We start from the raw sequence: 70,143 nt of genomic DNA on the forward strand, positions 1-70,143 counted from the left end.
CCTCTGCACTTCTTGTCCCTTGGGCACCAGCCTTTTCTTCTCTGTGCTCCTTTTTTCTTGGACACCAATCATTTTCATCTCTACACTTCTTTTCTCTAGGGCACCAACCCTTTTTCCCCCTTCTCTTTTTTTTCCTCCAGCACCAACACTTATTTCCTCAGCAGTCCTTTTCTCTTGGGTGCCAACCCTTTCCTTCTCTGAGCTTCTTTTTCCTTGGGCACAGACCCTTTTCAACTCTGCTCCTCTTTTCTCTCAGGCACCAACACTTTTTTTCTCTGACCTTCTTTTTCCTTTGTGCACCAACCATTTTTTTTTCTCTGGGCTTCTTCTCTCTCAGGCACCAACCCTTTTATTCCCTGCACTTCTTTCTTCTCAGGCAGCAACACTTTTTTCTCTGTGCTTATTTTTTGTTGGGCACCAAACCTTTTGTGCTCTGCCCTTCTTTTTCCTCAGGCACCAACCCTTTTTTCCTCTGCTCTCCTTTTCACTTGTGCACCAACCCTTTGTTTCTCTTTGCTTTTCATCTCTTGGGCACAAACACATTTTTTCTCTGCACTTCTTTTTCCTTGGGCACCAACACTTTTATTCCCTGCGCTTCTTATTTCTTGGGCACCAACAATTTTGTTCTCTCTCTTGTTTTCTTTCAGGTACCATCACATTTTTCTCTGCACTTCTTTTCTCTCAGGCACCAACCCTGTTTTTCCCTTCGCTTCTTTTTTCTCAGCCACCAACTCTTTTTTTCTCTGAGCTTCTTATTTGTCAGGCACAAACTATTTTATTCTCTGCTCCTTTTTTCTCAGGCACCAATCATTTGTTTCCTCTGTACTTCTTTTTTCTCATGCAGCAATGCTTTTCGCTCTGCACTTCTTTTTTTCTTGGACACCAAGCCTTTCTTTCCCTGCACTTCTCTTTTCTTGGGCACTGACCCTATAATTCTCTGCACTTCTTTTTTCTTGGACACCAGCCCTTTGTTATCAGGCACTAACCCTTTTTCCCCTGCGCTGCTTTTTCTCGGGCACCAACCCTTTTTATCTCTGAGAGTCTTATTTTTGTGCACTGACCCTTTGTTTCTGTGCTTCTTATTCCTTGGGCACAAACAATTTCATTCTCTGCTCTTGTTTTCTTTCCGCACCAACACATTTTTCTCTGCACTTCTTTTTTCTCGGGCACCAAACATTTTTTCCTCAGCAATTCTTTTCTCTCATGCATCAACCCTTTTTTCTCTACACTTCTTATTTCTCATGCACCAACTATTTTATTCCCTGCTCCATTTTCCTCAGGCACTCACACTCTTATTCCCTGCACTTCTCTTTTCTCAGTCACCAACCCTTTTATTCTCTGTGCTTCTTTCTTCTCAGGCACCAAATATTTATTTGTTTTATTTCTTTTTTCTCAGGCATCAACCTTTTGTTCTCTTTGCTTTCTATCTCTTGGTCACCAAGATGTTTTCCTCTGCTCTTCTTTTTTCTCAGGCACCAACCCTATTTTTCCCTGTGCTTCTTTTCTCTTGGGCACCAACCCAATTATTCCCTGTGCTTACTTTTTCTCGGGCACCACCCCTGTTATTCTGTGGGCTTCTTTCTTCTCTGGCACAGACCCTTTTCTTCTCTGCTCCCCTTTTCTCTTGGGCACCATTCCTTTTTTTCTCTGGGCTTCTTTTATCTCAGGCACCAACCCTTTTATTCTCTGGGCTTCTTTATTCTTGGGCACCAAAGCTTCTTTTCTAGTGCTTCCTGTGCTTCTTTATTCTCAGGCACCAACCCTTTTTCCCTCTGCCTTTCTTTTTGCCCAGTCACCAACTCTTTTATTCCCTGCACTTCTTTTTTCTCAGGCACCAACCCTTTTTTTCTCTGAGATTCTTTTCTTTTTTATGTACCAACCCTTTGTTTCTCTCGGCTTCTTTTCTCTCAGGCACCAACCCTTTTATTCCCTGTGCTTCTTTTTTCTCAGGCACCAACTCTTTTGTTCTGTCCACTTGAATAGAATAGAATAGAATAGAATAGAATAGAATAGAATAGAATAGAATAGAATAGAATAGAAAAGACCAGGTTGGAAGAGACCTTCAAGATCATCACATCCAACCCATCATCCAACACCATCTAATCAACTCAACCATGGCACCAAGCAACCCATCAAGCCTCGTCCTAAACACCCTCAATGATGGCAGACCATTCCAATGGGCAATCACTCTCTCTATGAAGAACATCTTCCTAACATCCAGCCTAAACCTCCCCTGGTGCAGCTTGAGACTGTGTCCCCTTGTTCTGGTGCTGCTTGCCTGGGAGAAGAGACCAACCCCCACCTAGCTACAACCTCCCTTCAGGGAGTTGTAGAGAGCAATGAGGTCTCCCCTGAGCCTCCCAGGCTAAGCAACCCCAGCTCCCTCAGCCTCTCCTCACAGGGCTGTGCTCAAGGCCTCTCCCCAGCCTCATTGCTCTTCTCCGGACATGTTCAAGAGTCTCAGTGTCCTAGTGCAGCCTTTGCCACATTCCACCCCCTTGACTTTGGGCAAAGAAAGACCTCGGGCATAAATTCCCCCTGTTCAGGTTTATCCCATGTGGGTTAGGCTGTCTCACACAAGCACAGTGAGTTACATGTACCACATGCACTGTATGAACAGCACACAAGCATGTAATTCATGCAACCATACTCTAACCAGGGTGTACTGCAAAAGCAGTGTGGAGCAGTGTTCACTCTGAGCCCAGTGTTGGTACTTGTAGTTTCCACCCCCTGACCAGTGATGGGTCTGTCTGTGGTGTGACACTGAAGCAATTAAAGTGTCCATGGAGCTTTGTCATTTCCTGTCCCCTTGCTGGAGACAGGATCTGTGGCTGTGACATGATTCCCTCAATAGGGAGGTGAGGGAGGAGCCACTCCCTTGCTGAGTGGAGCTGGTTAAGCTGGAGCTGAAGCTGGAGAAGCTGAAGCAGTGAGTGGAGCAGGAATTGAAGCAGCTGTGGAGGCTGGAGCTGGGCTGCTGTCTCATCTCTGGCTTCTGTTGAGCCTGCCTTTGTGAAGTTGCTTTTCCTGCTTCCAGCTGCCAACACATTCAATCTATTCCTATCCCTGTGTCATAGTTTGGACTGGGTGCCCTCTGCTACAGGGGTGTTTCCTGTGTCCAGAAGTCCATCCCAGTGGGCGGACTCAGGAAATTAGGTATTTCTACCATAATCCCTTGCACCACTATAAATTTTGCGGTGGGGTCTGGCACTTCCTCTTTCCTTCCCTCTCCGAGACTTGGTAACTGGGGGAGAGATCTCCCGGCCATGGGCCTGATTGGGCCCAAGGCCACAGGGGGATGGGCAGTCTCAGGCCTGGCCAGCTGAGACTAGCCCAGCAGAGGGAGGGGGAAGAAGGAGCCCTGGGGGTTTTGGATGCACCCTCAGGTGGGGATGGGATCTTTCTTTGTCACTGCGCTTTGGGTTTTCTGTAACATTCACTGCTTTCTATTTAAACTTTCATCACTTTTGCAATCCGTTTGCCTGAGTCGTTATTTCTGCCTGTGGTGGGGAGGGGATCTGCCCCAACCCATTACACCCTGCCTAGTTTATAAGCAGAGGAACCTGGAGGTACATGTTATTCCTTACTCTTCTCCTGCAGCTGGGAGCTTCTAATCAAACACCAATGATTCCCAGGCAGCCCCAGGCAGCTGGGTACTTCTAATCAAACTTCAGTTAACCCTTTCCTGCTACAGCCCCTCAGTTCAAGAAGGACCTCAGGGAACTGCTTGAGAGAGTCCAGTGCAGAGCCACAGAAATGATTAAGGGAGTGGAAGATCTTTCTTACAAGGAGAGACTGAGGGAGCTGGGGCTCATTAGCTTGGAGAGGAGGAGACCAAGGGGTGAGCTCATTGATGTTTATGTAAAGGGTGAGTGCCCAGAGGCTGGAGCCAGGCTCTGCTGGGTGATGCCCAAGGACAGCACAGGGGGCAGTGGGTGGCAGTTGAGGCAGAGGAAGTTCCATGGAAACAGGAGGGAAAAAAAATCACTGTGAGGATGACAGAACCCTGGAACAGGCTGCCCAGGGGGGTTGTGGAGTCTCCCTCTCTGGAGACATTGAAGACCTGCCTGGATGTGTTCCTGTGTGATCTGCTATAGGAGATCCTGCTCTGCAGGGGGGTTGAACTGGACAATCTTTTGAGGTCCCTTCCAGCCCCTAACATTCTGTGACTGTGTATGAAGCAGTAACAAAGTCAGGCAGTCATTTCTTCACTCCTAACTTTACATAATGAAGGTAGAAATTTGCCATTCCCTTATCTCCATGCTCCTGCTACCTTTTGGGAACACCCAGTGCTTACCCAGGTGTCATACCACCTCCCACTCCCCACCCCTGGCTGTGAAATCTGGAACCTTTGTTAACCTTTTTCCTTTTGACAAACCCTTGGGTGTGTCCTTTTAAGCTTCCTCCTCTTACCCCTGAAAGTTTCATCTTGTAAAGCATCTTTCAATCTTCCAGCAGGATGAAACTGCAGCCAAGGCCTGGGAGAAGCTGCCTGGAGTCCCCTCTCTTATGGGCCTGCCCTGCAGATGTCTACTGGAGGTTATCTGCTTGAGAAGGAGCTGCATCTCCACTGAAGACATCCATCCCAACTTCAGGAGCTCTGCCTGTCTGCTGTGCCTGTGCTGCTGGTCTTTGGAGCTGCCTGCAGCAAGGCCTGGCTCTCCTGCAGGACTGTGGGGAGTGCTAAGCCACCCCTTGTAGATCAGTCCTTTAGTCTGAGCCCTTTGCTTCTGTCTGTCATTCTTTCTCCATCACCCCTGCCCCGTTGGGATGGGCAAGGGTAGAGTTTGCAGATCTGCCCAGTTGAATAGACCTCCTCTGCTCTCATCAGTATAGATTTGGGTCAGGGTCCAGGCCAGGAACTGGTCTGCCAATGCTGCTGGGCTCAGGAACAAGGTAGATGCCCCCCACTAAATAAGTGGTTTCAACATAGGAATTGGGAGTCTGACCCCCCCACACCCAGGCAGGTGTTGGGTGTCAAAGGCTATTTGTCCACACACACACACTGAGTCCATCTGTCTGTCCCTCTCTTATCATTTGGTCCCTGGGACCTTGCCTGAGGGCACAGGAGTGGCCCTTCCCCCTCCACCATGGCCACCCAGAAGGACCTAGACAAGAGCCTGAAGGAGAAGAATCACCTGGCAAAGTTGGAGGATCTGAAGTGTAGCTCCAAGGAAGAAAAGGAGGAAGACAAAACTGATGAAGAGGAAGAGGAGGAGGAAGAGAAGGATGAGGAGGAGGAAGAGAAGGATGAGGAGGAGGAAGAGAAGGATGAGGAGGAGGAAGAGGAGGAAGAAGAGGAGGAGGATGAAGATGAGGATGATGACAAGAAGGAGTATGATGAGGAAGAGCAGGGAAAGGAGAAGGACAAAGTCACATCATCCCCCTGTGTGCCATCAAAGCAGCCAAATCGGTGCCCTGAATGTGGACACAGCTCCCCACCAAGCTCGGAGCCGATGAAGCACTGCTGCCCCCACCATGGTGCCCAGCCCTTTTTCTGTGGTGACTGTGGCAAGAGCTTCAGGCTCAGCTACAGCCTCACCCAGCACCACCGTGTCCAGCCCGGGAAGAAGGCCTACATCTGTGCTGGCTGCGGGAAGAGCTTCCCTCGCAGCCTGGCACTCATCGCCCACTGGCACGGCCACGGCGGGAAGCAGCCCTTTGCCTGCACTGACTGTAGCAAGAGCTTCCACCGTGGCTCTCACTTCCTCCAGCACCGCCGTGTCCACACCAGCGAGAGCTCACATATCTGTTGTGACTGCGGCAAGAGCTTCCAGGGGACCTCGATGCTCATCGCTCACTGGCACGTCCAAACCGGCCAGAAAGCCTTCAGCTGCAGCGACTGCGGCAAGAGCTTCAGGATGAGCTGCCAGCTCTTCCGGCACCGCCGCGTCCACACCGGTGAGAGACCCTACTGCTGTGCTGGCTGTGGCAAGAGCTTCCGCTGGAGCAAGACCCTCATTGCCCACTGGAATGCCCATAGTGGCAAGAAGCCCTTCACCTGTACTGACTGTGATAAGCCCTTCGGCCATGTCTCCTAAGTCTCACAGCACCTCTGTGGCCACACCAGCAAGAGGCCGTGCAGTTCAGGTACCGCCAATGAGAGTTTGAGCCGCAGGTCAGACCACAACCTCAGCAACGACCTCTCCAAGGGCCACAAGGTGCAGAGTAGAGAGAAGCCAGCAGCCACTGAAGTCATCTCCAACCCCTGCAGCAAGTGCCAGCAGAGCTTCGCCAGGCACTCAGACCTGGTGAGGCACATGCGGATCCACACTGGGGAGAAGCCATATGTCTGTGCCGTCTGCGACAAGAGCTTCAGCCAGGCCTGCAACCTCACCCGACACCGCCGCATGCACACAGGGGAGAGACCATACCGCTGTGCTGAGTGCGGCCAGAGCTTCAGCTCCAGCCACGCCCTCACGCAGCACCACCACACTCACAGCGGCAGGAAGCCGCTGTGCTGACTGTGGCAAGAGCTTCTCTGCGAGCTCCACCCTCCTCCAGCACCACCTCATCCACACTGGGGAGAAGCCCTACCGCTGCACTGCCTGTGGCAAGAGCTTCAGACACGGTGCCACCCTCAGAAGGCACCTCGATGTCCACACTGGCAAGAAGCCTTTCACCTGTACCGACTATGGCAAGAGCTTCAGCCAGCGCTCCCTGCTGCTCTGTCATCACCGCATCCACACCGGCCAGAAGCCCTATGTCTGCAGTGACTGCAGCAAGCGTTTCACTCACAGGTCCGCCCTCAGGCGGCACCACCTTGTCCACACAGGTGAGAAACCCTTCCCCTGCACCGCCTGCAGCAAGAGCTTCCGCTGCAGATCTAACCTCAGCCGGCACATGCGCATCCATGCCAGTGACCAGCCTGTGCCAGGGGACTCAGAAAAGCACTGACCCCAGCACTGCCAGGGTAAACATCACCCCCATGGGGGACCTTTTCCAGCAGATTGAACCAAGATCACCTCATTTGCAGCCTGTTTTCTCAGACTCTGGGGGCTCCAGCAGGAACAGACACCCCACTCTCCCCTAAACATCAATTAGTGATGATGAGAATAACTAACAGTGATGAGTCAGCACAGCCATCACTGCCACTGAAGCTGGACTGAGCTTTGCTGGGATTTGTATGCTTTCTGCCCAGTACTTTGGGTTTTCCTGGGCTAAATGCTCCTTTCCTTTGTCCCTTGCCCCTCAAATTAACAGAATCTTGTCTTATTTTGGGTTTCTTGTAGCCATTCCTGTCCAAAATGCCTAATTCTTGGGGACTTTTTTTTTCCTAAGCCTGAGGCTGGAGCTGTGTGCCCAGTTCAGGGAGGTCTTTGGTGTGATTTTCATCAGTCTTGATAGTGTCTTGGGAGGGTCTCAGGGGCATATCTGTCTTCATGTTTGAGCCCCATCCTGGGCATTTGGTGCTTTTGGGGCACAAGTCAGCAGAGGCTCCTCAGCTTCCTGAAGTTGGGGGTGTCTGTAGTGGGTAGGACATGGGGATGTCCTGCCCTGCCACCACTGCCAGCTCAGCCAAGTGTCTTCCAGGGAGTGAAGCATTGTGATGGGGCTGTCACTTCGGAAGGGAACAAATGTCTCGCTGTAATCCTGCAGCCACCCCAAAAAGGGAGTGGAGTGGCCCCCAGCCCCAGCATTTGCCCTGCAGTTCCCCTGATATGAACCCTGGCCTAAGAGTTATTAAAAATAATAGACTGAGCAGCAGATGTTTGCAGTTTTATATATTTATATTGTGCAACCCTTGCACTCTTACCCATTTCTGCTTTTCCATGGGGGTGGAGGTGAAGCCACAATCCATAGTCCAAGAGGGATCCAGAGACATCAGGGCCTGGAGATAGCTGGGGAGGGAGTCTGGTGACTTTGCTCCTCTCCCTTTCCATCTGCAGGCAGTAACACTGGCGGAAAGAGACAGACCCATGCTGTGAATCCATGGCTCTGTGGCTGGTGTCACTCCCACAGCTCTGGGGTCTAACAATGGGAAGGGCAGCACAGCACCAGGCTTGCTGGGGTCAGATGGGATTCATCTTTCTCCAAGGGAGCAGAGGGTCTTTGCTCAGGAGCTTTCAGGGCTCAGTGGCAGGCCTTTAAACTGGACTTGAAAGAAGAGGGGGACAAAATCAGGCTTGCTGGTGACAAGCTGTGGAGTGACAAGCCACGGTTAGAGGGAGACAGGGCTAGTGAGTGCCCTTAGGCTCTTGTTCTGAGCTGTGCTGGGGACACTGCAGCACATTGAAGTCTTCTGGAGATGAGTCAGGGGGTCCTGGGGATTTGAGTAGGGAAACATTGGTTGAATCACTGCAGGCCATTGTATTGGAAGACCTGTAAAGGTCCCTTCCTACCCAAACCAGCCTTTGATTCTATGATTGTATGCCATGGAGATGTCCCAGACATACTGGGACCAGTGCTGTTCAATATCTTCCTCAATGACACAGCCAGAGAGGTTGAGGCACGCTCAGCAAGTTTGCAGATGATAGAAAGCTGAGTGGTGTGGTTGATAAGAAGGAAGGACAGGATGGGGGTCATCCAGAGGATCTGGACAGCCTGGAGAAGTGGGCTCAAGAGACGCTCAAGCAAAGTGCAAGGTCTTTTACCTGGGTCATGGCAACCCTCAATATTAATGCAAGCTGGGGGTGATGAAACTGAGAGCAGCCTACAGAAAGGGACTTGGGGACACTTGTAGGAGAAGGGCTGATTTCAGATAGCTTTGGAAGGTTATGCTTGGTCTCTGAGTTGGAAAACAGTGCAAACACCTTGTAAATGAAGGAGAGAAATTGGGCAGAATTTGGTTGGATGTGTTAAAACATTGTTTTGTTATTTTAGCCTATTGTATGCCTTAATTACAGGCATGCCAGTAGAGAATAGCCAATTGAGATGTGACACATGTGCCTGCTGAGAGACTAGAGAACTTTGCTGTATAACGTAATAAATGTCTTCCCCTGCTTACACCTTGTCCTGGGAGCTGTGCTCAGGGTGGTGGGACAGCTAGACTACAACAAATGGTTCTTCACCATGAGAGTGGTGAAGCCCTGGAATGGGTTGCCCAGGGAGGTGGTTGAGGCCCCATCCCTGGAGGTGTTTAAGCCCAGGCTGGATGAGGCTCTGGCCAGCCTGATCTAGTGTGGGGTGTCCCTGCCCATGGCAGGGGGGGTGGAACTGGATGATCCTTGTGGTGCCTTCCAACCCTGACTGATTCTATGATTCTATGAAATGGTGACCCCAGACATGCTCCTTGAGCAGCTACAGCTTACGACTCCCACTGGCACCAGAAACAAATAATTTTGCTTCATGGGGACTGCAGAGATGGTTGTGCTCAGCAGTGTCACAGATGGTAGACTTTAAGCTGTTAATCTCTGTGAGATGCTGATTATGCCAGAAGGGAAGCCTGGCACTGGTGATGCTCCCCAGCTGAGTTTAGGAGGAGGCAAAAAGCACAAAGGCCTGGATGTTAAAAATAAAGAAAAAGAAGAAAAAGGAAAAAATAAATAGAGAAAGAAAAATGAGAGACAAGTGGTGGTTTGAGCCTTAACTGAGATTTAAGAGCTCAGATGGGGGGGGGCAAGGCTGAGGATTCCTCCCTCGCTTTCCCCCTCCTCTCTCCTGATGGAGAGAAAAAGAAAGGGAAGCAGCAAATCTACTGAGAAATAATTTGGAGTTAAAAAGTTTCTTTAAACAATATACATACATACATATATATATATAACAATAACAAGGAGGGTTCACAAGGGTCAGGAACAAGGATGGATGGGGAAAAAAACGTACACAAAATCAGTCCTTTGAAGTCCTTTGAAGAGGCCTGGATGTAGCAGGGAGGGAAAGGACCAGGCCTGACCACGTGGCCTAAGTTCTCCTTTAAGAGATCAGGCAGGTAACAAAGAAGTAAGTTCAAAACTGTAGGATGAAACTTTCTGTCTGAAAGGAGTAACTGTTCTGTGTTCTGACCTTGTAAGATAAGTGGAAAGGAATGTCTGCTTGCTACTGAAATGCAGCTGGAAGTTTTGTTCTCTTTAACCATCTATTATGGCAGTTCTGTTAGAATGAGCTAATTAGCTCAACCTGAGCATTGTGTCTTGCATGGCTTACATCAGTCTGTTGGACACGCTGCCTTACACAGCTTCTGCTTGTGCTAGAGTTAGTTTTAACTTGCTTGCTTCTGTGTGTGTAAAGAATGTTAGAGAGGTCAATCAAAAGTGTTGTTCTATGGAAAAACAGAAAGGGGGAGATGTGGGAAGAGGTTGTTTTCAGATAGCTTTGGTAGGCTATAGGGAAGATTTGCCTTTGCTGGAATTAGACAAAGATATGTTTTGTCTTTGGGAGTAATATAAACCCCTTGCTGGAGAGCTGCCAAACAGAGAGGGACCTGGGGGTGCTGATTGACACCCACCTAAACATGAGCCAGCAGTGTGCCCAGGTGGCCAAGAAGGCCAATGGCATCCTGGCCTGCATTAGGAATAGTGTGGCCAGCAGGAGCAGGGAAGTCATTGTGCCCCTGTACTCATCACTGGTTAGGCCACACCTTGAGTCCTGTGTCCAGTTCTGGGCCCCTCAGTTTAAGAAGGACATCGAGACACTTGAATGTGTCCAGAGAAGGGCAACAAGGCTGAGGAGAGGCCTTGAGCACAGCCCTGTGAGGAGAGGCTGAGGGAGCTGGGATTGTTTAGCCTGGAGAATAGGAGGCTCAGGGGAGACCTCATTGCCCTCTACAACTACCTGAAAGGTGGTTGTAGCCAGGAAGGGGTTGGTCTCTTCTCTCTAGCAACCAGCACCAGAACAAGAGGACACAGTCTCAAGCTGTGCCTGGGGAAGTTTAGGCTGGAGGTGAGGAGAAAGTTCTTCACTGAGAGAGTCATTTGTCATTGGAATGTGCTGCCCAGGGAGGTGGTGGAGTCACCGTCCCTGAAGGTGTTCAAGAGGAGATTGGACGTGGCACTTGGTGCCATGGCCTAGTCATGAGGTCTGTGGTGACAGGTTGGACTCGATGATCTTTGAGGTCTCTTCCAACCTTGGTGATTCTGTGATACTTTGATACTCAAAATAGGTTAGCTTTGGATTTCTCATATGTTGTATATGTGGTCATAAATGTAAGCTGTTGTAGTTATGTCAATCTGTAGTTATGTTAAGTGATTGTAGATCACAATCCAATATTACATCAGATTTCTTTGGATGATCCTTCTTGTGGGTTATATGAAGAAATATGGGATCAGTTAACTTCTTGGTTATAGAATAGAAGTTGGTTTAAACATTTGCTTGTAATACTATTTGGAACAATTGCAACACTGCTCTGTGTCATTCTTTGTAATTGCTGTTTTAAAATGATAAGACCTTTAGGTACAATTGTTTATGCCAATAAATTACAAGCAGATGGTTATGATCTGAAGGTGATCAAAATAGAGGAACTTAATTATGATCCAATTAAGGAGGTTCTGAAATATCTGGAAATTTCAACACAGATCAATGGTGACCAAAAGAAAATGGGGGATTGTGATGAATATCCTGGTGAGTCTGTGACTGGTGTTAAAGGCAGAGAATTCAGAGTGCACTGGGACTGGGGGTCAGGAGCTTGCAGGAGCCTGTTTTGAGGACAAAGGGAGAGCTGCATATTTTACTGACTTAACCAGAGACAGTGTGTTTTGCTAACTGGAGACACCAAGGCTGAGGAGAAGAGCTGAGAATTTGTTTTCTTTAGATCAGAAGCCTGGACGACTGAGCATGCGTGCAAGGGGATGCTTTGACCCCTACCGCACAGAATGTAGGGAGAAGGGATTTGATCACCTATTCTGAAGACTCATTATCATCTGCCTGCCTTCTATTTAGCATAAGCATCTTTATATAGATGATGTAACTATATAAGATGAAGAAAGCTATTGTAAGGCTGCTGTGGGGTGAAGTTTTGTACCCCCGCAGGCCCAACCGGTTGCTTTGCTTTTATTGCCTTTTATTGCCTTTTAAAGATCTTTTAGTGCCAATAAAACTGTTACCAAAAACTTTTACCAGAAGTCATCTATAACACCTTTACTGAGGTTCTTTTCCCTATTCCAAATACCCTGGGGTGGAGCAAAACCTGCACACAGGAAAGGAGGCCAACTGCAGCTGGGCTGTGGCAGGCGGAGTGCGGCAACCCAGACACAGAAGTTCACAGTATCACAGTATCACCAAGGTTGGAGGAGACCTCAAAGATCATCGAGTCCAACCTGTCACCACAGACCTCATGACTAGACCATGGCACCAAGTTGCCCTCCCCCTGCACTCAGCACTACTGTGGACATATCTGGATTCTTGGTGCCCGAGTGTGGGGTTCTGCAGTCTGAAGTACAAGCAAGGAACTGGGGAGGCTGCACAGGAGATCTGCCAGGATGGGCATTGACATCTCTGTGGAGAGGCTGAGGGACCTGGGCTGCTTCAGCCTGCTGAATGGAGGCTCAGGGCACTGCCAGAGCAGTGTGCACATGGCTGAAGGGTGGTTTCAGAGAGGATGGAGCTCTTCTGGGGAGTGGGAAGAGACCAAAAACTCCACAAAGTGCAGCTTGGAAGGTTCAGAGTGGAGAGGAGGCCAAAGAAATGTCCCTCAATGGGCAGAGCTGCTATGCATGAGGCCATCCAGAGGTGTCAGGAAACGGCAGGGAGAGCTGAGACAGCTCAGGGAAGGGATGGAAATGGCAGGGGGAGAGCTGGCTGGGGAAGCAAGATTGGTGTCAGCAGCCTGAAGGGAAAGAGCTGCAGCCATGGGACAGTGTAGGAGAGGCTGCAGTAGGGATGGCCAAGGGCTCTGGCAAGGCTGAGAGGCCCAACAGGACCAAAGTCTCTGTCCCCTTGACTCTGGCACTTGCCTCTGCCACCAAGGCCTGTGAGGAGAAACTTGGCTTTGAGGCTTTGAGGTTCTTGTATTGCAAGGGCAGTGGTCAGGGCTTGGTCTTTCTGCTTCACAGACCAAAGGCAAGTTTTTGTGCCCTGTACTTTGCCTTTGTCTCCCTGCAATCCTGGCCTCTAACAAGCTGCTCTAACGAGTCCCTGGGGAACCTTTGTCAGTAACAAGCCTCAGTGAGGCCAATCAGTGCTTCAAGGTACTTTGGAGTTTGCTTCTGCCTTGGACTTGTTGAGAGGCTTCTTGGCAGTACCTTGGCAGAGTCTCCTGGCAGTGCCTAAGGATGATGTAATCAGCCCCAAATACTCCATGGGGCTCATTAAATACTGCTGAAGCTCTAATTCTTGCCGAGGTTTCTGCAGCTAATTGGAGAGGTTTTTATTGCACAAAGTATCTGGTAAAAATGTGTTTTAAAGGTACATTTCATTCTTTTTCAGCAGGAGTTGTCTCTTTGCAAGCAAACCACAGCAAAACCTGTCAAGGTCCTACCCTGGTCACTGCTCATCCCGACTCCCCACTGCTCCCACCAGATCCCTGGGCCACAGGTGAGGGACAGGATCTGCTTTGCCAGGGGCTGGGGCTCAGGGCTTGGCCCTGTGGATCAATGAAACCCCTCCAGGTTTCCTCAGCAGCAGAGCCACCTTTAGCTGCTTGTCCTGCCCTGTCAGCACTGTCTCAGTTCTCTGCTCTCACCACAGCCTGAAGATGCTTCAGTGCCTCCAGTGATGCTTCCCTTGCATCCACTCTGTCCTGCTCTAACCAGACCCTGGGGATCCTTTCCCATTATGCTTCTCTGGGACCCATTAAGAGTAGAAGAAACTTCAGAGCTGGAATCTGACTTAGAGTTCTGGAGAGGTTTCATCAGCTTCCTCTGAATCTCTGAGGTATACAGGGCATCAAAAACTATCAGAGGAGTCATTAAAAAGGCTTGGGCTGGTCCTCTGCTGCCTTATTGGGCCAGACTCCTTTGGTGGAGGGAGCTGCTGGCAAGCAGGCAGTGCTGCAGTGCTCTGGCCAGGAGCAGCTCCTCTGCACAGCACAGCAGGGCTGAGGACACTGCCAGAGGATCTCAGGGAGATGAGGAAGGCAGAGACAGCTTCAAGATATCCAGGACTGGGAGGGTGACTGAGAGCTCACTGGAGGAGAAGTCACTGCAGTCACTGACACAGTGAGGCTGTGGGTGCAGGACACTGCAGCTGTAGCTCCTGGAGGCATCTCCATCTCGGCAGCTGATGCTCAGCTGAAGGCTCCTGGAGTGTGCACACAGAAGGAGGAGCAAAGCCCTTCAATTCCATCCTGTGAGCAGCAGTGAGCAGAGCTGGGGAAGGAGAAGGCTTCACCCCCATTCCTTCTGCCTTTCTCTCTTCCCTTCACTGTCTCTGCAGCACTGCAGGCCTGCTCCCTGTTTCTCCACCTCTCCATGGGTGTGGTGGGTTTAGGATATGCCTTTGAAATTTAGTTAGAGATTTTAATCAGAAAAGTAGAAACAAAATAAATAGATCACTCTTGGGTGGAAAATGGAAACCAGAAGATTATTCTAAAGAAATTAATTGGATAAATATCTTGAACCAGAGGAGCTGTACCATAATAATTCTCTCTCTTCTCTTCTCATCTCAGCTGTTTTGCTTTGTTGGGAAGAGATCACCTGCTTTGGCTGGCCTTGGCTAAGTCTAACCCACTGCTTTTTTTCTCTCTCCACTCCAACTTCCTCTCTTGGAACAGGGTGGGTAGGGGTTAGGGGCAGAGGAACAGTTTCCCTGGTCTCTTGTGTTGTTTGCTAATTGCAAATACCTGTCTAATATTGTCACTCCTGGATGTTTTGTACCTGTTCATTGCATTCCATTGTAGAGTGTAGCTCTTGCTTGTCAATAGAGCTTCATTTGCTTCCAACTGAGCTGCTCTGGCAAAGCTAATGCTGGGGGAAATTTCAACCCACCACAATGGGACTCTTGTTCCCTGGGATTGGGCTGTTGGTCACTTTCTGCTCTGACACCAGAGGAGTCTTCATGGCAATTCTGGGTCCCTGCTGCATTTGAAGCTGGGATGAACTCTGCCATGGGTTGGTAGTGATAGGACAGAGCTGATCCATTCCTCATGCAGCTCAGGGAGGGAGGTTATGATGAGCCTGAGAGAAATGTGCCCTAACTTGTCACTGCCTTTCCCTCCTTCGACAGGTCTCCATGGCCAGAGGCAGCAGATGGCCAACAGCAGCTCTATCACCCACTTCCTCCTCCTGCCATTCCCAGGCACAAGGCAGCTGCAGCTCCTGCACTTCTGCCTCTTCCTGGCCATCTACCTGGCTGCCCTGCTGGGCAATGGCCTCATCATCACCACCATAGCCTGGGACCACCACCTCCACACCCCCATGTACTTCTTCCTCCTCAACCTCGCCTTCCTTGACCTGGGTGCCATCTCCACCATAGTCCCCAAATCCATGGCCAATTTCCTGGTGGACACCAGGGACATCTCCTTTGCAGGATGTGTTGCTCAGGTCTTTCTCTTTGCCTTTTTCATGTCAGCAGAGTCCTCACCACCATGTCCTACGATCGCTACGTTGCCATCTGCAGACCCCTGCACTATGAGACCCTCCTGGGCAGCAGAGTTTATGTCAACCTGGCAGCAGCTGCCTGGGCCTCTGGTGTTCTCTATGCTGTGCTGTACACAGCCAATACATTTTCCCTGCCCCTCTGCAAGGGCAATGCTGTGGACCAGTTCTTCTGTGAAGTGCCCCAGATCCTCAAGCTCTCCTGCTCCACATCCTACCTCAGGGAAATTTGGGTTATAGTGGCCAATGCATGTTCAGTTTCTGTCTGTTTTGTGTTCATGGTGGTGTCCTATGTGCAGATCTTCAGGGCAGTGCTGAGGATCCCCTCTCAGCAGGGACGCCACAAAGCCTTTGCCACCTGCCTCCCTCACCTGGCTGTGGTCTCCCTCTTTGTCAGCACTGGATTCTTTGCCTACCTGAAGCCTTCCTCCATCTCCTCTCCATCCCTGGACCTGGTGGTATCAGTTCTGTACTCAGTGGTGCCTCCAGCAGTGAACCCTCTCATCTACAGTCTGAGGAACCAGGAACTCAAGGCTGCCCTGAGCCAACTGATCCCTGGATGCTTTCAGAAGCAATAAACTGTCTTCTGCTGCAGAGCAGTTCTGATGTCACTCAGTGCAGGCCCAGCCTGGCTGCTGGAGTTCTGGCTGCTGCTGGTGCTGTTCCCCTTGTGAGAATTTTGTTCCCACACAAATGTCTTTCTTCAGACCATTTCTGGTTCAGTGTTGTCCTGTCTGCTGTGACCCAGAGGCTGCAGACATGAGGATCTGTGCTCCCTGGGTGTTCAACACAATAAGAACCCTGCAGGAAGTTGTTTCTCTGAGTTGCTTCCTCCAAGGCTTCTGTGGAGCTGCAGGGCAGTGCCTGTGTGAAGAGGTGGAGGGTCAGAGTCCCAGCACAGCAGCAGTGCCAGGGAGCCCCAGAGCTTGGGCTGTCCTCAGCTGCTCTTTCTTTCCTTCCACCTTCTTCTGCTGAGCCTCTGTGCTGGGGCAAGGCCTGAGTGCTTGGGCACTGTGCTGCTGTGTGGCAGTGTGGGACTGCAGGCAGGGACAGGCCAGGGCTGCTTGTGGGCCAGAGCTGTGCTCCAGAGCAGCACTGCCATCAGAACAGGAGGTCTCCTCATGCCTTCATACCCCATCCCCCTTCCATTACAGACTGCACCTTCTCAGAGTCCATACTGGATACCCTGACCCCCTTCCTGTATCAGCTCCATTCAACCATTATTCCTTTAACTCCTCCCAGTACAGATGTGGCCTCATCCGAGTACAAACTGGATCCTACTGTCCTCTGGCACTACAGCCTGGGTCCCATCCCAGTACAGAATGTATCCCCTGGCTCCCTTTCCAGTTCGGAATGCATCCATCCCAGTACAAACTGCACACCCTCATGCCTTCACAGTACAGTCTGGGACCTGCCCAGGATCCCTTTCATCCCTGCAAATGTACTTTGGGCCTTGTCTCAGTAAAACCTTAATCCCTTTATGCATATTCAGTACAGACTGGACCCTGTCACATTCACAACTCCATACCCTAAGCACACCAGAGTCCAGTCTGGACCATCTCCCTTTTCAAACTGGGTCCCATTAATATCTCCAAGTACAGCCCAGGTCTTGTCCCAGGAAAAACTGATTCCACTCATCCCATCCTGCGCTGTTTGATATTTTGATCAGCGCTATAGAGAGAGGGATGGAGACACCATCAGCAAGTGTGCAGATGGCACCAAGCTGGGTGGTGCTGTTGAGATGCCAGAGGGACAGGATGGCATCCAGAGGGCCCTGGACAAGCTGGAGAGGTGGTGCCCAGGTGACCCTCATGAGGTTCAACAAGTGCAAGAGCAGGGCCCTGCAGCTGGGCTGGAACAATCCTCACTTATCAATACAGGCTGGGGGAGGAGGTGATTGAAAGGACTTGGGGGTGCTGGTGGGGGAGAAGCTGGCTAGGAGCAGGCAGTGTGAGCTTGCAGCACAGAAGGCCAAGGGCAGCCTGGGCTGCATCCAAAGCAGCATGGCCGGAGATGGAGAGAGAGGATCCTGCCACTTTATGATGCTCTGGAGAGACCTCCCTTGGCATACTGCATCCAGCTCTGAAGTGTCAGCACAGGAAGGACATGGAGCTGATGGAGCAGGCCCAGGGGAGTGCCACAAAAATGATCAGGGACTTGGAGCACCTCTGCTATGAGGACAGGCTGAGGGAGCTGGGGTTGATCAGACTGAAGAAGAGAAGGATGTGGGGAGACCTAATAGCTTCTTTCCAGTACCTGGAGTATACTGGATGGAGAGAAACTGTTTGCAAAGGCCTGCAGTGACAGGACCAGGGGGAATGGCTTCAAACTAGAGCAGAGCAGATTGAGATTGGATGTGAGGAACAAGTTCTGCACAGTGAGGCTAGTGGAACACTGGAACGGGTTGCCTGGGGAGGTGGTTGAGGCCCCATCCCTCCACATATTCAAGGTGAGGCCAAACAGGGCTGTGGGCAACCTGATCTAGTTGAGGATGACCCATTGTATCTGCAGCGGGTTGGACTGGATGACTTTTGGAGGTCCCTTCCAACTCAGACCATTCTATGATTGGCCCCTGGTGCCTCCTAATAAAGTCTTGGACACCTCCCAGTGAAAGCTGACCCCATGGCCTCTCCCAGCAGCACTGGGCCTGGTCCCAGGACACTCTGAAACCCGAATCCTCTGCCAGTACAGACTGGGCCCTTCATGTCCAAACTGGATCCCTGCAGTTTGGGGCTCCCCAGGTCAAGGGAGACAGAGATCTGCTGGAGAGAGTCCAACAGAGGCTAGGAGGATGAGGAAGGGACTTGAACATCTCTGTTGCCAAGCCACTATCCATTATTGACCTGGTGTCCTGGCTAGCTGGGGAGGACTCAAGGTATTGGATAGGAACAAATGTGACTCCCAGCTTCAAGAAAGGAAGAGAGGAGGATCCAGGAAACCATAGAGCTGGCAGTGTGCGCTCGGTAGTAGGGCAGGGCATGGAGCAGAGCATCTCCAGCATCATTACATGACCTGGAGAGGACAAGCAGGGGATCAGGCCCAGCCAGCATGGGTTTAGGAAGGGCAGGTCCTGCCTGACCCACCTAATCTCCTTCTCTGACAGGATGAGTGACTGTTGGATGAGGGCAAGGCTGTGGGTATTCTCTCCCTAGACTTTCCAAAAGCCTTTGGCACTGCTCCCCACAGAGTTCTCCTGGGCAGAGGCTGCTCCTGGCTTGGATGAGCAATGCTCTGCTGGATACAGCCCTTGCTGGGTGAAAGGGCCCAAAGAGTGGTGCTCAGTGGAGTTCAATCCAGCTGGTGGCGGGTCACAAGTGGTGTTCCTCAGGGCTCAGTGTTGGGACCACTTCTGTTGAACATCTTTATTGATGATTTTGATGAAGACACAGAGTGAGTCAGCAGTGAGTCAGCAGATGACACCAAGTTAGGTGGCAGAGTTGACTGGAGGTGTTCAGGAGGAGACTTGATAGGGTGCTTGGTGCCATGGTTTAGTTGATTAGGTGGGTTGGATTGGTTGATAGGTTGGACGTGATCATCTTGAAGGTCTCTTCCAACCTGATCTATTCTATTCTATTCTATTCTATTCTATTCTATTCTATTCTATTCTATTCTATTCCATCTGCATGAGGGTAGGGAGGCTCTGCAGAGCGACTTGGACAGATTGGACCCATGGCCAACATTACCAGGAGGAGCTTCAAGAAGGCCAAGTGCCAGGTCCTGCACTTGGTTCACAACAACCCCAAGCAACGTTACAGAGGTTGTGTGGCTGGAGAGCTGTCTGGTGTGGCAATGATAGTGATGAGCAGTGTGAGCAAGCTGGCAGTGTAGGCCTAAAGCCTGACATGGTGGTAGGCCATGCTCAGCATAAATGCAGAAGTGGCTAGCAGTGTAGCAAAGCAGTGCTGTGCCTGCAGCATGTAACTATAGCAGGGCACTGGTAGCTATAAACACAGAGAGTTATCTGGGAATAACAGGACTCACACCTCCATCAACAACCTCGTGTGTCATTAGTAGTGTGACCAATAATCTGTAACAGTACGATGTGTGGTCACTCGTGGGGAACCAATGAAGCTATGCCAACGATGCTCTCCCAGTCTATATAAGCTGTAGAGGTTCCCTTAATAAACAAACAATACTCGATCATATTGGTCGTTCATATTGACTCCATTCTCCATCGCCGACATCTGGCGCTCGAACTCGTGATGGGATCCTTGGACTACGATGCTGCTCGACTCAGCGTAAGAGGTACACTCCGAGAGGGACGGAAAACCGCTCGAACCAGCAGTGCCCTGGTGCTGGAGAAATAAGGAGCGTGCGCTCAGAAAAGGAAGTGAATCTCACCAGGATCAGGTGAGCGACCGGGGAGGGTCATGGGGAAGTGCTGAGCAAAGTAGAAGAGGCTGTGCTAAAAGTCCTCCAAAGTATCCTTTCCATGAGAGGTATTACTTATGATTCTGGGATTTTAAAAGGGCTATTAGCCTGGGCCCAGGATCATGATTTTATCCCCATAGCAACCAGCGCTTTCACTTTCGAAGCCTGGGACAAAATTGGAGCCCAGCTGTGGGATGAGGTGCTAAATACTTAAAAAGAAGCTTTTTGCCATAGCCCCGTGTGACGGACCGTCACGTACATTGCAATCGATCTAAGCAGAGCAGTCTACTCCCGATTCGGCTGCTGCGGCATTTGTTTCTAACCGAGATGAACAAGGGAGACTCGGAAGGCACCCCCCGCCCTCCGCCCCTCTGCCCCCCCGGCCCCCCGCCCCCCACACACATTGTCTGCCACTCCGTCAGCATCCTCCTCACAATCTCAATTGCCCGCTACTCTTCTCTCTACACAAATCGTGGCTCTCTCACTACCGTCCTTTTGCATGGGAAATTCTGCTGCTGCCATGTCAATCGCGGCAGAAGCGAATCCTGATTGGACTGATAAGATGCTCAAAATCAAAACGGAGGTCAGAAAGCATGCACACTCACTGCAAGAAGACGCCACGCCCACCATCTTGGCGAGCACACCACGTTCACCAGCCACCACCACTGACGTTCGCACCCAGCAGGGAGAAAGCGATAAAAAGGCAGCGAAACTTGTGATCCAGCGTGTTCTATCCCCTTCATCAACATCTTCCTCTGATACCACCGGCGATGGCTTGGATTTGGAAGATGAAAACACCAACGCTAAGAAATCAAACAGCACTGACTTTGTTTTACAGCCACTCTTAGCAAAAATGGAGCACTTGGAGGCTCGCGGTTATGCCATTTTTATGACTGTACCACTCCCACGAGCCCCGACAGCCCCCGCAAGCCCCAGTAGCCCCAACCGAGGCGGCACCAACAGCTCCGACCGAGTCAGCACCGACCGACGCACCACTGACACCGGCAGCAGCGACCATAGTGGTGGCCCCAGTGGCCCCGGCGGCAGCCCCCACGGCAGCAGCCACGGCAGCGGCCCCAGCAGCCATCCCCATGGACCACACTGCAACAATAAAGGAACTATACTAGATAATATTGGTCATTCATATTGACTTCAGTCTCCATTGCTGACACCCACCCATCCTTGTTCCTTGCCCTTGTGAAAACTTACCTGTTATTGTTACATATATATATAGTTTAAAGAGAATTCTTTACCTCTCTACTTCCAAGCTGATTCCAAGTTGTTTCTTGGTGGATTTGCTACTTCCTTTTCTTTTTCCTCTCTATTCGGAAAGAGGAGGGGGGGAGGGAAGGATTCTCAGCCTTTCCCCCATCTGAAATCTTAAGTACCAGTTAAGGCTCAAACCACCCAGACAAAAAGGCACCTCAGGGTTTGAGAGGAACCATTCCAAATGCCCTGGGAGGGAGTAAAGGCCAACCACAGTGGAGAAGCCCAACTGAGGCTGGGCTGTAGAAGGAGTGTGGCCACCCAGACACAGCACTGCTGTGGCCACATGTGGACGCTTGGTGGCTGGCTTTGGAAATGTCCACTCTGAAGGAATGGAGAGGAACTGCAGAGGCTGCATAGGAGATCTGCCAGGATGGGGATTGACATCTCTGTGGAGAGGCTGAGGGACCTGGGCTGCTTTAGCCTGCTGAATGGAGGCTCAGGGCACTGCCATACCATTGTGCACATGGCTGAAGGGTGGTTTCAGAGAGGGGAGAGACCAAAACCTTCACAAAGAGCAGCATGGAAGGTTCAGAGTGGAGATGAGGCCAAAGAAATGTCCCTCAAAGGGCAGAGCTGCTATGCATGAGGCCATCCAGAGGTGTCAGGAAATGGCAGGGAGAGCTGAGACAGCTCAGGGAAGGGATGGAAATGGCAGGGGGAGAGCTGGCGGGGGAAGCAAGCTTGGTGTCAGCATCCTGAAGGGGAAGAGCTGCAGGCATGGGACAGTGTAGGAGAGGCTGCAGTAGGGATGGTCAAGGGCTCTGGCAAGGCTCAGAGGACCAGCAGTATCAAGGTCTTTGTCCCCTTGGCTCTGGCAGTTTCCTCTGCCACAAAGGCCTGTGAGGAGAAACTTGGCTTTGAGGCTTTGAGGTTCTTCTAGTCCAAGGGCAGTGGTCAGGGCTTGGCCTTTCTGCTTCCTAGACCAAAGGCAAGTTTTTCTGCCCTGTACTTTGCCTTTGTCTCCCTGCAATCCTGGCCTCTAACAAGCTGCTCTAAGGAGTCCCTGGGGAGCCTTTGGCAGTAACAAGCCTCAGTGAGGCCAATCAGTGCTTCAAGGTACTTTGGAGTTTGCTTCTGACTTGGACTTTTTGAGATTCTTCTTGGCAGTACCTTGGCAGAGTCTGCTGGCAGTACTTCAGGATGATGTAATCAGCCCCAAATACTCCATGGGGCTCATTAAATACTGCTGAACCTCTAATTCTTGCCAAGGTTTCTGCAGCTAATTGGAGAGGTTTTTATTGCACAAAGCATCTGATGAAAATTATTTTTAAAGGTACAGTTCACTACTTTTCAGCAGCAAACCACAGCAAAACCTGACAAGGTCCTACCCTGCTCACTGCTCATCCTCACTCCCCACTGCCCCCAGCAGAGCCCAGAGCCACAGGTGAGGGACAGGATCTGCCTTGCCAGGGGCTGGGGCTCAGGGCTTGGCCCTTTGGATCAATGAAACCCCTCCAGGTTTCCTCAGCAGCAGAGCCACCTTGAGCTGCTTGTCCTGACCTGTCAGCACTGCCTCAGTTCTCTGCTCTCCCCACAGCCTGAAGATGCTTCAGTGCCTCCAGTGAACCTTCCCTTGCATCCACTGTCTCCTTCTGCTCTAACCAGACCCTGGGGACCCTTTCCCAGTATGTTTCACTGGGACCCATAAACAGTAGAAGAAACTTCAGAGTTTGAATCTGACTTTGACTTCTGGAGAGGTTTCATCACCTTCTCAGTCTCTGAGGTTCATGGACTTGGCACCAAAGCCACCAGAGGGCTCCTTTAAATGCCTTGGGCTGGTCTGCTGCTGCTGAGCTGGGCCTGGCTCCGTGGCATGATGGAGCTCTGGCCGGGAGCAGCTCCTCTGCACAGCACAGCAGGGCTGAGGGCATCTCAGGGAGATGAGGAAGGCAAAAGGAGCTTCAAGGTGGCCAGGACTGTGAGGATGCTGAGAGGTCACTGGAGGAGAAGTCACTGCAGTTGCTGACAGGGTTAGTCTGTGGTTGCAGGGCAGTGCAGCTGCAGTTCTTGGAGGCATCTCCTAAAGCTGGGGCTGGGTGCTGGGGCAGGGACTCTGCTGCCTCTCAGGCTCAGGTCTCAAGCAGCCCAGGGAGCTCTTCATGCTGCTTTGAGGAGAAGCTCTGACTGGAAGGAGTCACCCTGGGCAGGGCAAGGCAGGGCAAGGCAGGGCAGGGCAGGGTCCTTCTGCTGTGGAGGGCCTGCTGTGTGGGTCAGGGCTGTTTTCTGCTCCAGCTCATGCCCAGATAATTTCCAGGGGTTCTTTTCATGACTATATTCAGGCCAGGGGTTCCTGACCCAGGCTCTGCTCTCCTGAATCTTTGCTTTCACTGTCTCTGGCCTCGCTGGTGAGGAGGAAAACTCAGCTGTGCCTTTAGAGCAAGGGCTGAGCCTCTTAAACCATCACACAGAGCTTTACTGGGAACCTCACCAAGTGCCCACAGTCCTCACCTGAGGGCTTTCCTGACTGTCTGTCTGTCCCACTCCTTGCCTGTCTCAGATGCTCTTTGTGTTGCTGATGGCTCTCTGGACATGGAAGCCTCAGCTGCAGAGTCAGGCACAGACACTGGGAGATCTTCTGTGCAGGTGGAGCCACAGCAATGAGGTGTCCCAGCTGTCCTGCAGCCTGGGAAGCTCTGGGGAGTGCAGGCTGTGAGACTGGCAATGAGCTGACTGCAGGAGCTGCCATGGTCATGCCTTGGCTGTATCCTTGAGGTGCCCATCCAGGCTGTGCTGCCTTCCAGGGGACACTGAGCCAAGTGTCTCCTGGACTAGAAGTGGAATACTGAGACCCTGAGACACTGAGTGGTCTATGGTGGATCCCTCTGCTCTGAGCAGTGTCTGGTGGCTTCTCAGAGTGACATGGGAGCACGGTCAGTCTCCAGCTGAGGTGCAGAGCAGGATGACTCAGAGTCCATGGGGAGCTCTCCCACTCTTGCCTTTTACCCTAAGGCAGGACCAATCAGTGCTCCAACCTTGGAGCTCAAGAAAGGTCCCTGAGAGGAAGCAGCAGGTGTCTGTGTGACAGGGGAGGGTCATGGGGAGTGGTTTTGGTTGTGCTGAGAGAACTCTTTTCTGACTTGTCACTGTCTTCTTCTCTTCTGACAGTGCCTCATGGCCAGAGGCAGGGAATGTCCAACAGCAGCTCCATCACCCACTTCCTCCTCCTGCCATTCCCAGGCACAAGGCAGCTGCAGCTTCTGCATTTCTGCCTCTTCCTGGCCACCTACCTGGCTGCCTTGCTGAACAATGGCCTCATCATCAGCACCATAGCCTGGGACCATCACCTCCACACCCCCATGTACTTCTTTCTCCTCAACCTCGCCCTCCTTGACCTGGGTGCCATCACTACCACTGTGCCCAAGTCCATGGACCATTCCCTGAGGGACATCAGGGACATCTCCTGCACAGGATGTGCTGTCAAAGTCTTCTTTGTATTTTTCTTGTTTGCTGCAGAGTATTTTCTCCTCACCACCATGTCCTATGATCGTTATGTTGCCATCTGCAGACCCCTGCACTATGAGACCCTCCTGGGCAGCAGAGTTTGTCTCCACCTGGCAGCAGCTGCCTGGGGCTGTGGCTTTCTCTATCCTCTGCTCCACACAGCCAATACATTTTCCATGCCCCTCTGCCAAAGCATTGCTCTAGAGCAGTTCTTCTGTGAAATCCCCCAGATCCTCAAGCTCTCCTGCTCCACATCCTACCTCAGGGAACTTGGGCTTCTTGTGGCCAGTGCTTGTTTATTCTTTGTTTGTTTTGTGTTGATTATGGTGTCCTATGTGCAGATCTTCAGGGCAGTGCTGAGGATCCCCTCTCAGCAGGGACGCCACAAAGCCTTTGCCACCTGCCTCCCTCACCTGGCTGTGGTCTCCCTGTTTCTCAGCACTGTAATCCTTGCCTACTTGAAGCCCTCTTCTGTCTCATTCCCATCTCTGGATCTGGTGCTTGCAGTTCTGTACTCAGTGGTGCCTCCAGCAGTGAACCCTCTCATCTACAGCCTCAGGAACCAGGAGCTCAAGGATGCCCTGAGGAAAATGACCACGGGATGCCTTCAGAAGCAATAAACTCTTTGTCTTCTCCTGCAGAGCAGTTCTGATGTCACTCACAGTCTGGTTTCTCTCTTTTCAGCTGCTGCTGGTTTTCTTCCCATTGTGAGAATGTTGTTCCCACACAAATGTCTGTCTTCAGACCATTTCTGATTCAGTGCTGTCCTGTCTGCTGTGACCCAGCAGACCCTTCTAGAAGTTGATAACAGAGACAGAGGAGTCTGGTAAAACTTTATTTGAATAAAGGCAGAGTCCACAGGACAATTCCCTGTGGGGTCTCTTTTAGCCAGTTATGGCGACGACGGAGGTTCTTGGAATCAATACGGCTGACCAATATGATCGGGTATTGATCCTTTATTGTTCCAGTATTGCAGGCCTATGGCTCAGGCCTATGGTGAAAGCATGGCACAGTAAAGCATGGAAGGAGAGGAGACAGGACAGGCAGGAAAAGAAAGAAGAAGTACGTAGCAAGGAACTGCTACAATTTATATAACCTTGGTATGCCTTGTTGGCATGGACTCATTGGTCCCCTATGAGTGAGCACACATCACACTATTGTAGATTATTGGTCCAACTATGGATGACACGCGAGGTTTGTTGATGCAGGTGCATGTCCTGTTGTCCCGAGATAACTCACTATGTTTCTAGCTACCAGCATCTTGTTTTAGTTACAGTGCTGCAGGCACAGCACTGTTTTGGCATACTGGTAGCTGGCTCTGCCCTTGTGCTGGGCATGGCCTACCACCATGTCAGGCTCTTAAGCCTGAACTGCCAGATTGCTCACACCACTCGTAACTGGTGTTCCCACAAATCCCCCTTTTTGTTTTTGTGAGCAATCTGGTCAAGGGAGTTATTCTCATCCCATAGAGGACACTACTTGCATACACAGAAGCAAGCAAGGTAAAGCTAAGCTGTATAGCAAAAGCAAGAGTTCTGCAGTGCAGCATGTCCAACAGACTGATGTAACCCACACAAGGCACAAAGCTTAAGTTGACCTCGTTACAACAGAGCTGGCATAATACATGCTCAAAGATAACAAACATTGTAAAGAAGAACTTAGATCTTAATAGTTCCGATCTTTACATTTCACTCCTCTTGTAGACAGAGAAGACTTGATTATGCCTGAACACATTGCATACAGAGATTGAGGCACAAATGCAATCCTTAGCACTGTCTTTTACAATCTGCCTTAGGGGTATGTTGCATCTTTATTTTCTCTAGGATGGTCAAAAATCATGAATTGTTTAATGGTAGCAAGATTTCTTTGATCTGTAAAGGTAGATCTGGCCAGGCTCTAGCTTCACAGAAAGAAAACTTGCTGGCAAACAGCAAGAGCAAAAAGAGCTTCATTGCATTGCCCAATATAAAATTACACATAATAACGTGTTTTTGCTCATCCTAGTCATTCTAATCTCTTAACATTCACACAACAGTTAAGCAGTCACAACACTCGGTTATAGGTTAGATGCTTTCTGTTGTCATCTTGGATCATCGTGACAGTCGTTGAGGTCAGTGCTAAGCAGGTTTGCTGGTTGTCATTTTCATGACAGTTGTGCTGTGTGTCTTGTGGTGAGAGGGTTACAGCACTTCTAGGGTGGATGTTTCTAGGGTTGCAGCATTTGTAGGGTTGCTGTTTCTAGGGTTACACCATTTCTAGGGTTGCCATGAGCTAATTTTTTTTTTGCTATTGGGTATTCTCTCTTTTCCCCCCCTTTTTTCTCATCTCTAATAAGCAAAATGTAAAGATGAAACTTTATCCCCTAGGATGTCTACAGTCAGAGGCGCATTCAGTTAACAAGAGAGGAGACAAAGATATCAAACAACCGTTACATTCAGTCCTAATTCACATGGTGCTGTGGTACATTCTTCTGAATGATGTTTGTGATCATCCCACAGCATCTGGGAGGAGCCATTCCCCATGCCCTGGGATGGAGCAAAGCCTGAAACACAAAGAAAGCCAACTGCAGCTGGGCTGTGGCAGGAGTGTGGCCACCCAGACATAGAAATTGTCCTCCCCCAGACTCGGCATTGCTGTGACCACATCTGAATTACTGGTGCTTGGGTGTGTGTCTCTGCAGTCTGAAGGAAAAACAAGGAACTGGAGAGACTGCACAGGAAATCTGCCAGGATGGGGGTTGACATCTCTGTGGAGAGGCTGAGGGACCTGGGCTGCTTCTGCCTGCTGAATGGAGGCTCAGGTCATTGACAGACCAGTGTGCACATGGCTGAAGTGTGGTTTCAGAGAGGATGGAGCTCTTCTGGGGAGTGGGAAGAGACCAAAACCTCCACAAAGTGCAGCTTGGAAGGTTCAGAGTGGAGAGGAGGCCAAAGAAATGTCCCTCAAAGGGCAGAGCATGAGGCCATCCAGAGGGGTCAGGAAATGGCAGGGAGAGCTGAGACAGCTCAGGGAAGGGATGGAAATGGTGGGGGGAGAGCTGGCTGGGGAAGCAAGATTGGTGTCAGCAGCCTGAAGGGAGGCATGGGACAGTGTAGGAGAGGCTGCAGTAATGATGGCCAAGGGCGCTGGCAAGGCTGAGAGGCCCAACAGGACCAAGATCTTTGTCCCCTTGGCTCTGGCACTTGCCTCTGCCACCAAGGCCTGGGAGGAGAAACTTGGCTTTGAGGCTTTCAGGTTCTTCTACTCCAAAGGGTGGTGGTTAGGGCTTGGCCTTTCTGCTTCCTAGACCAAAGGCAATTTTTTCTCCCCTGTGCTTTGCCTTTGTGTGGTAGGTTGAGAGAGGGCTTAGCTCTCCCTCCTCCACAGAGAAAGAAACCACAGCTAACCCAGTCGAAGAGCAAAGCTATATATATACAAGCATATATGGAAAGCAGGTTATATAGAACACAATATATACAGGTATTTAAAATGTATACACAGAAATATACAGCAAAGAGAAATAACACAACAAAAATCCCTCCCCAGGAGGGATCCCCTCCCTGTAACCCCCTCTCTCCCCCCCTACCTCCCTTTTTTCCCAAAAAGGGGTTAGAGAGAAAGAAAGGCAAGTTATTAAGGGAAAGAGTTGTTAGTAAGCTTCAAAAAGCCCATGCAGGATTAGTTTTTGCTTATCTGACAGCCAACTTGAGATCACCTCCACCAGACCAGGTCTTTCAAGATTTCCCATTCGAGCTCTCTGTGTTATCAGAGCCATCCACTTGGACCAGGTGGAATCTGTGGCATGATATGGTGTGGAACCTTTGCCTTTGAACATCCAATTCAAAACTGGCAATCTGGGAGCTAAGAGAAGTTGTGATTCAGTTCCAATTATTCAGAAGCTGCTTTCACTCCTTCATAGGCAGCTAGAATCTCTTTTTCTGTTGGAGTATAATTAGCCTCTGAACCTCTGTAACCTTGACTCCAGAAGCCAAGAGGTTGTCCACGTGTCTCACCTGGAGCTTTCTGCCACAAGCACCAGGTTGGACCATTGTCACCTGCAGCCGTGTACAAAATGTTCTTAATGTCTGGACCATCTCGGACAGGTCCCAGTCCCACTGCTTGAACTACCTCTTGATGTATCTGGTCAAAGGCTGCTTGCTGTTCAGGTCCCCAGTGGAAACTGTTTCTCTTTCGAGTCACATCATACAGAGGTTTCACAATCTGGCTGTATCCAGGAATGTGTAGTCTCCAGAATCCCACTATCCCCAAGAAACGTAGAGTTTCTTGCTTGTTCGTGGGATTTGCCATGGTAGAGACTCTGTTTACCACATCCACTGGAATGTGTCGGCGTCCATCCTGCCACTGCACTCCCAGAAACTGGATCTCTGTGGTAGGCCCTTTCACCTTGTCTCTCTTGATGGCAAAACCTGCATTCAGAAGAATGTCCATGATTTTGTTACCTTTCTCGAAGACTTCCTCAGCAGTTTTACCCCAGACGATGACATCATCGATGAACTGCATGTGTTCTGGAGCACCACCTTCCTCCAGAGCATCATGGATCACTGCATGACAGATGCTGGAGCTGTGGATCCAGCCCATTGGCAGTCTGTTGAAAGTGTACTGGATTCCTCTCCAGGTGAAAGCAAACTGAGGCCTGCATTCCTCTGCTATGGGAATAGAGAAGAATGCATTAGCAATGTCTATGGTAGCATACAATTTGGCCTCTTTGGATTCCAGCTCATACTGGAGTTCCATCATGTCTGGTACTGCTGCACTCATAGGTGGAGTTACTTCATTCAGGGCTCAGTAGTCCACTGTCAGACGCCAGTCTCCGTTCGGCTTTCGCACAGGCCACACTGGACTGTTGAGAGGTGAATGAGTTTTGCTGATGACTTTCTGACTCTCCAACTGACGAATCAGATTCTGAATGGGCAACAAAGAGTCACGGTTGGTTCTGTATTGTCTGTGATGCACAGTCTGAGAAGCAACCGGCAATTTAATGTCCTGAATCTTGTGTTGTCCCACAACTGCAGATTCATCAGAAAGCTCAGGTCTAGCAGACAGTTTCAGCTTTTGTCCATCAATTTCTACAGAAGCTACTCCAAAATCCTATTTGTAACCCCTAGGGTCTTTGAAACGCCCTTCTCTCAGAAAATCAATTCCCAAAATACAAGGTGCATCAGGTCTGGTCACAACTGTATGCTTCTTCCACTGCTTACCAGTTAGACTTATATTAACCTCTACCTTACTCAACTCTTGAGATCCACCAGTGACTCCCAGAATAGTTATAGACTCTGATCCCTGATAATTTGATGGCAATATGGTGCATTGAGCTCCTGTGTCAACCAAGGCCCTGTACTTCTGAAAGTGTGAAGTGCCAGGCCACTGGATGTACACATCCCAATAGATTCTGTTATCTCCATTATCCCTCTCCTCCCCCTGGCGGGAGGCAGGGCACCCCTAGTTATGGGGAACATGTCCACAGGTGCAACGAGCACACTGTGCAGTGTTAGAACTGGAGCCACTGTTGGAGCTGTCATAGTTGTCCTGAGGAACTGTGGAAGTAACAGCTACCCTTCTGGTATTGCTACCCTGGGTTCTGCCACTCTGCAGTTCCCTCAGTCTCCTGAAAAGATTAGAAGTTGGTTGGCCATCCCATCTGTTCATGTTCTCACCAAACTGATCACGCAGAGTTATCCAAATGGTCCTACGTGATTGCCTTGGTGGTCTGTTTTGGTTTGGTCTGTTTTGGAATGACCTCCTTGGAGGACATCTATTCCTCACAGCTGAAACCTGCACCCACCTGGAGGAAGAATTGGAATTATCTCTTTGTGCCAATTGGGATATGGAATCTTTGATTTCATCCTTCAGCTCTCTATGTAGAACCCACAGCAGAGACACAATAATTATCAGCAACAGCAGGATTACACATGTCAAATAAATCACCTTAGGATCCCAGCCAGCACTTAAAGTTACTCTTTGACCTCCTGGGACCTTAAACTCCCTTATCTCGATCGGCAAAGTAGAAGACGTTGTATTGCTGTAATTAGTGAGCCCAAAAAAACCCAAACAGCGTTCATCCAACAGCTGGATCCTATGCATAAACCACAAATAGATTTTACGCATTAAATATTTACCTATCTGGTCTAACATCAACCCGATGCAGTACCGGTAGACCAACATGCCACAGACCGAGAAGAATAAACATTCTAAAACCCAGAGCACCTTCATTTCATTTCTCCGGCTGAGACAAGCAATAAATCAACTTAATTACTTAATTACCCGGCCCCATGTTGGTGAGCCAAAAAAAAAGAGTGTGTGGTGGTTTGAAAGGAAAGGCTCTGCTTTCCCTCCCCCACTGAGAAAGAGACCACGGCTAAACCCAGTCATAGAAATGAGAGTATATTTTACAAGGAAACAGATTATATGTAACACAACAAACAGAGGTATTTTACAATATATACAGGAGTATACAGCAAATGAACTCAACCAGAAACCAGACCCCCCACAGAGGGGGCTTCCCCCTTCACCCCCTACCTCCCTTCTCCCCCAAAGAGGTAGAAGAAGAGACGAGGATGGTTAACAGGACAGGGGAAGAAGCAGACAGGCCTGTTACAGGGATTGAGTTAGTTCTTATCTCTTGGCAAGAAGCCCAGAAGCAGATCCAGCCGAAAGGGACAGCGAAGGAAGGAAGACTGAGAGAAAGTTCCCAGCTCCCCTGGGTCCAATCTCACCTCCCCCCTATACTTGGCCAATGAAATTCGTTTAGAATACCAAAATATTTTACAAACATTTAGCCAGTGTGCCCCTTTCTTAAAGGCACAGCGTCAAACGGTCACACCTGTGTGCTTGGGATATCCTCTGGATCTGTGGAGACACTTTGATCATCTAAATCACTATAGATAACTTCCAACACTGCTAATTCTCTTAAGTATTGGATTCCTTCATCTGCAGTGTTCCACTTCCCTGGAGAACTCAAGGTCCTCCTTGCATGGGTACCTGGCCCTCACACTTAGCAGGAGTCATCTCCAGAGGCTGCCTATGCCTGTCTCTTTTGCAATGCCTTTCTCAATGCCTCTGTTTCTAGCAATGGGTCCCAATTGTTGGGCCTCTTTCCCTTCCAGCAGTTGGCTGTCAGCCCCATTATCCCAGCACCGGAGCAGCCAAGCAGCAATCCGCTCTCCTGGCTGGCGACTATGATCCTTGCCTATGTCTCTCAGTTCCGCTGAGGTTAAGGACCGAGTAGTCTCTGCTTCTTGTTTAATCTCACTCACTTCCTCTGATTTCCCACTCGATGGACCAGCCTCTTGATCATAATCTTCCTCATCCCTTACCAATTGATGAGAGGGACCTGTTGACCTCCTTGTCCACTGCTTCTTTTTTACGACTGGGACAATCTCTCTGGTTGCTGTTTGGGTCCCCATCTCCACCATGGTGTCCTCAGGTAGTGTTTGGGTGCCTGCCTCAGCCATAGTCCCCATAGAGTATTGAACTGTGGCTCGGTAAGCACAGGCCAGGCCCCAGTAGAGTGCAAGAAGTTGTTGGTTCTCACTGGGATAAGCAAAGCACCCTTCCATCAGATGGTGAGTCAGTTTAGTAGGATCCCTTGCCTCTTCTGGGGTAAAATCCCAGGCTATGGAAGGTGATAACCCTCCTAGGAATCTGCCCAAGTCCTTCCACACACCCTGCCACCCAGGGACTGACCACTTCAAGGCACATTTCAATATATCCCCACCCAAGGGCTGTCTCCTTTCATGCCATGATGGAACCAAACTCCACAGAACCTGCAACATGCCAGTGATGTTGCTTAGCAGTCCTAGAGAGCTCACGTAAGGATGGATCAAAATCTTGGGGGCCTGCATAATAAGATTCTCTACATTCATTTCAGGTGGGGAGAAAGAAATGATAACCTGTCCAGCATAGCTCCCACAGAGCAGCAGCCCTACAAGCAGGGGAAGAAACACACAGCCATTATCTGCCTTGGCAGGTTCCTAAGCAAATAAAGTATTTCCTAAACAAAGCAAAAGTTATCAAGAAGCCACATGGCCAGCACAGGAGCTTGGATCTTAAGCAAGCTTATAGAAAATACTGCAGAAATTACAGCTAGGTTATATTTTGTTTCCCTTCTCCCCCTGTTCACTTAAGAGGGGGAGTGATAGAGCGGCTTTTCCAGCCAAAGCCATGAATGAGTTCCCTGAGCTTTTGAGAACAGTTTTTAACTGAAGCCACTGCTCGCCCTCTCGGGTTTTGGGAGCTATCGCTCGCCCACCCACCACGGCTAGCCCTCCCCACTGTGAGACAGGCTTGAACGTGTCCTGAGACACTTGAACGTGTCCAGAGAAGGGCAACAAGTCTGGGGAGAGGCCTTGGGCACAAGCCCTGTGAGGAGAGGCTGAGGGAGCTGGGATTGTTTAGCCTGGGGAAGAGGAGGCTCAGGGGAGACCTCATTGCTCTCTACAACTACCTGAAGGGAGGTTGTAGCCAGGTGGGGGTTGGTCTCTTCTCTCTAGCAACCAGCACCAGAACAAGAGGACACAGTCTCAAGCTGCACCAGGGGAAGTTTAGGCTCAAGGTGAGGAGAAAGTTCTTCACTTAGAGAGTCATTCACCATTGGAATGTGCTGCCCAGGGAGGTGGTGGAGTCACTGTCCCTGGAGGGGTTCAGACATGGCACTTGGTGCTATGTTTTAGTCATGAGGTCTGTGGTGACAGGTTGGACTTGATGATCTTTGAGGTCTCTTCCAACCTTGGCGATACTGTGATCATAAAGTGCCAGGATCCTCTCTCTCCATCTCTGGTCTTGCTGCTTTGGATGCAGCCCAGACTGCCCTTGGCTTTCTGTGCTGCAAGCTCACACTGCCTGCTCCTGGCCATCTTCTCCCCCACCAGCACCCCCAAGTCCTTTTCCTCAGGGCTGCTTTCTATCACCTCCTCCCCCAGACTGTGTTGATAGTGAGGATTGTTCCAGCCCAGCACTGCTCTTGCTCTTGTAGAACCTCATGAGGGTCACCTGGGCACCACCTCTCCAGCTTGTCCAGCTCCCTCTGGATGCTATCCTGTCCCTCTGGCATATCAGCAGCACCACTCAGCTTGGTGCCATCAGCACACTTGCTGATGGTGTCTCCATCCCTCTGTCTATAGCACTGATGGGAGCAGGATGGGAGGAGTGGAATCAGTTTTTCCAGGGACAAGGCCTAGGCTATGCTTGGAGATGTTAATGAGACTCAGAGAATGAGACTCCACCACCCATCTGGACAGCCTGTTCCAGTGCTCTGTCACCCTCACAGTGAAGAAGTTCCTCCTCATGTTGAGGTGGAACCTCCTGTGCTGGAGTTTATAGCCATTGCCCCTTGTCCTGTCCCAGGGTGCGACTGAGCAGAGCCTGTCCCTGTCCCTTCCTTCCTGACCACCATCCCTCAGATATTTATAAACATTTATTAAACCTCCTCTCAGTCTTCTCCTCTCCAGACCAAACAGCCCCAGGGCTCTCAGCCTCTCCTCACCTTCATCACACTTGTAGCCCTCCCTTGGACTCTCTCCAGCAGACCCCTGTCCCTCTTGAGCTGGGGAGCCCAGAACTGGATGCAATATATCAGGTGGGGCCTCACCAAGGCAGAGTAGAGGGGGAGAAGAACCTCCCTGGATGTGCTGGACACACTCCTCCTAATGCACCCCAGGATCCCATTGGCCTTCTTGGCCACCAGGGCACATTGCTGTCCCATGCAGAACTTGCTGCCCACCAGCACTCCCAGGTCCTTCTCCACAGAGCTGCTCTCCAGCAGATCACCTCCCAGCCTGTACTGCTGCAGTTTATTCTTCCTGCCCAGGAACAGGACTCTGCTCTCATCCTTGTTGAACCTCATTAGGTTCCTCTCTGCCCAGCTCTCAGTCTGTCCAAGTCTGTGAATGGTTGCACAGCCTTCAGGTGTCTGAGCCAAGCCTCCCAGTTTGGTATTGTCAACAAATTTGCTGAGCAGACTCTGTGCCCTCATCAATGCCATTGACGAAGATGTGAACAGGACAGGACCCAGCACTGATCCCTGAGGGACTCCACTGGTTACAGCTCTCCAGCTGGACCTGGCACCTTTGACCACCACTCTTAGGACTCTATTTTGTATCCAGTTCCTGATCCATCTCACTCTCTGTTCTTCCATCCCACACTTCCTGAGCTTACTGGCAAGGATGTTATGGGAGACAGTGTCAAAAGCATTACTAAGGTCAAGGAAGACTACATCCAGTGTCAGGGCTCTGCCAGACATCATGAACTCCTTTTGCACCTCAGGATGTTCATACAGTATTTCCCTACCACTTACACAAGCTCTGCACTGCAGCAGGCAGAGTGTCCCTCGCCTCCTGCTGCCCCTGCCAGAGGCTGGGAAGCTCCTCACACTTCCAGTGCCTTGGCACCCCCCAGCAACAGCTGATGGTGTTTGTGCTCACTCAGGTTCCTCTCACCCCACACACCATGGCCATGCTTGTATCTCATCTGTGCAATGCCAGCAGGCACTGCTGACCTCCTGATCCTGTGACCTGCAACTGGGGGACAAAAAACTTCTCAAGTTGTGGTGAGAGACCAGTGGTGGAAATGGTGGTGGTGAGTGGCTCATCCAGGATGACTGCTCTGGGACAGCTTCCTGTGACCGTTTGAGGCTGTACCTTTAAGGAAGGGGCACACTGGCTAAATGTTTATAAAATATTTTGGTATTCTAAACAAATTTCATTAGTATTCTAAACAAATTTCATTGGTAGGATTGTGGGAGGTGAGATTGTTAGACCCAGGGGAGCTGGGACTTTCTCTCAGTTTCTCTTCCTTCGCTGTTCCTTTCGGCTGGATCTGCTTCTGGGCTTCTGGCCAACTAAGATAAGATACTAACTCCTATGTCAGGCCTCTCTTTCTTTCTTGCCCTGTTAACCATCCTCATCTCTTTTCTACCTCTTTTGGGGGAGAAGGGAGGTAGGGGGGTGAAGGGGGCACAGGGGGAAGCCCCCTCTGTGGGAGGTCTGGTTTCTGGTTGAGTTAATTTGCTGTATATTCCTGTATATATTGTAAAATACCTGTATTTGTTGTGTTACCTTGTAAAATATACTCTCATTTCTCCAACTGGGTTTAGCCACGGCTTCTTTCTCAGTGGGGGAGGGAAAGCAGAGCCTTTCCTCTCAACCCAACACACTTCCCCAGAGTGTGCAGTAAACAGAGACACAGATCAGAGCCTGCTCTGCTGCTCCTTCAGGCCTCTTGCAAGAGGCCTGTCTGTGTCAGCACACTGCTGTGTGCCCCAGCCCTGCACAATCCCACTTTGTCTGTTCCCTGCTGTTTGCATCCACGGGACGCTTTCTTGGGCCTGCTCTTGAGAGAAACTTTGGGTGAAGACCTAAGCCTTCAGACTCTGCCCTGAGCAGATCATCTGTCTTTGGGGAACTTCTCTTGGGGGCCAGCTTAGTCAGAATAGTTCCCATGGCCTGTCCCTGCCTGTGCTCCCAGGACTGGCATGCAGCAGAACAATGACCAAGCTGCCACAGCACTCAGGCCTTGCACTGACCCAGGAGAGGCTGGAAGTGGAAAGACAACAGCCCTGGAAGTCCAGGTGCTGGTGCTCCCTGGCAGAGCTGCTGTGCTGGGACTCTTTGCCCCTCTGCCTCTGCACACAGGACCTGTCCCTGAAGCTCCAGAGGAGGCTTGGAGGAAGGTACTCAGGAAACAAAACTGTTACTAAGAGTCTCTTTCTTTATTTCCCTCCCCAAAATCTGCAGACGATCTGACCCTGCACCTCTGGAGAAGTCCTGGAGGAAGGATCTCAGGAAGGGAAATGTTAATGCAAGTTTCTTTATTTTTTCAACCAAAGAAAGAGCAGAGGTCCTGCTGCACAAACTCTTGGTCATCAAAGCAGAGAATGTTAACACAAAAAAGGGATGAGTTTTGTGAAGAGTAAAACACCACCACCACCAAGTACAGAAGCCAGGCTGGGCCTGCACTGAGTGACATCAGAACTGCTCTGCAGGAGAAGACAAAGAGTTTATTGCTTCTGAAAGCATCCAGTGATCATTTGTCTCAGGGCATCCTTGAGCTCCTGGTTCCTCAGGCTGTAGATGAGAGGGTTCACTGCTGGAGGCACCACTGAGTACAGAACTGACACCACCAGGTCCAGGGATGGGGAGGAGATGGAGGAGGGTTTCAGGTAGGCAAAGATGGCAGTGGTGATAAACAGGGAGACCACAGCCAGGTGAGGGAGGCAGGTGGCAAAGGCTTTGTGGCGTCCCTGCTGAGAGGGGATCCTCAGCACTGCCCTGAAGATCTGCACATAGGACACCACAATGAACACAAAACACACAAAGAATAAACAGGCACTGGCCACAATAAGCCAGATTTCCCTGAGGTAGGATGTGGAGCAGGAGAGCTTGAGGATCTGGGGCACTTCACAGAAGAACTGCTCCAGAGCATTGCCCTGGCAGAGGGGCAGGGAAAATGTATTGGCTGTGTGCAGCAGTCCATAGAGAAAGCCACAGGTCCAGATAGCTGCTGCCAGGTGGAGACAAACTCTGCTGCCCAGGAGGGTCTCATAGTGCAGGGGTCTGCAGATGGCAACGTAGCGATCGTAGGACATGGTGGTGAGGAGAGAAAACTCTGCTGAAATGAAAAATAGGAAAAAAAGTATTTGTGCAGCACATCCTGCATAGGAGATGTCACTGGTGTCCCTCAGGGAGTTGGACATGGACTTGGGAACGGTGGTAGATATGCAGCCCAGATCAAGCAGGGCGAGGTTGAGGAGGAAGAAGTACATGGGGGTGTGGAGGTGGTGGTCCCAGGCTATGGTGGTGATGATGAGGCCATTGCCCAGCAGGGCAGCCAGGTAGATGGCCAGGAAGAGGCAGAAGTGCAGGAGCTGCAGCTGCTCTGTGCCTGTGAATGGCAGAAGGAGGAAATACGCGATGGAGCTGCTGTTGGCCATCTGCTGCCTGTGGCCATGGAGACCTGTCCAAGGACAAAAAAGGCAGTGACAACTTAGGGCACACTTCTCTCAGCCTCATTGCAACCTCCCTCCCTGAGCTGCATGAGGAATGGATCAGCTCAGTCCCATCACTACCAAACGCTGTCAGAGTTAATCACAGCTTCAAATGCAGCAGGGACTCAGAATTGCCAGGAAGATTCCTCTGGTTTCAGAACACAAAGTGACAAACAGCCCAAATCCAGAGAACAAGAGTCCCATTGTGGTGGGTTGAAATTTCCCCAGACCAGAGCAGCTCAGTTAGAAGCAAATGAAGCTGTATTTACAAGCAAGAGCTACACTCTAAAATGGAATGCAATGAACAGGTACAGAACATCCAGGAGTGATAATATTAGACAGGTGTTTAAAATTAGCAAATGACATGAAACCCCTCTGGCCAGAGACCAGGGAAGCTGCTCCACTGCCCCTAACCCCTGCCCCAAGTTCCAAGACAGAAAGGAGGAATGGAGAGAGAAAAAAAAGCAGTGGGTTAGACTTAGCCAAGGGCAGCCAAAGCAGGTGATCTCTCCCCAGCAAAGCAAAACAGCTGAGATCAGAAGAGAAGAGAGAGAATTGTTATGGTACAGCTCCTCTGATTCCAGATATTTATCCAATGAATTTGTTTAGAATAATCTTTCCTTTTCCTTTTCACACCCAAGAGTGATCTATTTATTTTGTTCCTACTTTTCTGCTCAAAATCTCTAACTAAATTTTAAAGGCACAGCCTAAAACCACCACAGCCATGGAGAGGTGGAGAACCAGGGAGCAGGCCTGCAGTGCTGCAGAGTGAGTGAAGGGAAGAGGGAAAGGCAGAGGGGCTGGGGGTGAAGCCTTCTCCTTCCCCAGCTCTGCTCACTGCTGCTCACAGGATGGAACTGAAGGGGGTTGGTCATCCTTCTGTGTGCATACTCCAGGAGCCTTCAGCTGAGCATCAGCTGCCAAGATGGAGATGCCTCCAGGAGCTACAGCTGCAGTGTCCTGCACCCACAGCCTCACTGTGTCAGTGACTGCAGTGACTTCTCCTCCAGTGAGCTCTCAGTCATCCTCCCTGTCCTGGCCACCTTGAGGCTCTCTCTGCCTTCCTCATCTCCCTGAGATCCTCTGGCAGTGTCCTCAGCCCTGCTGTGCTGTGCAGAGGAGCTGCTCCTGGCCAGAGCTGTCTCCTGCAGTGGTGCCTGCTTGCCAGCATCAGCCTTCCAGCCCAGGAGCCTGGCCCGATAGGGTGGCAGAGAACCAGCCCAAGGTATTTTAATACCTCCTCTGCTGGCTTTTGGTGTCCTGTAAACCTCAGGGACTGGAGGAAGCTGATGAAACCTCTCCAGAAGTCAAAGTCAGATTCAAACTCTGAAGTTTCTTCTACTCTTAATGGGTCCCAATGAAGCATACTGGGAAAGGGTCCCCAGGGTCTGGTTAGAGCAGAAGGAGACAGTGGATGCAATGGAAGCATTATTGGAGGCACTGAAGCATCTCCAGGCTGTGGTGAGAGCAGAGAACTGGGGCAGTGCTGACAGGTCAGGACAAGCAGCTCAAGGTGGCTCTGCTGCTGAGGAAACCTGGAGGGGTTTCATTGATCCAAAGGGCCAAGCCCTGACCTCCTATCCTTGACAAGGCAGATCCAGTCCCTTACCTGTGGCTCAGGGCTCTGCTGGGGGTAATGGGGAGTGAGGATGAGCATTGAGCAGGGCAGGACCTTGTCAGGTTTTGCTGTGGTTTGGTGCTGAAAAGGAATTAAATGTACCTTTAAAATACTTTTCATCAGATGCTTTGTGCAATGAAAACCTCTCCAATTATATGCAGAAACCTTGGCAATAATGAAAAGTTCAGCAGTATTTAATGAGCCCCATGGAGTACCTGGGGCTGATTACATGACCCTTAGGTCCTGCCAGGAGACTGCCAAGAAGCCTCTCAAGAAGTCCAAGGCAGAAGCAAACTCCAAAGTACCTTGAAGCACTGATTGGCCTCACTGAGGCTTGTTACTGACAAAGGCTCCCCAGGGACTTGTTAGAGCAGCTTGTTAGAGGCCAGGATTGCAGGAAGACAAAGGCAAAGTACAGGGCAGAAAAACTTGCCTTTGATCTAGGAAGCAGAAAGGCCAAGCCCTGACCACTGCCCTTGCAATAGGAGAACCTCAAAGCCTCAAAGCCAAGTTTCTCCTCCCAGGCCTTGGTGGCAGAGGCAACTGCCAGAGCCAAGGGGACCAAGGCCTTGGTCCTGTTGTGCCTCTCAGCATTGCCAGAGCCCTTGGCCATCCTCACTGCAGCCTCTTCTACACTGTCCCATGCCTGCTTCTCTTTCCCTTCAGGCTGCTGACACCAATCTTGCTTTGCCACCCAGCTCTCCCCCTGCCATTTCCATCCCTTCCCTGAGCTGTCTCAGCTCTCCCTGCCATTTCCTGACCCCTCTGGATGGCCTCATGCATAGCAGCTCTGCCCTTTGAGGGACATTTCTTTGGCCTCCTCTCCACTCTGAACTGTCCAAGCTGCACTTTGTGGACATTTTGGTCTCTTCCCACTCCCCTGAAGAGCTCCATCCTCTCTGAAACCACTCTTCAGCCATGTGCACACTGCTCTGGCAGTGCCCCGAGCCTCATCAGGCTGAAGCAGCCTCAAACTCTCCTCAGAGATGTCCATCTCCATCCTGGCAGATCTCCTCTGCAGTCTCTGAAGTTCCTCCCTTCTCTGTCAGACTGCAGAACCCCACACCTAGACACCAAGCATCCAGATGTGGCCACAGCTGTGCTGAGTCCAGGGGAGGACAACTCCTGTGTCTGGGTGGCAAAACTCCTGCCACAGCCCAGCTGCGGTTGCCCTTCTTCCCTGTGTGCTGGGTCTGCTCCATCCCAGGGTATTTGGAATGGTTCCTCCCAGATGCTGTGGTGCCTTTCTGACGGGGGATGGGACACACCAGAACCTCCATCTCCAACGACTAGGCAGACTCTTTGTACTGGGGTGGGGCCCAGTCTGTCAGGGAGTGGGAAAGGGGATATAGATTGTATGGGAAAGAGACACAGATGAGTGGTTGGAAGGCTTCAGGTGGTGTAGCCTTTCCTGGGAGTGGGCACAATCTGTACTAGGAAGGAGTCCTGTTATGGCTGTTATTAACATTTAATAGTTCGCTGTTGGCAACAGAGAATGGAGTCAATATGGATGACCAATGTGATCTAGAATTGTTCCTTTTGGTATCAAAATGAAAACATGATATTCTAAACGAATTTCATTGGTAGATTGGTAGAATGCAACTTTAAGTTTTAGTGCAGTGGGAATTTTTCTCAGTTCCAGCCTGTCTGCTGCTCAGCACAGTAGCCAGAGCTGACCTTGAGATAAGCAAAACTAATCCCTGCATGTGCTTTTGAAGCCTAATAATATCTCTTTTCCTTAATAACTGCCTTTCTTTCTCTCTCTAACCCCTTTTAGGGAAAAAAGGAGAGATAGGGGGGAGAGAGGGAGTTACAGGGAGGGAAACCCTCCTCTTCTAGAGGAGGGAATTTTGTTGTGTTATTTTTCTTTGCTGGATATTTCTGTATATGTATTGTAAATACTGTATATACTGTGTTATATATAACCTGCATTCCATATATGCTTGTAAATATAGCTTTGCTTCTCCGACTGAGTTTAGCTGTGGTTTCTTTCTCTGTGGGGGAGGGAGAGCTAGGCCTGCTCTCAACCCACCCCATTACTGTTATAGATCATTGGTCAAACTACTAATGACATGCGAGGCTGTTGATGCAGGTGTGTGTCCTGTTATTGCCAGATAACTCTCTGTGTTTATAGCTACCAGTGCCCTGCTTTAGTTACATGCTGCAGGCACAGCACTGTTTGGCTACACTGCTAGCCACTTCTGCACTTATGCTGAGCATGGCCTACCACCATGTCAGGCTCTAAGTTTATACTGCCAGATTGCTCACACTGCTTACTGCCACCATTGCCACAGATCCCCCTTTTTGTTTTTGTGAGCAATCTGGTCATGGGAGTTGTTCCCATCCCATACAAGATACTCTTCGCATACACAGAAGCAAGCAAGGTAAAGCTAAGCTGTATAGCGAAAGCAAGAGTTCTGTAGTGCAGCATGTCTAACAGACTGATGTAACCCATACAAGGCACAAAGCTTAAGTTGAGCTAATTAGAACATTCTAACAGAGCTGGCATAATACATGGTCAAAGATAACAGACATTGTAAAGAAGAACTTAGATCTTAATAGTTCTGATCTTTACATTTCACTCTTCTTATTGACAGAGAAGACTTGATTATGCCTGAGCAGAGATTGAGGGAGCTGGGGTTGCTTAGTCTGGAGAGGAGGAGACTCAGGGGTGACCTTATTGCTCTCTACAACTACCTGAAGGGGGGTTGTAGTGAGGCAGAGGTTGGTCTCTTCTCCCAGACAACCAGTACCAGAACAAGAGGGCACAGTCTCAGGCTGCGTCAGGGGAGGTTTAGGCTGGAGGTTAGGAGGAAGTTTTACACAGAGAGAGTGATTGCCCATTGGAATGGGCTGCCTGAGGAGGTGGTGGGGTCGCCGTCGCTGGGGGTGTTCAGGGCTAGGCTTGACAGGATGCTTGGTTCCATGGTTTAGTTGATTGGGTAGTTAGATGATAGGTTGGACACGATGATCTCAAAGGTCTCTTCCAACCTGGTCTATTCTATTCTATTCTATTCTATTCTATTCTATTCATTGCACACAGAGATTGAGGCACAAATGCAATCCTCAGCACTGTCTTTTACAATCTGCTTTAGGGGTATATTGCATCTTTATTTTCTCTAGGATGGTCAAAAATCATGAATTGTTTAATGGTAGCAAGATCTCTTTAATCTGTAATGGTAGATCTGTCCAGGCTCTAGCTTCACAGACAGAAAACTTGCAGGCAAACAGCAAGAGCAAAGAAGCTTCATTGCTTTGCCCAATATAAAATTACACATAATAATGTGGTTTTGCTCATCCTAGTAATACTGATCCCTTAATATTCACACAACAGTTAAGTAGTCACGGCACTCGGTTATAAGTTAGATGCTTTCTGTTGACATCTTGGACCATCGTGACAGTCATTGAGGTCAGTGCTAGGCAGGTTTGCTGATTGTCATCTTCATGACAGTTGTGCTGTGTTTGTGTGTCTTGCGGTGAGAGGGTTGCAGCACTTTACAAAGTTGATGTTTCTAGGTGTTGACATGAGCTAACTAGCTCTTGTTGGTACCATTAAAAGACTTTTTTACTATGGGGTAGTCTCTCTTTTCCCTTTTTCTTTTTAGGTATTTGTTTGTTTTTGTTTTCAGCCTAAAATGCAAATGCATGTTGTGTTATAACAAATTATTGTGATCAATGTTCAACTGCATGGGAAATGCTGTTCCTTCATATTCTTGATTCTTGATTCTTCTGCTGCTGTTTATTGCAATGATTGCAATTAACATGGGGTAGTTATTTCTTGCTGGTATCATTAAAACTTTTTTTTTTCCCTTAATGTAATGTATTTTTCTGATTTTTTTAATTTTCTTTTTTTTTAAATTTTAAGTGTTTTTTTAATTTTTTTGCATTTTTTCTTAATTTTATTTAAAAATATTTTAAATTAATTTATTTTTAATCAAATTTTTATTTTTTTTGTTACATATATGTTTAAAATTTTGAATTTTAATTAATTTTTGGGGTTTTGTATGTTTGTTTTATTTAATCTATTATTTAATTTTTCTCTATTTTTTAATTTTTTTAAATTTTATTTTAAAATTATTTTTAATTTAATGTTTTATTATTTTTTAATCTAATATTTAATTTTGGTTTTTATACCTTTTTAATGTATTTTTAAAATTTCTTTTTTTCTTTATATATTTTTTTGGTCTAAAATTTTTAATTTTTTAAAAAATCTAATTTAATTTCATTATTAATATTTTTTTTCAAATTTAATTTTCAATTTAATTTTATTTTTTTATTTCCATTTTTAATTTTCTTTACCTAACTTTTAAATTTACTTTATTTGTTAATCTATTTTTTGTTGTTTTAAATTTAATTTTTTATATATTTCTTTCTTTTAATTATTTCTTTGAAATTGTTTTTAGTTTTAATTTTAATTTTTTGCCTTCTTATTTTTTTTTACCTTTTTTTATTTCAATGTTTTCCTTATTTTTCATGTTAATAGTTTTTTTAATATATTTTTTTGTTTTAATCTAGTAGTCCCTATCTTAATAATCCTTATTTTTTTGCTAATAATCCTTAGATTTTTTGTTAATTGTTATTTTTGTTAGTTATTGTGGTCGTTTGAGGCTGTGCCTTTAAGAACAAACACTGCTGGAACACACTGGCTAATGTTTTTTGGTACTAGAACCAAAACATTCTGATATTCTAAACGAATTTCATTGGTTGATAAACAAAAATTCAGCTTTAGATTGTGAAGCGGTTGGAAAATTTTTTCCTCAGTTCAGTTCGGTTTGGGAGTTGGGGGAGTTTGGTGTTTCAGCCTGTTCTCCCTGCCTGCTTCTTCTGCGAACTGCTGGACTTGGCCTTCAGATAAGCAAACACTAATCCTGCATGGGCTTTTGAAGCTTGCTAACAACTCTTTTCCTTAGTAACTTGCCTTTCTCTCTCTCTAACCCCTTTTTGGGGAAAAAAGGGAGGTAAGGGGGGGAGAGAGGGGGTTCCAAAGAGGGGATCCCTCCCTGAGGGAGGGATTTTTTGTTGTGTTATTTGTCTTTGCTGTGTATTTCTGTGTATATATTGTAAATACCTGTATATATTGTGTTATATATAATGCTTGTAAATATATAGCTTTTGCTCTTCGACTGAGTTAGCTGTGGTTTCTTACTCTGTGGAGGAGGGAGAGCTAAGCCCTCTCTCAACCTACCACATTTATTGGCTGCCCAACTCGGGGCTTGTTGACAAATTAGTTTGATTTATTGCTTGCTTAAGTCGAACGAGCAAACATGAAGGTGTTTTGGCTTTTTGAGCGTCTGTTCTTCTCGGTCTTTGGTGTATTGATCTACAAGTATTGCCTGGGTATGATTATCGATAAGATAGGTAAATATATAATGCAAAAATTATATTTGTGGTTTAAGTACAAGATTCGGCTTCTGTATGATCAGTGCCTGGAATTCTTTTATGTTAAAAAGTACAGGAATGTTACATCTAGCACACTCCCTATTGAGATAAAAGAGTTTAAGATTCCGCTCGGTGAAAGGGTAATTTTAAGTGATGGCTGGGATCCAAAGCTGATTTTCTTGATGTGTGTAGTCCTGCTGCTGATGATAATTAATGTGTATTTGTTGGTAGCACTATACCGGGAGAAAAAAGTGTCCAAGGCATGTTTTGTTATAAAACGGAGGGTTAAGAGACGAAAACGCCACCCTAGCTCTGTTTCAGGAACATCCAGTGAGGATGATAATGGAGAATCTGTGTCAGTTAAAGATAAAGCTAAAAAGTCAATCGGCAAGGCAGCTCTGAATAGCAATGGTGATGATTCTGGCAAGCAGCCAGGGGCTACAGTAGCCCCAAACATGGCGGCTCCTGTGTCCCAGGCAGCCACCATTAACGAGGCAAAGTCATTTCCTCCTTCTTCCATGGCAGGAGCGGAAGCGTCCTCCAAAGCAACTAATCTGTCTCAAAGCTTATCAGCTTCTGATAATAAGGCAGCTGGAAACCCAAACACAGCTCCAGTAAAGCAAGTAGCAGTTTTAACAACAAGGAAGGGTAAGACTAAAGCTGATTCAGGAGCTGACGGGGATGCACAGCAAGGTTCTTCTGCTGGGGAGGAAGAGAAAATCTGTCTTAAAAATATAGCTGAGTTATTGAGATCATCAGAGGATCGAGATGCATCTCTTGGTAGGACAGCAGCTAGTGGTGGTGCCTCTCAGCTTAAAGGGATCCTTGAGAGAGTGACAGAAAGGTTGTTGGGACCACAAGTTGAGGAACAGGAGGCAGAGGAGCAAGAACAAGATGACATAACCGACTGCTCTTCACCACGTGAGGAGCTTAGAAATGTGAGAAAAGACTATCTCAGAGCAGATAAGGAGCCAGTTCTCGCTTGGCTTGGTAGATGCTATGATACAGGTGCTCCAGCTCTAATGGTTGGAGACAAGTCAGCAGCCCAGCTAGGAACTCTCTCAAAGGATAATGGAATAGATAGACATCTAGGCAAGGCTCTCGGTAAGGTTAATCTGTGGATACGCCTTCTAATGGCGGTTCTCATGAGATACCCTTCCCGAGATGATCTTCCATGGAATCCTAAGCCCTGGACTACCATAGATGAGGGAATCAAGCGTCTGAGAGAATTTGCTGTTAGAGAGGTACTCTATGGTGAACATGAATCTCTGAATCCTGATGATGTTCCTGTAGGAAATGGTCTTGCTAAAAAGCTCATCAAGCTTGCTCCTTCCAATTATGCAAACATTCTGGCAAGCAGAATTGTAGCAAGAAATTATGGTGGAGCTCCTCTTACGGTTGGCCAATTCACTGATCAATTGAGACAATTGGATGATAGCATGACACGTGTTTCTTTGGTTTCAGCCATTGAAACTCTGTCTGGAAAACTGGAGAATTGCATGAAAGAGCTGAAGGATGAATTTAAAAACACCATCTCCCAATTGGCACAAAGAGATGATTCCAATTCTTCCTCCAGGTGGGTACAGGTTTCATCTGTGAGGAATAGACATCCTCCAAGGAGGTCATTCCAAAACAGATCAAACCAAAACAGACCACCAAGGCAGTCACGTAGGACTATTTGGATTACCCTGCGTGATCAGTTTGGTGAGAACATGAACAGGTGGGATGGTCAACCAACTTCTAATCTTTTCAGGAGACTGAGAGAACTGCAAAGTGGCAGAACCCGAGGTAGCAATACCAGAAGGGTAGCTGTTACTTCTACAGTTCCCCAGGACAACTCTAGTAGCTCCAACAGTGGCTCCAGTTCTAACATTGCACAGTGTGCTCGTTGCACCTGTGGACATGTTCCCCATAACTAGGGGTGCCCTGCCTCCCGCCAGGGGGAGGAGAGGGGTAATACAGATAACAGAATCTATTGGGATGTGTACATCCAGTGGCCTGGCACTTCACACTTTCAGAAGTACAGGGCCTTGGTTGACACAGGAGCTCAGTGCACCATATTGCCATCAAATTATCAGGGATCAGAGTCCATAACTATTCTGGGAGTCACTGGTGGATCTCAAGAGTTAAGTAAAGTGGAGGTTAATATAAGCTTAACTGGTAAACAATGGAAAAAGCATACAGTTGTGACCGGACCTGATGCACCTTGTATTTTGGGAATTGATTTTCTGAGAGAAGGGCGTTTCAAAGACCCTAAAGGTTACAAATGGGCTTTTGGAGTAGCTTCTGTAGAAATTGATGGACAAAAACTGAAGCTGTCTGCTAGACCTGAGCTTTCTGATGAATCTGCAGTTGTGGGACAACACAAGATTCAGGACATTAAGTTGCCGGTTGCTTCTCGGACTGTGCATCACAGACAATACAGAACCAACCGTGACTCTTTGTTGCCCATTCAGAATCTGATTCGTCAGTTGGAGAGTCAGAAAGTCATCAGCAAAACTCATTCACCTTTCAACAGTCCAGTGTGGCCTGTGCGAAAGCCGAATGGAGACTGGCGTCTGACAGTGGACTACCGAGCCCTGAATGAAGTAACTCCGCCTATGAGTGCAGCAGTACCAGACATGATGGAACTCCAGTATGAGCTGGAATCCAAAGAGGCCAAATGGTATGCTACCATAGACATTGCTAATGCCTTCTTCTCTATTCCCATAGCAGAGGAATGCAGGCCTCAGTTTGCTTTCACCTGGAGAGGAATCCAGTACACTTTCAACAGACTGCCAATGGGCTGGATCCACAGCTCCAGCATCTGTCATGCAGTAATCCATGATGCTCTGGAGGAAGGTGGTGCTCCAGAACACATCCAGTTCATCGATGATATCATCGTCTGGGGTAAAACTGCTGAGGAAGTCTTCGAGAAAGGTAACAAAATCATGGACATTCTCCTGAATGCAGGTTTTGCCATCAAGAGAGACAAAGTGAAAGGTCCTACCACAGAGATCCAGTTTCTGGGAGTGCAGTGGCAGGATGGACGCCGACACATTCCAGTGGATGTGGTAAATAGAGTCTCTACCATGGCAAATCCCACGAACAAGCAAGAAACTCTACGTTTCTTGGGGATAGTGGGATTTTGGAGACTACACATTCCTGGATACAGTCAGATTGTGAAACCTCTGTATGATGTGACTCGAAAGAGGAACAGTTTCCACTGGGGACCTGAACAACAAGCAGCCTTTGACCAGATAAAGCAAGAAGTAGTCCAAGCAGTGGGTCTGGGACCTGTGCGAGATGGTCCAGACATTAAGAACATTTTGTACACGGCTGCAGGTGACAATGGTCCAACCTGGTGCTTGTGGCAAAAAGCTCCAGGTGAGACACGTGGACGACCTCTTGGTTTCTGGAGTCGAGGTTACAGAGGTTCAGAGGCTAATTACACTCCAACAGAGAAAGAGATTCTAGCTGCCTATGAAGGAGTGAAAGCAGCGTCTGAAGTAATTGGAACTGAATCACAACTTCTCTTAGCTCCCAGATTACCAGTTTTGAATTGGATGTTCAAAGGCAAGGGTTCCACACCACATCATGCTACAGATTCCACCTGGTCTAAGTGGATGGCCCTGATAACACAGAGAGCTCGAATGGGAAATCTTGAAAGACCTGGTCTGGTGGAGGTGATCTCAAGTTGGCCTGAAGATACCAACTGTGCTAAACCTCCAGAGGAGAGAGTAACTCGTGCTGAGGAAGCTCCTCCTTACAATGACCTTTCAGATGATGAAAAGAAATATGCTTTGTTCACAGACGGTTCCTGTCGTCTCGTCGGGAACAAGCGAAGGTGGAAGTCTGCCGTGTGGAGTCCAACACGCCGAGTTGCAGAGGCGAAGGATGGAGAAGGAGAATCCAGTCAGTTTGCAGAGGTAAAAGCTGTCCAGCTAGCTCTCGACGTGGCTGAACGTGAGAGATGGCCAAAGCTTTATCTCTACACCGACTCATGGATGGTAGCCAATGCTCTATGGGGTTGGCTAAAGAACTGGAAAAAGAATGGCTGGCAGAGGAAAGGAAAACCCATCTGGGCAGCTGAACTGTGGCAAGACATTACTGATCGAATCGAGAGAATTCCAGTGAAAGTGAGACACATTGATGCTCACATTCCTAAGAGCAAAGCTACTGAGGAACAGCAGCACAACCATCAGGCAGATCTAGCTGCAAGAGTTTCTCAAGTAGACAAGGACTCTGAACTTGATCTCGACTGGAAACACCGAGGTGAGATATTCTTAGCTCGGTGGGCTCACGATTCGTCAGGTCATCAAGGCAGAGATGCAACATACCAATGGGCTCGTGACAGATCCATAGACATTTCCATGGATGCCATCACACAAGTCATCCATGACTGTGACATTTGTGCTGCTATTAAGCAGGCAAAGAGAATTAAGCCCTTGTGGTATGGTGACAGATGGTCCAAATACAGGTATGGTGAAGCTTGGCAGATTGACTACATCACTCTACCACGTTCTCGTTCTGGTAAGCAGTATGTGCTTACTATGGTAGAGGCAAACACTGGATGGCTGGAAACTTACGCAGTCCCACATGCAACTGCACGCAACACCATTCTCGGTCTGGAGAGACAGATCCTGTGGAGACACGGAACTCCAGAGAGGATTGAGTCAGACAACGGAACTCACTTCAAGAACAACCTTGTAAAGAGCTGGGCAAAAGAGCACGGTATTGAGTGGATTTTCCATATTCCTTACTATGCACCAGCTGCAGGGAAGATTGAACGCTACAACGGTTTGTTGAAGACCACTCTCAAAGCCATGGGAGGTGGATCTTTGAAAAACTGGGAGAAACATTTAGCACAAGCAACCTGGCTGGTGAACAGTAGAGGTTCAGTGAACCGAGCTGGACCTGCACATTCTGATCTGCTACAGAAAGTAGAAGGTGATAGAGTTCCTGTTGTTAGGGAAAAGAATCTGTTAGGTAAAACTGTTTGGGTATTTTCGCCCTCAGGAGAGGCTAAACCTGTCCGAGGGGTGGTTTCAGCAGAAGGTCCGGGTCACACTTATTGGGTAATGCAAGAGAATGGTGAAATTCAGTGTATTCCACAAAGAGATTTAACTTTAGCTGAGAGAGTTTAATTTCAGAATGTTGTACAGCTACAGCGCGTCCAAAGGAAAGAGTCCCTGAGGAATCTACGGTGCACGAACCCGGAGAACCCTGAGAGCCCTGAGTCAACTGAGAGTCCCTGAGTCCCTGTTTCCCTTTTTCTTCGCTTTGTCTGCGGAGAGACAAACTGTTTTCCATTTTCTTGATTTTGGATTTTCTTGGACTTCTGAATCATCTACATCTGAGTATAGCCGGAATGGACGATGAACTACTTAACTTACGAACTGTAAATATTGTTCTGGATTGGATGGACAGTACGAACAGCCAATGAAATTGTTTAGAAAGGGATGGACTGTGGTCGTTTGAGGCTGTGCCTTTAAGAACAAACACTGCTGGAACACACTGGCTAATGTTTTTGGTACTAGAACCAAAACATTCTGATATTCTAAATGAATTTCATTGGTTGATAAACGAAAATTCAGCTTTAGATTGTGAAGCGGTTGGAAAATTTTTTCCTCAGTTCAGTTCGGTTTGGGAGTTGGGGGAGTTTGGTGTTTCAGCCTGTTCTCCCTGCCTGCTTCTTCTGCGAACTGCTGGACTTGGCCTTCAGATAAGCAAACACTAATCCTGCATGGGCTTTTGAAGCTTGCTAACAACTCTTTTCCTTAGTAACTTGCCTTTCTCTCTCTCTAACCCCTTTTTGGGGAAAAAGGGAGGTAAGGGGGGGAGAGAGGGGGTTCCAAAGAGGGGATCCCTCCCTGAGGGAGGGATTTTTTGTTGTGTTATTTGTCTTTGCTGTGTATTTCTGTGTATATATTGTAAATACCTGTATATATTGTGTTATATATAACCTGCTTTCCATATATGCTTGTAAATATATAGCTTTTGCTCTTCGACTGAGTTAGCTGTGGTTTCTTACTCTGTGGAGGAGGGAGAGCTAAGCCCTCTCTCAACCTACCACAAGTACGAACAGCCAATGAAATTGTTTAGAAGGGTGGACTGTGACCGTTTGAGGCTGTGCCTTTAAGAAAGGGACAGTGCTGGGACACTCTGGCTGAATATTTTTGTAAATATTGATACTCTAAACAAATTTCATTGGTAGATTGGTAGAATGTAACTTTAAGTTTTAGTGCAGCTGGAAGTTTCCTCAGTTCAGTTCCTCTTCGCTCTCCCTTTCCAGCCTGTCTGCTTCTGGGCATCTGGCCAGAAGGGCCACAGATAACAGATAAGCATTAATCCAGCACTAATATTTCTTGCTACTAAAATTCTTCTTTTCTAATAATTGCCTCTCTGTGGTGGTTTGAAAGGAAAGGCTCTGCTTTCCCTCCCCCACTGAGAAAGAGACCACGGCTAAACCCAGTCGGAGAAATGAGATTATATTTTACAAGGAAACAGATTATATGTAACACAACAAATACAGGGATTTTACAATATATACAAGAATATACAGGGCCTGAACTCAACCAGAAACCAGACCCCCCACAGAGGGGGCTTCCCCCTGTGCTCCCTTCACCCCCCTACCTCCCTTCTCCCCCAAAAGAGGTAGAAAAGAGATGTGGACGGTTAACAGGGCAGGAAAGGAAGAAAGGCCTGGCACAGGAGTTAATATCTTATCTTAGTTGGCCAGAATCCCAGAAGCAGATCCAGCCGAGAGGGACAGCGAAGAAAGGAAGACTGAGAGAAAGTTCCCAGCTTCCCTGGGTCCAATCTCACCTCCCACCTCAACTTGGCTAATGAAATTCGTTTAGAATACCAAAATATTTTATAAACACTTAGCCAGTGTGCCCCTTCCTTAAAGGCACAGCGTCAAATGGCCACACTCTCTAACCCTCTTTGGGAAAAAAGGGAGGCAGGGAGGAGAGAGAGGGAGTACAGCGGGGAACCCCCTCTGTCCAGAGGTTTTGTTCCTGTTATCCTTCTTGCCTGTATATTTCTGTATATATTGTAAATTCTGTATATTTTTGTACATAAATTCCCTGGGTCTCAAATAGCTTTGTAAATACAGCATTCCCTTTTGCTTCACTGGCTGAGTTAGCTGTGGGTTTTCCTTACTTCTTCTTAGTGGGGGAGGGAAAGCTGGACCTTCTCTCTCAACCCACCACAGCTGTCAGTTCGTGGCTTGGACCGCAACACTCTGTGCTGGGTTAGGAACTGGCTGGAGGGCCGAGCCCAGAGAGTGGTGGTGAATGGTGCCACAGCCAGCTGGCAGGCAGGCACTAGTGGTGTCCCCCAGGGATCAGGGCTGGGCCCCATCCTCTTTAATATCTTCATTGATGATATGGGTGAGAGGGTTGAGTTAGTCATCAGCAAATTTGCCTATGACACCAAGTTGGGAGCAGATGTTGATCAGTTAGAGGGCAGAAGGGCTCTGCAGAGGAACCTCTACCGTCTGGACAGATGGGCAGAGTCCAACAGGATGGCATTTAACAAGTCCAAGTGCCAGGTGCTGCACTTTGGCCTTGGCAACCCCATGCAGAGCAACAGGCTGGGGTCAGCATGGCTGAGAGCTGCCAAACAGAGAGGGACCCGGGGGTGCTGATTGACAGCAGCCTAAACATGAGCCAGCAGTGTGCCCAGGTGGCCAAGAGGGCCAATGGCATCCTGGCCTGTATTAGGAATAGTATGGCCAGCAGGAGCAGGGAAGTCATTGTGCCCTTGTACTCTGCATTGGTTACGCCACACCTTGAGTACTGTGTCCAGTTCTGGGCCCCTCAGTTTAAGAAGGACATCGAGACACTTGAAGGTGTCCAGAGAAGGGCAACAAGACTGGGGAGAGGCCTTGAGCACAAGCCCTATGAGGAGAGGCTGAGGGAGCGGGATTGTTTAGCCTGGAGAAGAGGAGGCTAAGGGGAGACCTCATTGCTCTCTACAACTACCTGGTGGTTGTATCCAGGAAGGGGTTGGTCTCTTCTCCCAGGCAAGCAGCACCAGAACAAGAGGACACAGTCTCAAGCTGTGCCAGGGGAAGTTTAGGCTGGAGGTGAGGAGAAAGTTCTTCACCTAGAGAGTCATTTGTCATTGGAATAGGCTGCCCAGGGAGGTGGTGGAGTCCCCATCCCTGGAGGTGTTCAAGAGGGGATTGGATGTGGCACTTGGTGATATGGTCTAGTCATGAGGTCTGTGATGACAGGTTGGACTCGATGATCTTTGAGGTCTCTTCCAACCTTAGTGATACTGGGATACGGTAGGTTTCCAGCCACCCTGTACTTGCCTCCACCAAGGTCAGTAGGTGCTGTTTGCCACTGTGAGACCGAGGCAGGGTGATGTAGTTGATCTGCCAGGCCTCTCTGTACTTCTATTTCTACCATCTCCCCCCATCCCACAGAGGCTTCATGCACTTGGCCTACTTGATTGCAGCACAGATGTCACACTCAGGGATAACCTGTGAGATGGCCTCCAGAGAGATCTCCACTGATCTGCCCCCAGCCCACCAGGATGTGGCATCTCTCCCTTGGTGGCCAGGAGTGTCCTGGGCCCAGTGAGCTAAGAACAGCTCACCCTTGTGTTCCCAGTCCAAGTCTATTCGGGAGATTTTAGCAGCCAGATCTGCTTGGTGGTTGTGCTTGTGCTCCTCTGTGACTCTGCTCTTGGGGATGTGTGCATCCGTGTGTTGCACCTTTATTGGCAGCCTGTCCAGGCGGGCAGCAATGTCTTGCCGCAGCTGAGCAGCCCAAACAGGCTTCCCTTTCCTCTGCCACCTGTTCCTCCTCCATTCCTTCAGCCACCCCCACAAGGCATTGGCTACTATCCAGGAGTCAGTAGAGAGGTACAGCACAGGCCAGCTCTCTCATTCTGCTATATCCATGGCCAGCTGGACAGCTTTTCCCTGTGCTTGATGACTGGATCGACCTTTTCTATCCCTTGCTTCCGCCACTTGCTTTGTTGGGCTTCAGACAGCTGCCTTCCATCTCCGCTTGCTGCCTACAAGTCGGCAGGACCCATCTGTAAATAGAGCATAGCCCTTCTCATTATCAGGGAGATCATTGTATGCGGGAGCCTCCTCAGCATGGCTCACTGTCTGCTCTAGTGGCATTCCCAAGTCAGCACCCTCTGGCCAGTTGCTGATCACTTCCATCATGCCAGGGTGTTTGAAACTTCCCATCTGAGCTCGCTGAGTTATCAGGGCCATCCACTTCCTGCAGGTGGCATCTGTGGCATGATATGGGGTTGAGCCTCTCCCTTTGAACATCCAGGTCAGGGCTGGAAGCCTTGGAGCTAGAAATAGAGGTGATTCAGTCCCAATGACCTCACAGGCAGCCTGCATTTCCTTCTCTGTTGCGCTGTAGTTGGCCTTGGAACCTTTGTAGCCCTTCCTCCAGAAACCTAGGGGCCTGCCCCTGGTTTCACCAGGAGCCTTCTGCCACAAGCTCCACGTAGGACCATTCTCACCGGCCGCAGCGTACAGCACATTCTTGATCTCTGGTCCAGTTCCAACAGGTCCCAGAGCCATAGCCTGGACCATGTCTCATTTGATCTGCTTTAATGCTACCTGCTGCTCAGGTCCCCACACTAAATCATTTTTCTTCCTTGTTACATGGAAGAGAGGTTTCACAATTTGGCTGTACCTGGGAATGTGCATTTTCCAGAAGCCCACAAGCCCCAAAAAAGACTGTGTCTCTTTCTTATTCGTGGGTTGCACCATAGTGGCTACCCTGTTCACCACCTCCTGAGGGATGTGGCAATGGCCATCTTGCCATCTAACACCCAGGAACTGGATCTCCTTGGCAGGCCCTTTCACCTTGCTTGTCTTTATGGCAAAGCCAGCTTCCAACAGGATATCAGTTATTCTTTTACCCTTCTGGTAAACTTCCTCTGCTGTCTCACCCCATACAATGATGTCATCAATGAACTGCAGATGCTCAGGGGCTCCTCCTTTCTCTAAGGCAGTCTGGATCACCTCATGGCAGATGGTTGAGCTATGGACCCAGCCCTGAGGCAACCCATTCCATTGGTACTATACTCCCCTCCAGGTGAAAGCAAAGTGTGGCCTGCATTCTTCTGCAATTGGAATGGAGCAAAAGGCATTAGCAATGTCACTTGTGGCATACCACTTGGCCACCTTCGATTCCAGCTCATACTGCAGCTCCAGCATGTCCAGCACGGCAGCGCTGATCGGAGGAGTCACTTCAGTCAGGCCACGGTAGTCTACAGACAGTCTTAATGCTGCTGTTCATCTATGAAAAACTTGTTTCAGATGTGGGCAGCTGGGACATTAGAAGAAAACTTGTCCACAAAAAGATAATGGGTATGGGAACCTGTTCCTCTCTGGCCCCTATGCATGGTATAGTAAGAATGAAACCTCACTAAACATGGCTGCTTTGGGTTTAATAACCCAAGACCACCTCCTCCCCGAGAAGTAATTCAGGAAACAGGGAGCAGAGGGCTGTGGGAGCATGCACACAGACACAAGTGCCTCCCCACAGCACCTTTCAGGCCTATGGGGTCACTTGCGAGCAAGAGCCAGGGGCAGCGCTGGAGTGGATGTCACCACAGACATTTCACTCACCATAACACATGAAAAGGTGCATAAAGGCACATGGACCTGTGGGACATGGGCTAAAGGCCTTACTCTTAGGAAGATCTAGCACTACCTTACAAGGACTTTTTGTGCTCCCAGGGGTGATAGATTCTGATTGCCAAGGACAAATCTCTGCCATGCTTTGGACACCGTCCCCTCCAGTACCTATCCCTGCAGGGAGTCAAATAGTACAGTCAGGGCCTTTTACTGCACAGGTCCTGGCAGCTGAAGCCCAGGAAAGGGGAATGTGAGGTTTCAGTTCCACAGGGAAGCCTGAAGGCTTTTGAGCACTGACTATTTTGACTGCTCAGCCAACGATGACGTGTATGCTCAGAGCAGAGAGTGAACAGCCTAAAGAGGTGACAGTTAAGGGGTGATTGATACAGGTGAGGATGTTACAATCATATCCTCCATGCATTGGCCTTCGTCCTGGCTGACAATGTCCACAGCAGCTGCTGTGCCAGGAGTTGGGGACACAACCAGTCCACAAAGAGTGCTTCCTGTCCAGGTGGTAAGCCCTGAGGGGCAAGTGGCTACTGTTCATTCTCACATAGCTGCAGTGCCTTTGAATCCATGGGGTCAAGACATCTTAAGTATGTGGAGGGTGAATATCACTACCAACGCCCAGGATTTTTAGTAGGGGCCACTATAATTAAGGGCACATGTAGGCCTACTATCCCATTATGGTGGCTAACATTGACCCTTGTGTGGATGGATCAGTGGCCTCTACCCAACGAAAAACACAGAGCCATCAAAGACCTGCTAAAGGAACTGCTGCAGCAAATCCATTTAGAATCATCTCAGAGCCCATGGAATACCCTGGTCTTGTAATTAAGAAGAAAATCAGGGACGTGGAGGCTGCTTCAGGACTTCAGACAAGTGAATAATGTACTGGAAAGTATAGGTTCTTCACAGCCTGGAATGCCCTCACCAGCAATGATGCCTGAGAAATGGAATATCTGTATTATTGATTTGAAAGCTTGTTTCTTTATCATCCCACTGAATCCTGATGATGCTCCAAAATTTGCCTTCACAGTCCCTGTGACTAATAATAGTGAACCCAGTCAGAGGTATCAGTGGACTGTGTTGCCTCAAGGCATGAAAAACAGCCCCACAATTTGTCAATGGTATGTAGCACAGGCATTATCACATGTCAGAGCACAATATCACACCATGTAGTGCTACCACTATATGGATGCTGTGTGAATTGTTACACAGACAGAGGATATGTTGAGTGCAGTTGTGCCTAATGTGACAGAAGTGTTGAGGAAATATGGGTTAGAAATAGCCCCAGAGAAGGTGCAGCACCAAGCACCTTGCAAATAATTGGGACTAAAAAACTTAGATGAAGCAATGCAGCCACAAATGATACAAATACAGCAATCTGTGACCAGCCTTAATGATTTGCAGAAATTACTGGGAACCATAAGCTGGGTAAGCTAGGTCTTAGCACAACCCTGCTAGCTCCCTTATTTGACTTAGTGAAAGGAGACCTTGACCTTTTGTCTCCTCGATGCTTGACTGCAAAAGCACAACCTGCACTGAAGCAAGTGGAGCTCTCCATTGCCATGGGAACAAGCCCATCGGGTAGCAGAAGCAGCACCTGTCAGCATTTATGTGCTTTTCTCCCAAGGTCATCCTCTAGCTCTCATAGCACAATGGAATGGACACAGGACACATCCTTTGCATTTTCTGGAAGGGGTCTTTTTATCATTTTGCCCAAAGAAAACAGTGAGTAGTCAAATCGAACACACAGGGAGCACAGCTCCTCATGTCTGCAGCCTCTGGGTCACACCAGACAGGACAACACTGAACCAGAAAGGGTCTGAAGAAAGACATTTGTGTGGGAACAACATTCTCACAAGGGGAACAGCCCCAGCAGCAGCCAGAACTCCAGCAGCCAGGCTGGGCCTGCACTGAGTGACATCAAAACTGCTCTGCAGGAGAAGACAAAGAGTTTATTGCTTCTGAAAGCATCCAGGGATCAGTTGGCTCAGGGCAACCTTCAGCTCCTGGTTCTTCAGGCTGTAGATGAGAGGGTTCACTGCTGGAGGCACCACTGAGTACAGAACAGACACCACCAGGTCCAGGGATGGGGAGGAGATGGAGGAGGGCTTCAGGTAGGCAAAGATTACAGTGCTGACAAACAGGGAGACCACAGCCAGGTGAGGCAGGCAGGTGGCAAAGGCTTTGTGGCGTCCCTGCTGAGAGGGGATCCTCAGCACTGCCCTGAAGATCTGCACATAGGACACCACAATCAACACAAAACAGACAAACACTAAACAGGAACCGACCAAAATTACCCAAAGTTCTCTGAGGTAGGATGTGGAGCAGGAGAGCTTGAGAATCTGGGGGATTTCACAGAAGAACTGGTCCACAGCATTGCCCTGGCAGAAGGGCAGGGAAAATGTATTGGCTGTGTGCAGCAGAGCATAGAGACAGCCACAGCCCCAGACAGCTGCTGCCAGGTGGACACAAACTCTGCTGCCCAGGAGGGTCTCATAGTGCAGGGGTCTGCAGATGGCAACATAGCGATCGTAGGACATGGTGGTGAGGAGAAAATACTCTGCTGAAAGCAAAAAGACTGAGAGAAAGACCTGAATAATACATCCTGCATAGGAGATGTCCCTGGTGTCCCTCAGGAAATTGTTCATTGATTTGGGCACAGTGGTGGAGATGGCACCCAGGTCAAGGAGCGCGAGGTTGAGGAGGAAGAAGTACATGGGGGTGTGGAGGTGGTGGTCCCAGGCTATGGTGGTGATGATGAGGCCATTGCCCAGCAGGGCAGCCAGGTAGATGGCCAGGAAGAGGCAGAAGTGCAGGAGCTGCAGGTGCCCTGTGCCTGGGAATGGCAGGAGGAGGAAGTGGGTGATGGAGCTGCTGTTGGCCATCTGCTGCCTCTGGCCATGGAGACCTGTCCAAGGAGGGAAAGGCAGTGACAAGTTAGGGCACACTTCTCTCAGCCTCATTGTAACCCCTGTCCCTGAGCTGCATGAGGAATGGATCAACTCAGTCCCATCACTACCAACCCATGGCACAGTTCATCACAGCTTCAAATGCAGCAGGGATCCAGAACTGCCATGAAGATTCCTATGGTGCCAGAGCAGAAAGTGACCAACAGCCCAATCCCAGAGAACAAGAGTCCCATTGCTGGGTTGAAATTTCCCCCCAACATTAGCTTTGCCAGAGCAGCTCAGTTAGAAGCAAATGAAGCTGTATTGACAAGCAAGAGCTACACTCTGCAATGGAATGCAATGAACAGGTACAGAGCATCCAGGAGTGACAATATTAGACAGGTATTTACAATTAGCAAACAACACAAGACCCCCCTGGTTAGAGACCAGGGAAGCTGTTCCTCTGCCCCTACCCCCAATTCCCCTGTTCCAAGAGAGATAGGAGGAGTGGAGAGAGAAAAAAAGTAGTGGGTTAGACTTAGCCAAGGGCAGCCAAAGCAGGGGATCTCTCCCCAGCTAAGCAAAACAGCTGAGATCAGAAGAGGAGAGAGAGAATTGTTATGGTACAGCTCCTCTGATTCCAGATATTTATCCAATGAATTTGTTTAGAATAATCTTTTCTTTTCCTTTTCACACCCAAGAGTGATCTATTTATTTTGTTTCTACTTTTCTGCATAGACTAAACCCATCACACCCATGGACCAGGCCTGCAGTGCTGCAGAGACAGTGAAGGGAAGAGAGGAAGGCAGAGGGGCTGGGGGTGAAGCCTTCTTACCTAGCTCTGCTCACTGCTGCTGACATGATGGAACTGGAGGACTTTGGTCCTCCTTCTGTGTGCACACTCCAGGAGCCTTCAGCTGAGCATCAGCTGCTGAGATGGAAATGCCTCCAGGAGCTACATCTGCAATGTCCTGAACCCACAGCCTCACCATGTCTGTGGCTGCAGTGATTTCTCCTCCAGTCAGCTCTCAGCATCCTCCCAGTCCTGTCCACCTTGAAGCTCTCTCTGCCTTCCTCATCTCCCTGAGATCCTCTGGCAGTGTCCTCAGCCCTGCTGTGCTGTGCAGAGGAGCTGCTCCTGGCCAGAGCTGTCTCCTGCAGCGCTGCCTGCTTGCCAGCAGCTCCTTCCAGCCCAGGATTCCAGCCCAATAGGGCAGCAGAAGACCAGCCCAAGGTCTTTTAATAATTCCTCTGGTACCTTTAGGCTCCCTGTAAACCTCAGAGACTGAGAAGCTGATGAAACCTCTCCAGAAGTCAAAGTCAGACTCACTCTGAAGTTTTTCTACTGTTAATGGGTCCCAGTGAAGCATACTGGGAAATGGTCCCTAGGGTCTGGTTAGAACAGAAGGAGAGAGTGGATGCAAGGGAAGCATCACTGGAGGCACTGAAGCATCTCCAGGCTGTGGTGAGAGCAGAGAACTGAGGCAGGGCTGACAGGTCAGGACAAGCAGCTCAAGGTGGCTCTGCTGCTGAGGAAACCTGGAGGGGTTTCATTGATCCAAAGGGCCAAGCCCTGAGCCCCAGCCCCTGGCAAGGCAGATCCTGTCCCTCACCTGTGGCTCAGGGCTCTGCTGGGGGCAGTGGGGAGTGGGGATGAGCAGTGAGCAGGGTAGGACCTTGTCAGGTTTTGCTGTGGTTTGCTTGCAAAGAGACAACTCCTGCTGAAAAGGAATGAAAGGTACCTTTAAAAATGCTTCTTATCAGATACTTTGTGCACTAAAAACCTCTCCAATTAGCTGCAGAAACCTTGGCAATAATGAGAGGTTCAGCAGTATTTAATGAGCCCCATGGAGGATTTGGGGCTGATTACATCATCCTTAGGTACTGCCAGGAGACTCTGCCATGGTACTGCCAAGAAGCCTCTCAACAAGTCCAGGGCAGAAGCAAACTCCAAAGTACCTTGAAGCACTGATTGGCCTCACTGAGGCTTGTTACTGACAAAGGCTCCCCAGGGACTCCTTAGAGCAGCTTGTTAGAGGCCAGGATTGCAGGGAGACAAAGGCAAAGTACAGGGCAGTAAAACTTGCCTTTGGTCTAGGAAGCAGAAAGACCAAGCCCTGACTGCTGCCCTTGGACTAGAAGCACCTCAAAGCCTCAATGCAAAGATTTGTCTTCCCAGGCCTTGGTGGCAGAGGCAACTGCCAGAGCCAAGGAGCCAAAGACCTTGGCCCTGTTTGGCCTCTCAGCCTTGCTAGAGCCCTTGGCCATCCCTACTGCAGCCTGTCCTGCACTGTCCCACGCCTGCAGCTCTTTCCCTTCAATTGCTGGAATGAATGCCCAAACAGATTTTAGAAGACAAATTAAGTCTACACAGCCTCTGAAGTGCAAACCCCTCCAAGAACAACCCTGGCAGACTTAACAGAACATGAAGTTTCAGCAAGTGAGGCATATGCAAGATGCCATCTACCAGCACAGGGACAATAAACTACTGGCTAAAAGCAGCAAATAGAATCAGTAACAGTCTTAGAAATTGGTAGAAGTGTCACAGACTCACAGAAACACTCAGGGTGCAAAAGACTCTCAGGATCACCAAGTCCAACCCAGAACCCTACTCTGTAAGGGTCACCCATGAAACATATCTCCAAGCACCACATCCAAACCACCTTTAAATACAACCAGGGCTGGGGACTCCACCACCTCCCTGGGCAGCACATTCCAGTCCCTGACCACTCTTCCAGTGACAAAAAATGTTTTGTACTGTCCAGTCCAAGCCTCCCCTGTTGCAGCTTGAGGCTGTTCCCTCTTGTTCTACTGCTAATTACCTGTGAGAAGAGACCAACATCAAGGTTTCTCCACGATGTCCTTTCAGGCACCTGTAGAGAGCCACGAGGTCTTCCCTCAGCCTCCATCAGTCACTCTTCATCAGAATTTATTCTCCAGGCCCTTCCCCAGCTTCCCTGCCCTCTTCTGCACTGGCTCCAGCACCTCCACATCTCTCTTGGACTGAGGTGCCCAAAACTGGACACAGCACTTGAGCTGTGGCCTCACCAGAGCGGAGTACCAGGGGACAATCAGAATACAGTAAATCACATTATGCCTGAGATTCCAGTCACAGTCTTAGACTACTATCCAGCAAGGATGTTTTAAACCAGGATGACACAGGGGTATCAGTCAGTACCTAACAGCCAATATACATCTGCACACTGGCCACAGCAACCCCATGCAGTGCTACAGGCTGGGGTCAGAGTGGCTGGAGAGCAGTCAGGCAAAGAGGGACCTGGGGGTACTGGTCGATGGTAGGCTGCACATGAGCCTGCAGTGTGCCCAGGCAGCCAAGAGGGCCAATGGCATCCTGGCCTGCATCAGGAACAGTGTGGCCAGAAGGAGCAGGGAGGTGATTCTGCCCCTGTACTGGTTAGGCCACAACTTGAGTTGGTGAGGGGTTTGGAGCACAGCCCTGTGAGGAGAGACTGAGGGAGCTGGGGTTGCTTAGCCTGGAGAAGAGGAGACTCAGGGGTGACCTTATTACTCTCTACAACTACCTGAAGTGAGGTTGTAGTGAGGCAGAGGTTGGTCTCTTCTCCCAGGGAACCAGCACCAGAACAAGAGGACACAGTCTCAAGCTGTGCCAGGGGAGGTTTAGGCTGGAGGTTAGAAGGAAGTTCTACACAGAGATAGTGATTGCCCAATGGAATGGGCTGCCCAAGGAGGTGGTGGAGTCACCATCATTGGAAGTGTTCAGGAGGAGACTTGATAGGGTGCTTGGTGCCATGGGTTAGTTGATTAGGTGGTGTTGGATGATAGGTTGGACACGATGATCTTGAAGGTCTCTTCCAACCTGGTCTATTCCATTCCATTCCATTCCATTCCATTTCATTCCATTCCATTCCATTCCAAGAGGGCAATGCCTGCAATTCTCCTCCCTCTTGTACCCCTGCTGGACAAGGAGTGGGGAAGTGGAACAGACCAAGTCAGTTTCCCAGGGGAGGAAACACTCCCTCCAGGGAGGGAAAATCCCCTCTCACGAGCCCTCCCCCCCTGTGTTTTTCCCAGGATGGGCACAGCCCACCACAGGCAGACAATAGGTCAAAACAACAAACCAATATTGTAACACATCCCACCAAACGCTGCCCAGCTTCTCTCAGAGTCAAAGACAAAACATAGCTCTCTCTAATTCCAGCAAAGGCAAATCTTCCCTAGAGTCTTCTCAAGCTATCCAAAACCAACTCTCTTCCCACAACCAACCCTTTGTTCCCTGCACTTCTTTTTTCTCAGGCACCAACCCATTTTTTCTCTGTGCTTTTTTCTTTCGGGTATCAACCATTTTTTTTTCTGCAAGTCTTTTTCCTCTGGCACCAACCCTTTGATTCTCTGCTTTTGTTTTCTTTCAAGCACCAACACATTTTTCTCTGTACTTCTTTATTCTCAGGCACCAACCATTTTTTCCTCTGTGCTTCTTTTCCCTTGGGCACCAACCATTTTGCAACCATTTTTTCCTCTACTATCTTTTTTCTCAGGCAGCAACCCTTTTTCCTCTGTGCCTCCTTTCTCTCCAGCACCAACCCCTTTATTCCCTGCACTTCTTGTTTCTCAGGCACCCATTGCTTTTATTCTTTCTGTTTCTTTTTACTCAGCCACCAACCCTTTTTTCCTCTACACTTCTTTTTTCTGGGCACCTCCCCTTTTATTCCCTGCACTTCTTTTTTCTCAGGCACAAACACTTTTTTCTCTATGCTTCTTTTTCTTGGGCACCAACCCTTCTTTCCTCTGGCCTTCTTTTTCCTCAGCCACCAACCCTTTGTTTCTCTGATCTTGTTTTTTTGGGGGGGAACCACCCTGGTTTTACTCTGTGCTTCTTTTCTTCTGGGTACCAACCTTTATTTTCTGCACTTCTTTGTTCTCAGGCACCAACCCTTTGTTCCTCTGATCTTCTTTTTCCTCCAGCACCAACCTTTTATTCCTCTGCACTTCTTGTCCCTTGGGCACCAGCCTTTTCTTCTCTGTGCTCCTTTTTTCTTGGACACCAATCATTTTCATCTCTACACTTCTTTTCTCTAGGGCACCAACCCTTTTTCCCCCTTCTCTTTTTTTTCCTCCAGCACCAACACTTATTTCCTCAGCACTCCTTTTCTCTTGGGTGCCAACCCTTTCCTTCTCTGAGCTTCTTTTTCCTTGGGCACAGACCCTTTTCAACTCTGCTCCTCTTTTCTCTCAGGCACCAACACTTTTTTTCTCTGACCTTCTTTTTCTTTTGTGCACCAACCATTTTTTTTTCTCTGGGCTTCTTCTCTCTCAGGCACCAACCCTTTTATTCCCTGCACTTCTTTCTTCTCAGGCAGCAACACTTTTTTCTCTGTGCTTATTTTTTGTTGGGCACCAAACCTTTTGTGCTCTGCCCTTCTTTTTCCTCAGGCACCAACCCTTTTTTCCTCTGCTCTCCTTCTCACTTGTGCACCAACCCTTTGTTTCTCTTTGCTTTTCATCTCTTGGGCACGAACACATTTTTTCTCTGCACTTCTTTTTCCTTGGGCACCAACACTTTTATTCCCTGCGCTTCTTATTTCTTGGGCACCAACAATTTTGTTCTCTCTCTTGTTTTCTTTCAGGTACCATCACATTTTTCTCTGCACTTCTTTTCTCTCAGGCACCAACCCTGTTTTTCCCTTCGCTTCTTTTTTCTCAGCCACCAACTCTTTTTTTCTCTGAGCTTCTTATTTGTCAGGCACAAACTATTTTATTCTCTGCTCCTTTTTTCTCGGGCACCAATCATTTTTTTCCTGTGTACTTCTTGTTTCTCATGCAGCAATGCTTTTCGCTCTGCACTTCTTTTTTTCTTGGACACCAAGCCTTTCTTTCCCTGCACTTCTCTTTTCTTGGGCACTGACCCTATAATTCTCTGCACTTCTTTTTTCTTGGACACCAGCCCTTTTTTATCAGGCACTAACCCTTTTTCCCCTGTGCTGCTTTTTCTCGGGCACCAACCCTTTTTATCTCTGAGAGTCTTATTTTTGTGCACTGACCCTTTGTTTCTGTGCTTCTTATTCCTTGGGCACAAACAATTTCATTCTCTGCTCTTGTTTTCTTTCCGCACCAACACATTTTCCTCTGTACTTCTTTTTTCTCGGGCACCAAACATTTTTTCCTCAGCAATTCTTTTCTCTCATGCATCAACCCTTTTTTCTCTGCACTTCTTATTTCTTGGGCACCAACTATTTTATTCCCTGCTCCATTTTCCTCAGGCACTCACACTCTTATTCCCTGCACTTCTCTTTTCTCAGTCACCAACCCTTTTATTCTCTGTGCTTCTTTCTTCTCAGGCACCAAATATTTATTTGTTTCATTTCTTTTTTCTCAGGCATCAACCTTTTCTTCTCTTTGCTTTCTATCTTTTGGGCACCAAGATGTTTTCCTTCTGCTCTTCTTTTTTCTCAGGCACCAACCCTATTTTTCTCTGTGCTTCTTTTCTCTTGGGCACCAACCCAATTATTCCCTGTGCTTACTTTTTCTCGGGCACCACCCCTGTTATTCTGTGGGCTTCTTTCTTCTCTGGCACAGACCCTTTTCTTCTCTGCTCCCCTTTTCTCTTGGGCACCATTCCTTTTTTTCTCTGGGCTTCTTTTATCTCAGGCACCAACCCTTTTATTCTCTGGGCTTCTTTATTCTTGGGCACCAAAGCTTCTTTTCTAGTGCTTCCTGTGCTTCTTTATTCTCAGGCACCAACCCTTTTTCCCTCTGCCCTTCTTTTTGCCCAGTCACCAACTCTTTTATTCCCTGCACTACTTTTTTCTCAGGCACCAACCCTTTTTTTCTCTGAGATTCTTTTCTTTTTTATGTACCAACCCTTTGTTTCTCTCGACTTCTTTTCTCTCAGGCACCAACCCTTTTATTCCCTGTGCTTCTTTTTTCTCAGGCACCAACTCTTTTGTTCTGTCCACTTGAATAGAATAGAATAGAATAGAATAGAATAGAATAGAATAGAATAGAATAGAAAAGACCAGGTTGGAAGAGACCTTCAAGATCATCACATCCAACCCATCATCCAACACCATCTAATCAACTCAACCATGGCACCAAGCAACCCATCAAGCCTCGTCCTAAACACCCTCAATGATGGCAGACCATTCCAATGGGCAATCACTCTCTCTATGAAGAACATCTTCCTAACATCCAGCCTAAACCTCCCCTGGTGCAGCTTGAGACTGTGTCCCCTTGTTCTGGTGCTGCTTGCCTGGGAGAAGAGACCAACCCCCACCTAGCTACAACCTCCCTTCAGGGAGTTGTAGAGAGCAATGAGGTCTCCCCTGAGCCTCCCAGGCTAAGCAACCCCAGCTCCCTCAGCCTTTCCTCACAGGGCTGTGCTCAAGGCCTCTCCCCAGCCTCATTGCTCTTCTCCGGACACGTTCAAGAATCTCAGTGTCCTAGTGCAGCCTTTGCCACATTCCACCCCCTTGACTTTGGGCAAAGAAAGACCTCGGGCATAAATGCCCCCTGTTCAGGTTTATCCCATGTGGGTTAGGCTGTCTCACACAAGCACAGTGAGTTACATGTACCACATGCACTGTATGAACAGCACACAAGCATGTAATTCATGCAACCATACTCTAACCAGGGTGTACTGCAAAAGCAGTGTGGAGCAGTGTTCACTCTGAGCCCAGTGTTGGTACTTGTAGTTTCCACCCCCTGACCAGTGATGGGTCTGTCTGTGGTGTGACACTGAAGCAATTAAAGTGTGCATGGAGCTTTGTCATTTCCTGTCCCCTTGCTGGAGACAGGATCTGTGGCTGTGACATGATTCCCTCAATAGGGAGGTGAGGGAGGAGCCACTCCCTTGCTGAGTGGAGCTGGTTAAGCTGGAGCTGAAGCTGGAGAAGCTGAAGCAGTGAGTGGAGCAGGAATTGAAGCAGCTGTGGAGGCTGGAGCTGGGCTGCTGTCTCATCTCTGGCTTCTGTTGAGCCTGCCTTTGTGAAGTTGCTTTTCCTGCTTCCAGCTGCCAACACATTCAATCTATTCCTATCCCTGTGTCATAGTTTGGGCTGGGTGCCCTCTGCTACAGGGGTGTTTCCTGTGTCCAGAAGTCCATCCCAGTGGGCGGACTCAGGAAATTAGGTATTTCTACCATAATCCCTTGCACCACTATAAATTTTGCGATGGGGTCTGGCACTTCCTCTTTCCTTCCCTCTCCGAGACTTGGTAACTGGGGGAGAGATCTCCCGGCCATGGGCCTGATTGGGCCCAAGGCCACAGGGGGATGGGCAGTCTCAGGCCTGGCCAGCTGAGACTAGCCCAGCAGAGGGAGGGGGAAGAAGGAGCCCTGGGGGTTTTGGATGCACCCTCAGGTGGGGATGGGATCTTTCTTTGTCACTGCGCTTTGGGTTTTCTGTAACATTCACTGCTTTCTATTTAAACTTTCATCACTTTTGCAATCCGTTTGCCTGAGTCGTTATTTCTGCCTGTGGTGGGGAGGGGACCTGCCCCAACCCATTACACCCTGCCTAGTTTATAAGCAGAGGAACCTGGAGGTACATGTTATTCCTTACTCTTATCCTGCAGCTGGGAGCTTCTAATCAAACACCAATGATTCCCAGGCAGCCCCAGGCAGCTGGGTACTTCTAATCAAACTTCAGTTAACCCTTTCCTGCTACAGCCCCTCAGTTCAAGAAGGACCTCAGGGAACTGCTTGAGAGAGTCCAGTGCAGAGCCACAGAAATGATTAAGGGAGTGGAAGATCTTTCTTACAAGGAGAGACTGAGGGAGCTGGGGCTCATTAGCTTGGAGAGGAGGAGACCAAGGGGTGAGCTCATTGATGTTTATGTAAAGGGTGAGTGCCCAGAGGCTGGAGCCAGGCTCTGCTGGGTGATGCCCAAGGACAGCACAGGGGGCAGTGAGTGGCAGTTGAGGCAGAGGAAGTTCCATGGAAACAGGAGGGAAAAAAAATCACTGTGAGGATGACAGAACCCTGGAACAGGCTGCCCAGGGGGGTTGTGGAGTCTCCCTCTCTGGAGACATTGAAGACCTGCCTGGATGTGTTCCTGTGTGATCTGCTATAGGTGATCCTGCTCTGCAGGGGGGTTGAACTGGACAATCTTTTGAGGTCCCTTCCAGCCCCTAACATTCTGTGACTGTGTATGAAGCAGTAACAAAGTCAGGCAGTCATTTCTTCACTCCTAACTTTACATAATGAAGGTAGAAATTTGCCATTCCCTTATCTCCATGCTCCTGCTACCTTTTGGGAACACCCAGTGCTTACCCAGGTGTCATACCACCTCCCACTCCCCACCCCTGGCTGTGAAATCTGGAACCTTTGTTAACCTTTTTCCTTTTGACAAACCCTTGGGTGTGTCCTTTTAAGCTTCCTCCTCTTACCCCTGAAAGTTTCATCTTGTAAAGCATCTTTCAATCTTCCAGCAGGATGAAACTGCAGCCAAGGCCTGGGAGAAGCTGCCTGGAGTCCCCTCTCTTATGGGCCTGCCCTGCAGATGTCTACTGGAGGTTATCTGCTTGAGAAGGAGCTGCATCTCCACTGAAGACATCCATCCCAACTTCAGGAGCTCTGCCTGTCTGCTGTGCCTGTGCTGCTGGTCTTTGGAGCTGCCTGCAGCAAGGCCTGGCTCTCCTGCAGGACTGTGGGGAGTGCTAAGCCACCCCTTGTAGATCAGTCCTTTAGTCTGAGCCCTTTGCTTCTGTCTGTCATTCTTTCTCCATCACCCCTGCCCCTTTGGGATGGGCAAGGGTAGAGTTTGCAGATCTGCCCAGTTGAATAGACCTCCTCTGCTCTCATCAGTATAGATTTGGGTCAGGGTCCAGGCCAGGAACTGATCTGCCAATGCTGCTGGGCTCAGGAACAAGGTAGATGCCCCCCACTAAATAAGTGGTTTCAACATAGGAATTGGGAGTCTGACCCCCCCACACCCAGGCAGGTGTTGGGTGTCAAAGGCTATTTGTCCACACACACACACTGAGTCCATCTGTCTGTCCCTCTCTTATCATTTGGTCCCTGGGACCTTGCTTGAGGGCACAGGAGTGGCCCTTCCCCCTCCACCATGGCCACCCAGAAGGACCTAGACAAGAGCCTGAAGGAGAAGAATCACCTGGCAAAGTTGGAGGATCTGAAGTGTAGCTCCAAGGAAGAAAAGGAGGAAGACAAAATTGATGAAGAGGAAGAGGAGGAGGAAGAGAAGGATGAGGAGGAGGAAGAGAAGGATGAGGAGGAGGAAGAGGAGGAAGAAGAGGAGGAGGATGAAGATGAGGATGATGACAAGAAGGAGTATGATGAGGAAGAGCAGGGGAAGGAGAAGGACAAAGTCACATCATCCCCCTGTGTGCCACCAAAGCAGCCAAATCGGTGCCCTGAATGTGGACACAGCTCCCCACCAAGCTCGGAGCCGATGAAGCACTGCTGCCCCCACCATGGTGCCCAGCCCTTTTTCTGTGGTGACTGTGGCAAGAGCTTCAGGCTCAGCTCCAGCCTCACCCAGCACCACCGTGTCCAGCCCGGGAAGAAGGCCTACATCTGTGCTGGCTGTGGGAAGAGCTTCCCTCGCAGCCTGGCACTCATCGCCCACTGGCACGGCCACGGCGGGAAGCAGCCCTTTGCCTGCACTGACTGTAGCAAGAGCTTCCACCGTGGCTCTCACTTCCTCCAGCACCGCCGTGTCCACACCAGCGAGAGCTCACATATCTGTTGTGACTGCGGCAAGAGCTTCCAGGGGACCTCGATGCTCATCGCTCACTTGCACGTCCAAACCGGCCAGAAAGCCTTCAGCTGCAGCGACTGCGGCAAGAGCTTCAGGATGAGCTGCCAGCTCTTCCGGCACCGCCGCGTCCACACCGGTGAGAGACCCTACTGCTGTGCTGGCTGTGGCAAGAGCTTCCGCTGGAGCAAGACCCTCATTGCCCACTGGAATGCCCATAGTGGCAAGAAGCCCTTCGCCTGTACTGACTGTGATAAGCCCTTCGGCCATGTCTCCTAAGTCTCACAGCACCTCTGTGGCCACACCAGCAAGAGGCCGTGCAGTCCAGGTACCGCCAATGAGAGTTTGAGCTGCAGGTCAGACCACAGCCTCAGCAACGACCTCTCCAAGGGCCACAAGGTGCAGAGTAGAGAGAAGCCAGCAGCCACTGAAGTCATCTCCAACCCCTGCAGCAAGTGCCAGCAGAGCTTCGCCAGGCACTCAGACCTGGTGAGGCACATGCGGATCCACACTAGGGAGAAGCCATATGTCTGTGCCGTCTGCGACAAGAGCTTCAGCCAGGCCTGCAACCTCACCTGACACCGCCGCATGCACACAGGGGAGAGACCATACCGCTGTGCTGAGTGTGGCCAGACCTTCAGCTCCAGCCACGCCCTCACGCAGCGCCACCACACTCACAGTGGCAGGAAGCCGCTGTGCTGACTGTGGCAAGAGCTTCTCTGCGAGCTCCACCCTCCTCCAGCACCACCTCATCCACACTGGGGAGAAGCCCTACCGCTGCACTGCCTGTGGCAAGAGCTTCAGACACGGTGCCACCCTCAGAAGTCACCTCGATGTCCACACTGGCAAGAAGCCTTTCACCTGTACCGACTGTGGCAAGAGCTTCAGCCAGCGCTCCCTGCTGCTCTGTCATCACCGCATCCACACTGGCCAGAAGCCCTATGTCTGCAGTGACTGCAGCAAGCGTTTCACTCACAGGTCCGCCCTCAGGCGGCACCACCTTGTCCACACAGGTGAGAAACCCTTCCCCTGCACCGCCTGCAGCCAGAGCTTCCGCTGCAGATCTAACCTCAGCCGGCACATGCGCATCCATGCCAGTGACCAGCCTGTGCCAGGGGACTCAGAAAAGCACTGACCCCAGCACTGCCAGGGTAAACATCATCCCCATGGGGGACCTTTTCCAGCAGATTGAACCAAGATCACCTCATTTGCACCCTGTTTTCTCAGACTCTGGGGGCTCCAGCAGGAACAGACACCCCACTCTCCCCTAAACATCAATTAGTGATGATGAGAATAACTAACAGTGATGAGTCAGCACAGCCATCACTGCCACTGAAGCTGGACTGAGCTTTGCTGGGATTTGTATTCTTTCTGCCCAGTACTTTGGGTTTTCCTGGGCTAAATGCTCCTTTCCTTTGTCCCTTGCCCCTCAAATTAACAGAATCTTGTCTTATTTTGGGTTTCTTGTAGCCATTCCTGTCC

The 70,143-nt window shown here is 49.2% G+C and overlaps 5 protein-coding genes and 1 pseudogene across 5 annotated transcripts in view; 4 read left to right on the plus strand and 2 right to left on the minus strand.

Moving 5' to 3' along the window:
* Positions 1-5,456: 5,456 nt before the first annotated feature.
* LOC128899314 (zinc finger protein 271-like) lies at positions 5,457-7,040 on the plus strand (annotated as a pseudogene).
* Positions 7,041-15,397: 8,357 nt separating this feature from the next.
* Positions 15,398-15,958, plus strand: LOC128899315 (olfactory receptor 14A16-like; the record flags this gene model as incomplete). The annotated part of the gene is made up of 1 exon (XM_054177694.1): positions 15,398-15,958. A coding segment is annotated over exon 1 (561 nt), but the record flags the coding sequence as incomplete, so codon positions are not given.
* An 8,562-nt stretch (positions 15,959-24,520) lies between these two features.
* On the plus strand, positions 24,521-25,108 carry LOC128899316 (olfactory receptor 14J1-like). The gene has a single exon (XM_054177695.1). It carries the CDS (start codon positions 24,521-24,523, stop codon positions 25,106-25,108), a length of 588 nt encoding a protein of 195 aa, XP_054033670.1.
* Positions 25,109-36,480: 11,372 nt separating this feature from the next.
* On the minus strand, positions 36,481-37,413 carry LOC128899290 (olfactory receptor 14J1-like). The gene has a single exon (XM_054177669.1). It carries the CDS (start codon positions 37,411-37,413, stop codon positions 36,481-36,483), a length of 933 nt encoding a protein of 310 aa, XP_054033644.1.
* Positions 37,414-40,374: 2,961 nt separating this feature from the next.
* On the minus strand, positions 40,375-57,622 carry LOC128899317 (olfactory receptor 14A16-like). Its single transcript, XM_054177696.1, has 2 exons — positions 57,077-57,622; positions 40,375-40,392 (listed from the first exon to the last, which is right to left on the minus strand). The coding sequence occupies exons 1-2, from the start codon at positions 57,620-57,622 to the stop codon at positions 40,375-40,377; spliced, it is 564 nt and encodes a 187-aa protein (XP_054033671.1).
* A 10,388-nt stretch (positions 57,623-68,010) lies between these two features.
* LOC104302688 (zinc finger protein 721-like) overlaps positions 68,011-70,143 on the plus strand; it is a 235,891-nt gene continuing 233,758 nt past the window's right edge. The window contains 4 exon segments of the mRNA XM_054177697.1: positions 68,011-68,066; positions 68,514-68,800; positions 68,942-69,286; positions 69,348-69,754. Coding sequence (XP_054033672.1) covers positions 68,011-68,066; positions 68,514-68,800; positions 68,942-69,286; positions 69,348-69,754 — 1,095 coding nt within the window.

This window comes from Dryobates pubescens, chromosome 43 (assembly GCF_014839835.1).
Source record: "Dryobates pubescens isolate bDryPub1 chromosome 43, bDryPub1.pri, whole genome shotgun sequence".
Taxonomy (NCBI): Eukaryota; Metazoa; Chordata; class Aves; order Piciformes; family Picidae; genus Dryobates; species Dryobates pubescens.

Coding starts and splice junctions, on each gene's coding strand:
- LOC128899316 (XM_054177695.1), top strand. CDS start 24,521: ATGTCCTATGATCGTTATGTTGCCATCTGCAGACCCCTGCACTATGAG.
- LOC128899290 (XM_054177669.1), bottom strand. CDS start 37,413: ATGGCCAACAGCAGCTCCATCGCGTATTTCCTCCTTCTGCCATTCACA.
- LOC128899317 (XM_054177696.1), bottom strand. CDS start 57,622: ATGTCCTACGATCGCTATGTTGCCATCTGCAGACCCCTGCACTATGAG.